At 42.7% G+C, this 70,070-nt stretch overlaps 5 protein-coding genes across 12 annotated transcripts in view; 3 read left to right on the top strand and 2 right to left on the bottom strand.

Annotated features, from left to right (window-relative positions):
* Positions 1-17,780: 17,780 nt before the first annotated feature.
* lrmp (lymphoid-restricted membrane protein) lies at positions 17,781-48,460 on the top strand. Of its 8 annotated transcripts, none has more exons than XM_079654819.1 (40): positions 17,781-18,009; positions 18,946-19,661; positions 20,135-20,242; positions 21,310-21,490; positions 23,667-23,728; positions 23,848-23,923; positions 24,413-24,571; positions 24,663-24,780; positions 25,310-25,360; positions 25,544-25,621; positions 25,858-25,914; positions 26,096-26,155; positions 26,827-26,891; positions 27,066-27,159; positions 27,577-27,723; positions 28,372-28,473; positions 29,115-29,266; positions 30,622-30,733; positions 31,631-31,874; positions 33,366-33,418; positions 35,806-35,905; positions 36,951-37,119; positions 38,007-38,094; positions 40,165-40,211; positions 40,302-40,393; positions 40,503-40,669; positions 41,460-41,544; positions 41,654-41,699; positions 41,810-41,837; positions 42,332-42,472; positions 43,114-43,248; positions 43,331-43,484; positions 43,657-43,697; positions 43,821-43,889; positions 44,281-44,339; positions 44,568-44,666; positions 45,456-45,584; positions 46,451-46,477; positions 46,978-47,132; positions 47,462-48,460. In XM_079654819.1, the coding sequence occupies exons 2-40, from the start codon at positions 19,001-19,003 to the stop codon at positions 47,602-47,604; spliced, it is 4,554 nt and encodes a 1,517-aa protein (XP_079510945.1). In that variant the 5' UTR covers positions 17,781-18,009; positions 18,946-19,000; the 3' UTR covers positions 47,605-48,460. The 8 variants fall into 8 exon arrangements, with proteins under 8 accessions (XP_079510945.1, XP_079510944.1, XP_079510947.1 ...); XM_079654818.1 differs by having other exon boundaries at positions 41,807-41,837; XM_079654821.1 differs by lacking the exon at positions 44,568-44,666 and having other exon boundaries at positions 41,807-41,837.
* Positions 48,117-53,423, bottom strand: dnai7 (dynein axonemal intermediate chain 7). The gene is made up of 17 exons (XM_079654826.1): positions 53,382-53,423; positions 53,082-53,099; positions 52,822-52,891; positions 52,595-52,683; positions 52,295-52,399; positions 52,042-52,179; positions 51,773-51,907; positions 51,590-51,693; positions 51,336-51,494; positions 51,076-51,226; positions 50,921-51,011; positions 50,579-50,748; positions 50,348-50,507; positions 49,668-49,882; positions 49,430-49,588; positions 48,894-49,007; positions 48,117-48,798 (listed from the first exon to the last, which is right to left on the bottom strand). Exons 1-17 carry the CDS (start codon positions 53,418-53,420, stop codon positions 48,523-48,525), a joined length of 2,193 nt encoding a protein of 730 aa, XP_079510952.1. The 5' UTR covers positions 53,421-53,423; the 3' UTR covers positions 48,117-48,522.
* A 20-nt stretch (positions 53,424-53,443) lies between these two features.
* On the top strand, positions 53,444-55,165 carry lyrm5a (LYR motif containing 5a). The gene is made up of 3 exons (XM_079654827.1): positions 53,444-53,589; positions 53,815-53,887; positions 54,444-55,165. The coding sequence occupies exons 2-3, from the start codon at positions 53,843-53,845 to the stop codon at positions 54,666-54,668; spliced, it is 270 nt and encodes an 89-aa protein (XP_079510953.1). The 5' UTR covers positions 53,444-53,589; positions 53,815-53,842; the 3' UTR covers positions 54,669-55,165.
* Positions 55,166-55,439: 274 nt separating this feature from the next.
* Positions 55,440-60,359, bottom strand: slc5a8 (solute carrier family 5 member 8; the record flags this gene model as incomplete). Its single annotated transcript, XM_079655683.1, has 17 exons — positions 59,849-60,359; positions 59,474-59,593; positions 59,026-59,091; positions 58,867-58,918; positions 58,679-58,746; positions 58,550-58,588; positions 58,148-58,263; positions 57,661-57,801; positions 57,399-57,528; positions 57,153-57,241; positions 56,862-56,971; positions 56,705-56,772; positions 56,528-56,614; positions 56,039-56,247; positions 55,810-55,913; positions 55,639-55,727; positions 55,440-55,559 (listed from the first exon to the last, which is right to left on the bottom strand). Exons 1-17 carry the CDS (start codon positions 60,080-60,082, stop codon positions 55,440-55,442), a joined length of 1,842 nt encoding a protein of 613 aa, XP_079511809.1. The 5' UTR covers positions 60,083-60,359.
* Positions 60,360-66,481: 6,122 nt separating this feature from the next.
* Positions 66,482-70,070, top strand: part of utp20 (UTP20 small subunit processome component) — a 22,791-nt gene continuing 19,202 nt past the window's right edge. The window contains exons 1-13 of the mRNA XM_079656565.1: positions 66,482-66,684; positions 66,919-66,999; positions 67,099-67,165; positions 67,322-67,454; positions 67,542-67,730; positions 67,815-67,896; positions 68,026-68,163; positions 68,480-68,635; positions 68,797-68,949; positions 69,035-69,169; positions 69,271-69,348; positions 69,433-69,608; positions 69,790-69,921. Of these exons, the coding sequence (XP_079512691.1) occupies positions 66,634-66,684; positions 66,919-66,999; positions 67,099-67,165; positions 67,322-67,454; positions 67,542-67,730; positions 67,815-67,896; positions 68,026-68,163; positions 68,480-68,635; positions 68,797-68,949; positions 69,035-69,169; positions 69,271-69,348; positions 69,433-69,608; positions 69,790-69,921 (1,571 nt within the window). The 5' untranslated portion in view covers positions 66,482-66,633. The remainder of the gene's footprint in view (positions 66,685-66,918; positions 67,000-67,098; positions 67,166-67,321; positions 67,455-67,541; positions 67,731-67,814; positions 67,897-68,025; positions 68,164-68,479; positions 68,636-68,796; positions 68,950-69,034; positions 69,170-69,270; positions 69,349-69,432; positions 69,609-69,789; positions 69,922-70,070) is intronic.

Raw genomic sequence — 70,070 nt, 5'->3', positions numbered from 1 at the left:
ATAAAACAGCTTTTACCACAAAGCAAATCAGGCTTTGGTGCTGAAGCTGTGTGAGTGACACTGATCTCTCTGTGCATGTGTGTATGCCTGATCTTCATCCATCCATCTATCCGTCCATCCATTTACTCTAAGCTCTTAAGCAGCGCTGCTGTTAAAAAGTCCCCTAAAACTCTAAGCCAAGAGCGATAACATGAGCGGCAGGAGGATAACGTTGATGTAATGTCAGACGCACACAACTGACACCCAGTGTTACCCTCGTGTTAACAAAACCCATCACGGTCTGTCTGTCCGTCTGAAGGCGCGCACTAATCTGCTCTTAATCACTAGCTCTTATTTACAAAAAATACATATTTTATTAATGCAGTGGAGGGGGGAGGGGAGTGAAGGAGAGGAGGAAATATGGTGATGGTGATGATGATTTTGTGATTAAATGATGCCATCGTTGTGTTTCTGGATTAGGACGGGCATGGAAATAGATTAGTTCTGCAGTGGTTTTTCATCATGATTGGCAGGCCTCCAAAAACTCACTCCCTCTCTCTATTCAATCTTTCTATCTCCCCCTCTAAATCAGAGCCGTGTTGAGGTCTAAGGTTTGTAGGCTGCTTGCACCACCTGCTGGTTACTTTACTTACTTGTACAGTATTACAGTATTGTACAGCATAGGGTTGGCAAAGTAAAAACCAGAATAAATGTGTCGACTAGCTAAACTGTAGCTAATGCAGTTTTCCCTACAGGGTTCATGGGGGTCAATGACTGGTGTGATGAGTATTAACTATAAACTGATTTGTTTCCTGAAGGACGTTTGGAAGGACAAGTAATTGCTGCCTTGCTTACAGTATGCTCCAGTATGTTCACTAGCATAATTAATTAGTTAAGAAATAGTTCATTTTTGTAGACTACAGAAGTTGCAGGGTTTTGATTGGGGGCACAAAGTCCACTACTGAGACACTAAAGACAGGAATGTGTGTGTTGAAACTCTCAAGTTGTTTGTTAGATTTAAGGAACTTTGATTAAAGGAAAGATTGTGGAATCAGTTAAATATTCTTAAAATAAATATTCTGAATTTTTGATTTTACCAAGACCATTAGTGTCTAAACATAACCTGAACAAATGTATCAAGTTTGCTTCAAGTGGATATCATCTTTAAAGAGTGGTATTATATCGTAAAATGTGTACAATCTTGTTAATTTAAAGTTTTGCTGATACATACATCTAATGATTTGGCAAACAAAATGATGGCCTGATTCCTCTCTAAGAGACATTGTTGGTTTTAAGTGGTTTGGTGGCAACACAGTGACTGTTCTTATGTGTGGATTTTGTTTATTTCTTTTTTATTTAGACATTGTTAGACATGGCACCATGTAGTTCCTCTACCAAAGCATGGGACTGTACTGTATATCGCACACTGCTGACAGTCACAGCACTCCTACATTTGCAAAGAACCGTACCGTGATTGCATTGCATTTGTCTTTATGCCTTTATGACAGATTGTATAATATATGAACAACAGTTTGCATCTCAAGAAAACATTCTTTACTCTTTGATATTACAACCATCGAAAGTTGTCCACTGAAATCATGCCTGTGCTGTGCTGGCCATAACGCTGACTTGTTGTGTAATAATGCAAGGTGTCTAGAAGACATTAGGGTGTCTTATGCACACTACAGTATACAGTGAATGTGTTGACTGACCACCACTCTGCCCTTCAGCATCAGCAGCCATCACCCCTCTCTCTGCTTCCTCATTAGGGATTCTTAGAGGAAAAGAACAAGAAGACACACACATGCTGTATATTAATTCACTGTTCACACGCAGACACACAGTTTGATTCTAATTGGGTGACCCAGAGCCACTGATATCATCTGTTATGGTGCGAGACCACAATCTCACCCAGAGCAGCCTCTGCAGTCACACCGCCTCCGAAGAAGAAGAAGAAGAAGAAGAAGAAGAAGAAGAAGAAGAAGAAGAAAAAGAAGAAGAAGAAGAAGAAGAAGAAGAAGAAGAAGACTGCAGGAGTGAGGGAAGGAGGAAGGGTGAATAAAAGACAAATATAAGACAAACTGGCCTGCGAAGGAAGGAGAAAAATAAAAAAGGAGAAGAAGAAGAAGAAGAACACAACCAAAACAAAAACACAAAGTGACGGCGAGTTCATTAATTAGAATTTCAAATTGGACAAACTCAAGATGACAGCGTTGCGCTTGTCAAATCAGATCATGCCCCGGCGGGGTGAGAGAGAGGGGAGAGAGGGAAGGAGGCACACTGCTCAGAGCCAAACACCACTCTTAGTAGCTGAATGGGTGCCATCTCTCTCTCTCTCTCTCTCTCTCTCTCTCTCTCTGTGTTTCTCTCCATTTCCTCTGATTACGCCGACCGCCTCCCCTCTGTCCCCACGTGAATGTCACGGCCGCCTTAACAAGAAGTGACAATTAAAACATCATCGGTGTCCTCGGGCTGAATGGGAGCGGCCTGTCGGGGTCCCTGCTTTCTTTGAGGGAGAGGGAGGGTAACAGAGATGGAGGGGCTGAAGGGAAAAACACTATGAGGTAAGAGAAATGGAGAAAGAGATATACTTTGGTAATATGTACAAACAACTGTGCCAATAAAGCTCAATAAGTGAGATAAGTGTTTGGATTTATGTGTAAGGGATAGAACAAAATAGAAATTAGCCATGAAACATACGTTGAACATAATCAATTATTTAAATCACTATGTAATGGACAACTCAGTAATACTGCGCCAAGGAATAAAATGAAACTTTCCATTTAGTTATAGGCTACCATCCGAATAACTGAAATTCTCACCTTATACTTAAAGGTGGGGTAGGTAATTCACTTCAGAAAAACGTTTTGTTATATTCCATGGAATGCTCTTAACATCTCGATAGCAATGAATAAATTAAATACTTTGACAATAAATTCATAAAAAAATGTCATCTGTGGAAGCCGTAGTACTGTAAAAAACACGTCGGCTAAAATAACTGGATGGCCTACCTGCCTGTCATCCTTCCATCTCGTGCACAAACTTATCTCGTGCCCTCATTGGTCATGTGCGCGTTCGTGTGTGTTGGAGGAGGGGTTCTGTAAAGAAGTCTGAAGGAAGGGGCAGATTTTTTTCGGCTGCGTACTTTCAAATTCTAGCGCACTCGAACTGGTTTCTCCATTCTTACCTACCCTATAGGCTACTTTAAGGGAGAAGCCAGCCACATTCAGGAGGAAACCCATTTCAGCCATTTGTATCTGCAATCTTGTTCTTTCGGTCATGACAAAAAAAAGTAGTTTACTTTACACCTGTACATTTGAATATGAATCAAAACTATGTATATTCTTATTTATGTATTCCAAAGATTAAATCCAATCGCTACTTCTATGGTAAAAGTGCCAAATCTGCCTCGGACTGAATCAGTTCAATGCCAGTTTTTCCATCACCTCACACCAGCCGAGTTCCTCCAACAAAGTTTTAAAATGTTGCCGCAGAGCTTTATACCAAAGATAGCCAATCAACACTTGTCAACTCCAAGTACCTGTCAATGAAATAGCAATTACATTTTGTCTAGCTGGATTGGTTTCAGAAGAGCTAATGACCAACATGCCCTTAAACAATCATGCAATGTGTCCTCACCTGTCTACATGTTATTAAGATTAGATTAGATGTTGTTTTAATTATCCCTGTGGGCGTATTATGGAGCAAAGGGCTTGATGAGGATTTGGTTTGAACTCTTCTCAGCATTAACTGTAAGTAAGAGCAAACAGTAGCAAGGAAAAGAAAGTAATAAACAAGTGTAAAACATTGAATTATGGAGCTGTGGTAATTTCACCAGTGGCCTAGATTACAGTAAGCAAGCTAGATGACATTCTCAAGTATGTGTTTTCTGGTGTGTGTGTGTGTGTGTGTGTGTGTGTGTGTGTGTGTGTGTGTGTGTGTGTGTGTGTGTGTGTGTGTGTGTGTGTGTGTGTGTGTGTGTGTGTGTGCGTGCGTGCGTGCGTGCGTGCGTGCGTGCGTGCCTGCGTGCGTGCGTGCGTGCGTGCACTCGCTGGGCTCTACACCAGCTGTGCCACTGCACACAAGGAAAGGGCTGGCGCCAAAATGAGCTGTCTTTACAGAGAGCCAAAACTCATCCAACACGCAACTGGGTGCTCCCTTGTACACACACACACACACACACACACGCACACACACACACACACACACACACACACACACACACACACACACACACACACACACACACACACACACACACACACACACACACACACACACACACACACACACACACACACACACACACACACATACAAACACATATGTGCACACACAGATGCACACCGACAGACAAGACCTCAGTTAATGAGGCATGAATTGAGTAGTGGACACAGCGTACCTCCTGAGTTTTCATTTTTAAACTAGTAGGCCCGCAGTTTATACTGGATTTTGTTGTCTGTTCGTGTGTGTTTGTGCACATGTGTGTACGAAGCCAAACAGCCAAGGGCTCTCCGGTTTGATGGCTTTCTGTTATGACTCCATTATGCTGATGGCTTTGGTTCTGTTCCAGGTTCTCCATGAGTGTGTGAGTGATTGTGTGCCTGTGTATACGCGTGTGTGTGTGTGTGTGTGTGTGTGTGTGTGTGTGTGTGTGTGTGTGTGTGTGTGTGTGTGTGTGTGTGTGTGTGTGTGTGTGTGTGTGTGTGTGTGTGTGTGTGTGTGTGTGTGTGTGTGTGTGTGTGTGTGTGTGTGTGTCTTTTTGTCCAAACGTTTGACATTTTTGAGTTTACAATAAAACTGCCTATAATTTTAAGACTGGCTTAGTGAAGCTACTATGATAGTATAATACCGTTATACCCCGTTTCTACACACAGAGCAAAATGTTTAATTATTTTCAATCAGGAAGATATGTCCTCCTTGTAGCTGCTTTGTAACTCTTACACAAGTTATATGCAATTCTCGGAAACTATAACATGTTTTGTTTTTACCATGTCTTATCACAGACACAGTTGCATGCTGGATGTTGGTTGGAAATCAGCACAATAATACATTATGACGTGGCTGGGTAAGTTATTGTGCAGTATTGCATTAGACATTAGCCTAATTTTGTTAATTATTTTAGACAGTTGTGTGTTTGTCATTAATTTGAGCTTAAAAGGAGGTAAAGCGATATGACAAACTAGCCGCAGAGCCAGCACATTGCAGCAAAACTACAAATATTGCACACATTGTTTTCTCTGTAATGAACCCGTACTGTAGTCTTTGTGTGTTGAATGATAGTCTGTGCTAATTTTAGGCTTTTTTGTATCACTGCTTCACCAGGTAGAAGGTGTGCGTCCGTACTGTAAGAGAACAAAGGTCATGAAAAGGTTACAAAGGAATCCTCAAAGGCCAGAGCAACAGAAACAAACCGCATGTCGCTAAGTACTAAACTTCTCTCGCTAGTGTAATTGCGAGCAAAACACAAATCAAAAAATGAAATCAAATATCCGCGAGCAAATCTGCAAACTCAGCCACCAACAGAACACAACACAACAGAGCGAAGGAACTATAATAAAAATCAAAACAAAATGTTCCTCAATCCGTGACAGCCGCAGAGACAAATCCAATTATTTGTGTCTCATGTTGCAAATTTGTTCTAATGGTCGAAGTGAGAAAGTAAATAAACGCCTGCGAAGGGGAAACAAAAGAATGTGATTTCTAATTAACTTGAAAGAGGAACAGCAGGGCGACTTAGTAAACCCATCTTTCATCTGCAGCCTCAGACCACTCGTTTGTTTGTTGCACAATGTTGTCTTCAAGAGGAGTGTGTATGGGGGGATAACACTGCACGGCTTCCCTCCAAATGAAATGTCAACAGATTTAACAGCGCTGCGGAAGGAAGGCAGCGTTTTCCAGCGTTTTGTCGATTTTATTGTTCATTAAGCTTCACTGCCCCCCCACCACCACCACCAACAACAAATCTTCTTCCTCCTCCTCCTCTCCCACTTGTTCGAGGCTTCATTTGCAGCATCTTGTCTTTGAAGATCACAAAAGGCTGAGGCAATAATTGGGTTTGTGCAATTACAGCGAGCTTAATGAGAGAATTCAGGAGTTTGTCTTGCCCCTATCTCTAAGTCTCCTCACTCCACCGCTAGGCAACTTCCTCGCCTGCTCTCCCGCCCTCTGAAAGAAGGAATATGTTATCGGATATAAATATGTGGTTAACACATTAATAACATAACTCATGCATGTACACAAGACCTGGATGATGGAGAGAGCAAATATGCTAATCGCCTGACCGGAAAGCTGAAACAACAAAAACACAGACGCAGCTCAGAGAGTAAACAGAGCAAGAGAGAAAGACAAAGCACAAGAGAAGAGAAACAAAGTCACAAGTTGAAGAGATAAGGCAAATCAACTCATCAAAGGATTTTTAAAGACGTTTAGGAGATGAGGAAGATAGAATAGATGACACCAAAAGGTCACTAGCTGCTTGTGAGCCTATAGGGCATCCAGTGAGAAACCAGTCAAAGTTTATGATTCATAATCTGCTTTTTGTCCAAATAACTAAGCAAGGATGAATTGACCTTTAATTCTCCCCCAAGAACATTTTAGAAAACACTTGGAATCCCATTGCAGATTCTTTCATTTTGTTCAGCTTTGTTCTTAACTGTATGTTTTTGTATTTGCTATAATAATCTAAATATGTAAAGTACGTAGAAAGTAATGTTGTCAAATAAAGGCAGTTGATTTAAATGTACAACATTGACTTCCAAAATGTAGTAGAGTAGAAGTGTTAAGTACCTTGAAATGAATTATATACACTATTGAAGAAGTATTTGGATCCTTTTTTGTATTTGTATTAAAAGCTAAAATGATTTTAGCAGTTTTAGCTTCAACGATGAAGCTGTTGACAAGAAGTAAAGTGGAAAAAATGTTTGTACTGAGTGTGTGGTGAGAATTGGGTTAATGTTGTGATTTGAAAGAGAATAGTTTGGTTGTGGATTAAATCAAAAACTTCTTAGGCTGATAGTGGTGTCAACCATTGCCTACAAGCGAGAAAATAGGAATTGAATAGGAATCACATTCAATCCCATACCTCTTCTTATAATGGGCTCGTTTCACAACACAACAACGGAGAGTCAGTGATACATAACATGCTCATTAACACAAATTAAGCCTACAGCAGAGAACATTATGAATCTGTTTCGACCTGTAGCGCTGCGTAGAGGTGCCGTGTTATAGGCCTTGAACAATATAATCCAGTCATTACTCATTACCTAATAAGATGTTTCAATTATTATGCACTTGCAGGCAAGATAATATATTCAGTGAGTGTACAAGGAACGAGGACCAATAGTGGTTTGTTAAAAAAACAAACAACTTAATACTTTCAAGTCATTTAGTTTCATAATACACGCTCAGATAACAGTTCAGTAATGCAATAATGGAGATGCAAGATACGTTATTATTTGGAAGGAGTATTTGTTTTGATTAGGTCCTGCTTAAATCTGCCAAATTTTAGTCAGTCATCACTTTCTATTTATTAGATTTTTTATTTGTGAAATTGTAGCCATGACAGGTTATAAATGTGCTAGGCATTCTCATTTAATACCAGCTGCCACTTGCACTTACACCTTTTTTTGCAAGACATTGTTCTTCCAATTTTTCCTCCTACAGTCAAATCACTGAACGCTTAAATCAATGTTACCTATTAATACATGAAATAGAGTCCTGAGGGTGACAGGAGTGTAAAGTACACAGATGCTTAACCAGCTGTTACAAAGCTGGGGGAAACATCACTGTGATGTGTGTGTGTGTGTGTGTGTGTGTGTGTGTGTGTGTGTGTGTGTGTGTGTGTGTGTGTGTGTGTGTGTGTGTGTGTGTGTGTGTGTGTGTGTGTGTGTGTGTGTGTGTGTGTGTGTGTGTGTGTGTGTGTGTGTGTGTGTGTGTGTGTGTGTGTGTGTGTGTGTGTGTGCGTGCGTGCGTGCGTGCGTGCGTGCGTGCGTGCGTGCGTGCGTGCGTGTGTGTGAGTGTGTCATTACATCCACCAACCTGTATATCAATGAGTTCCTCTGCCACCAGTAAACAATGAGTTTTTATCCTCATTAAAATTAAGTAAACATAATATACTAATAAATCAAGAAGCCACAGGTTTCTTACATTACATGTTGCGACAAGAAACCAAGGGTCTCAGTCTTTAAAGCAGTACACTTCTTACACTCTAAAAAAAAATACACCGGCTCTAATTAAATATATTGAAGTAACAATTTGCGTTTATCTTTTTAAGTATTTCCAATTCGATCGATTATTAAATTAATCCGAGTACCCATTTATAATCTGATTAACTCAATTAGTTCAGTACTACAAACATAATTGCTTTCACCTTTAAAATCTAAATTAAGTTGAACCAACTTAATTTTAATTGTAAAGATGGAGTGATATTAATATTAAGTTGCATTTCGTTTAATTTAAGCTATTGTAATTTATTTATTAAAGTCCATACTACTCAAAAATGTCCATGCAAATTGTTACATTAATTTGTTTGAGTATTAGAAACTATAGGTTACTCACGTAACCCCAGTTCTCAGAGTAAAATGAAGTGAATGTCTCACTATGGGATGCGCCTCATCCGCGGAGCAAACAGAAGCATCAATCTCATTACGCCAATCCTGATTGGCTGGTGATCTTGACGTCAGCGTCAGGGAATCCACCCCCTATAAGTAGCTTGCGCTACGCCGCATGCCTCATTCAAAATAAGCACCTCTTCTCGCTTCACTATAGCAAGGACGGCCGTCTGGTGAGACATCTCAATTCATGTTACTCTGAGAACTGGGGTTACGTAAGTAACCTATAGTTCTCATTCATAACACTCTGTTCGATGTCTCACTATGGGATGTTGTAGCTCCCGTATTGCCAGACGAGCTTATCTCGAAAATCACCAAACCAACCAGAACTTAACAGGTAGAGCTCTGACTCAACAGGGTGCCCAGCACTGCTCGGGCCACACTGGGAGCAGAGACGTCTAATCTGTAAAAGCGGACAAAAGTGAGCGGCGAGGACCAGCTCGCTGCTGCACAAATGTCTTGGATGGAGACACCCTTGAACAAAGCCCAGGATGTAGCCAGACCACGAGTCGAATGAGCACGCAAACCCGAAGCTGCCTGCAGACCCTGACTCGTGTAAGCCAAAGCAAATGCCTCCACAATCCAGTGAGAGAGCCGTTGCCTGGTAACGGGTTTGCCCTTCTGAGGGTTAGCCCAGGACACAAAGAGTTGGTCATTACGACGAAACTCTTTTGATCTGTCCATATAAGTGCGTAGAGCACGGACTGGACATAGCAAATTCGGCTGCTGTTCCCCGGAGGGACACAGCGGCGGAAGAAATGCCTCAATGTCAATTGGGGTACATGAACCAACCACCTTAGGTATAAAGGCAGGGTTGGGCTTCAGCAACACTCTCGTTAGCCCTGGGGCGAACTGAGTGCATGAAGGATGTACAGGTAGCGCATGAATGTCACTGACTCGCTTGGCGGATGCCAGGGCCAGTAACAGCACTGTCTTGAGTGACAGGTGCTTCATGTCAGCTTCTTCCAGGGTTTCAAATGGGGTTCGAGTGAGCTCATCTAAAACCACTGTCAAGTCCCATAAGGGCACCAGTGACCTGGAAACAGGAAGGAGCCTGCGAGCTCCCTTCATAAAACGGCAGACCAAAGGATGTTGGCTTGCCGTCTTACCCTCAAAGCCCACATGGCATGCAGCAATAGCAGCCAGGTAGACTTTGATCGTGGAGAAAGCTCTGTGTTTTTCAATTAGGTCCTGTAGAAATGATAAAATCACTCCCACAGGGCATTGAAAAGAGGTGTGCCCTTTTTGAAGGCACCACTCCTCAAACACCCTCCACTTACAGTCATAAAGAGACCTGGTGGAGGAAGCTCTCGCATTCTGAATAGTGTTTATCACCTTCTGCGGGAGACCCACTGTATTCAGATTGTACCACTCACGGGCCAGGCCCATAGGGCCATGCGCTCTGGGTGTGGGTGAAAGATCGTCCCCCCCGCCTGAGATAGTATGTCTCTGCGTAGGGGGAACTGCCACGGCTGACCGCACAGCAGCTGATAGATCTCCGCCAGCCAGTACATTGTAGGCCAGTGCGGAGCTATCAGGATCATTGTGTGGCGCTGTTCTCTCACTCTGGCCAGAGTTGGGGGTATCAGCGCCAGGGGTGGAAACGCGTACAGGAGGACCGGAGACCAAATGTGCGCGAGCGGCGTCCACGCCTAATGGTGCGTTTTGATCGCGCATTGAAAAGAAAAGCTGACAGTGAGCATTTTCTTTTGATGCAAACAGATCTACCGCGGCTCGGCCGTAACGCACCCACAGCTGGCTCACAACCATTGGATGTAGAGTCCAGTCTGCATATAGTGGTACACCTCTGGACAGCAGGTCTGCCCCGAGGTTCATTACACCCGGTACGTGCGTCGCTCTCAGAGAGAGGAGACGGTCGCAGCTCCACAAGATCAGTTTGCGTGCCAGCATGTGTAACTGAAGAGAGTGCAAACCCCCTTGTCGGTTTATATACGATATTGTGTTCGTATTGTCCATCCTCACGAGGACATGGTGTCCTCTGAGAAAAGGCAGAAAGCGTTTTAGGGTGAGGAACACCGGTAAAAGCTCCAGGTAATTTATGTGCGCCGCTGGAGGTCTCTGCTCCAGAGACCCCTTACCGGGCGACCTTCATAAGTACCTCCCCAGCCTGTCAGACATGCGTCCGTGGTGACCACCTTCCGTGAAAGGACAGCACCCATAGGCACGCCCCGTACTAGAAAAGTCGGGTGCAGCCAGTGGCGCAGTGCCATTACGCATTTCACAGTAACCATCACTCTCCGCGCGCCATGACGCGCCATGACGCGCCATGACGCGCCATGACGGCTAGCTAGCGCTGAAACTCCCTCATGTGTAAGCGTCCCAGTCGTACGACCAGGATGGCTGACGCCATGAGCCCCAGTAACCGCAGGCATGATCTGAAAAGAACATGTTGGCGCAGCTGGAAATGCGCGAGACAAGCTCTGAAAGCTTTCACTCTTTCCGCTGACATGCGGGCTGTAAAGGACACCGAGTTCAGGTGTAAACCCAGGAAGAGTACAGTCTGTGCCGGGCACAACATGCTCTTCTCTGTGTTTATTATGAAACCCAAGTTGAGCAGGTGCTTTACGAGGACATTTGTCTGCGTAATAGCCTCCTGTTCCGACTGTGCGAGAAGCAGCCAGTCGTCTAGGTAGGTTGCCAGGCGAATATCCTGTTGTCTTAACGGGGCTATCGCGGCTTCCGTACACCGTACAAACACTCGCGGGTTGAGAGACAGACCGAAGGGAAGTACTCTGTATTCGTAACAGATCCCCTGAAATGCGAACCTCAGATATTTCCTGTGTGGGTAATATACTGGGATGTGGAAATACGCATCTTTCAGGTCGACTGATGTAAACCAGTCGTTTTGTCGCACGAGACGCAGCAGAGATGTGTGAGTGAGCATTCTGAATTTGTATCTTTTTAGATATTTGTTCAGAGCCCTCAAACCTAGTATTGGCCGAATTCCGTTCCCTCCCCGTTTGGGAACGAGGAAATACTTGGAATAAAAGCTGCTCTGACTCTGCTCGGCGGGTATTATAGATATAGCCTTCTTTTCAAGAAGTGAGAGAATTTCTCTCTCCAGAATATGGGCTGACTCTCCTCGGGCTTGTGAATACAGAATGCCCGAGAAGCGAGGGGGGGTGACAGCGAATTGGAGTCTGTAGCCCTGTGTTACTGTCTTGAAAACCCAAGCAGACATTGTGAGCATCTCCCACTGTTTGCTCCTTAGAGCCAGCGGAGATGTCACGTCTCTTACCCTCTGAGTCTGTATTTGTTGTGATATGGGGCCCTCTAGTGTCAGAACACGGTGGTACCCCATTTCGACAATCCCAGCCGGCACTGCGCATGCGCGTGACGGTGGTGGCTTTATAACCCCAGTCGTCACTGCGCATGCGGGTGGCGGTGGTGCCTTCACAGACCCGTCTATTATCCGCCCTTTGAGAGAGGCCGTAGCTGCTCTCAAAAGGGGAACAATTGGCGGACTGTTTATTGGTTTTATTTTTTTTATTGTTTTTCTTTTCATTTTTTTGAGCTGCGCCCTCGGCCTGAAGCCTGGATGCGTCAGCGGAAAATGGTTTATCAGAGAAAACAGAACAATATCGTGACATGTGTCTTTGCAGACTTGAGGATGGCGTTGAGGTATCTCTCGAGGCAGCGGGAACACATCTGGAGCTGGGGAACCGTGGACTTCCAGCTCTGTCAAGGAGGGGAGAAGGGGAAGCTGTCAGGCCGCCCGCTTCTTCTTCCTCGACTGCTGGCCGAAATTCTGGGTTGGCTGCGCCTGGGCTGCAGCCGGAACCGGAGATTTTCTGGGCCAACTCGCCCTCGTCTCCTGCCTGGGCTGGGGACTCGGGGCGGGCTGTGACCTCTGCTGCTTTGGTACTTTGAACCGAGCAGTTGAGGTAGCTTGGGCGAAGGACTGCCGCTGTGGAGGCAGAGGCTGGACCCTTCAAGGGAGACAGAGGTGGAGGGCCTCGTCCTCCTTCTTCTTGGACTTGCATCTCTTCTGCATGGAGACGAGAGCAGAGCCAAAAATCCCCTCGGGAACGATGGGCATGTCCAGCACATCCTCCTTTTCCCGGTCTGGGAGGTTGGTGATGTTGAGCCATCTAGCTCTTTCCTGCACGACCATGATTCCCATTGCCTTGCCCGTGCACGGTCTGTACGGCGCAGCGTTGAACGCGGAGACAGATGTCCGTGATCGCGGCTATCTCGTCCAGTACTGCCGGTCCAGGATTGCTTGACAGATCCTCGCAGAGCTCCGCTTGGTATGCGGTTAGCAGCGAGGAAACGTTCAAAGCCCTGGCGGACAACGCTGCGGCTCTGTAGGACCGTTCAGTCATGGTCGACTGGAATCGGTCCGCCTTCGCCGGCAGCGTGGGGTTCCTGCTTGGTGTAGTAGCCATCCTTGGTACGAGGTGGGCTGCCACCAGCGGTTCCATAGGCGGTATGCAGAGCAGGCCGAGCCTCTCCATACCGTCACAGTCTAGGGAGGAGGCACCCTAGATTGGGGCCTTGTTGCTGAAGGGCCGGTCTCTCCACGAGACCGACACCTCATCCAACATCTCCGGGAAGACCGGAAGGACTTGCCTCTTTGTCCTCGTTGCTTGGGGCAAATGTTTCCCCTCGTAACGGGACCTGGAGGTCTCCTTGGCCATTTTGGCCATGGAATGTTTAGTCTGGACGTGGCACGTTGACACACGGCCTGCAGGTCCAAACTGAGACAGGGCGAAGCTGGTGTGCTATCGCCCGGGAGAGCAGCCATAGCTCCCGGCTTTGCAGCCTGAGCCGATGACATGAAGACGTTGTCTTCCTGCTCATCCAAGTCGGACAGGAGGAATCCAGAGGCATCCTCTTCGTCCTCCATGTAGTCCAACTCCTCTGGTGTGAGGGAGAGACGTGTCCATCTTGTTCGCCATTATGGCGACGTGGGAAGGACGCGCTCGTAGCAGGTACTTTGCCGAGAAAAAAATCTTCTCCAACCTGTCGTTAGTCCGAAGAAAAGACGACGGCGTAGGATTTTATCTCGAAGAATATTACCTGGTGTGGCAATATTCTTTTAATCCTATTCTTCTCTGGTGTGAGAAGAAAATAAAAAATATCCTCGCTATCGTGGTGTCGGTAGCGAGGGAGTCAAGCTAGCAACAGGTGTGCTGCTAGCTTGAAAGTCAAAACCTTACCTTTTTAATTTCCGGAGAAAAGAAAAAACGGCGAGGTCGATTGTACTATTAACTGGTATGTTAATACCAACAGTCTTCTTGCAGAAGCATAAAAGTAGCCGGCGAGCGCCCGTCGACCGAAGTTAGCTTGGGTTCAGTCTGTGGACTGTTAAGCTAGCCCGGCTACCAATATAGAGATGTGCTCTGAAGCGAGAAGAGGTGTTTGAATGACGCATGCGGCGTAGCGCAAGCTACTTATAGGGGGTGGATTCCCTGACGTAGACGTCAAGATCACCAGCCAATCAGGATTGGCGTAATGAGATTGATGCTTCTGTTTGCTCCGCGGATGAGGCGCATCCCATAGTGAGACATCGAACGGAGTGTTATGAATGAGAACTAATTTCTTTGAGTCAAAAATAATATACACATTTAGTAGTTCCACTTTTTAACAGTTTATTTTAAAATGTTCTTTACACAATGACCTTTTTATAACAAATGAAATAAAAGTAAATACAACAATTAAAAATAAAGGCATCAACCTGCTTCAACGTTTTTAACATCTCTTTTGGGTAGTTTAGGTTAAGTGTGTATATTAGCACGCATCAACATGCAGGCTCTGGTCGCATCCGAGATTTGAAGGACTTGTGTTCCTTCAATCACTTTTCTTGCATCCGCAGCCCTGGTCAAAAAGTCTTCAGCACCTCATTGCTAACTTCCACTTCACCATCCTGGAATAAGTAGATTAGAAAATACAGCTAGCTAATCAGTATGCTATGCATGCTACAGTAGTTTAAAACAAATAGCTAATGACTACCTTACGTTATATGCTGTAAGCAGCTGTTGTAAATGAAGCTGAACAAAAATGGCTACTTACCAGGTAACTTGATTGATTATTAGGTTAAAATCATGTTGTTCCATGCATTGCTATCTAGAGTTCTGCTTCCAGGATGAATGCAGATTGCTCCAACTCAACATGCGGTCAGCAAAGTCCGTGTAAGTCCAGGCGTGTGTTCAGTTTTGAAACTAAACCCTTGAAACTCAATATATATGAGTTACTCTAACTTAGTTTATCCCTATAGTTGAGTGAACGCAGAAATATCTTTTGAAAATCATTACATTTGTAAGTTACATTTTCTTTGTTCTTTTTCAGTTTGACCGACTTATTCAAATCAGTTGTAAACTAACTAAAATAAATTGAGGTAAAAAACGAAAATGTTTATGTTGAAAAAGTATTTATTTTTAAGTGGAATCTACTAACCCCATGAATCGTTTTTTAGAATGTACTTAAAAGCAACAATGTATGTAATTTTATTCAACAAAGGTGTGAAGAAATATAATGCTGTTTTTATCAAAAGTAACCCTTTAAAAAAATACCTTACACAACCACAGTTAAGTGCATTTATTAAGTGCATTTATTAAGTGCATCCATGGATGCCTCACCCTCCAATCTTGCAGCAGTTCCTATTATATGTTATCTTTTTGCAAGACGAAACTTTCCAAAAATATATTTTTTAGAAGTGCAGAAAGAGGTAACATTAAGTCTTTATCTTTAAGTGCAGTACAATTAGGCTTCCCCCCCCCCCCCCCCCCTGGTAGAGCCTTGTTGCAGCGGCTGCAGGTTTGGATCCGACCCATGATCCTTTGCTGCATGTCATCCTCTCCGTCTCCCCTTGCCTTATAAAAGTAACACATCAATCTGGTCTCCCTTTAAGTTAATTATCTGTTCCAATTGGCTTGGATTAGACAGGCCCTGCCCCCTGCGGCAGAAAGTTGTTTGCACAATAATCCCAGATTACAGAATTGTGAAGTAGCGGGCTAGCACAGTACAACACTGTGTGAAAGTAATGCACTTTATCCACTATACAAAAATGTTTAATTGTTTTATGTTCCTTTTTTATGTTTGTCCTCCTTGCTTATGTTTTTTTTGCTGAACCATATCCAACACTTATCCTTGTGAGTGTGCGTCTGTGTGGTTGTGTGTCTGTCCACCATAAGCTCTATTTAGCGTGCGCTTGGAAATTGGATTCTTCAGAGCAAGCTTCACCTGGAGGAAGAGGAGAAGGAGTGCAGGAGAGAACGCTCATATCCTTTCCTGAAAACATGGCACCCAGACGGACGCTATTTTGTAGAGATGTAGTCAATCAGGTTGACCAGTAAGGTGTAGCGTTTCCAAGCTCCGGAATATCTTTTGGATTAGTATCTGATCTGTTTATTGTGACAATAAGAGCACTGTTGGATGACTGTGGCTCTCAAGGCCTTGAAGTGCTACTCATGGCAACATGAGGACACGCAGCAGTGCTGGAATACCTCCTATGTGGAGCACCGGGGGGGGGTTTTAGGTGTCAGGAAGAAGAGGAATCATCAAGATGGTACTGCTGGAGCAGCTACTGAGGGTAGGTGCAGCTACTGAGGGTAGGTGCTCTCCAATCATAATGACATTGAAGCACAGAAGCACACCATGGCTGTACAAACCAATCAGCCGCAATGCAGGCAATACTTTGAAGCTCAGAAAACTACTGACAGCCATTGAGATGGTGGAAATGTAGCTGCTTCCCTTGAATAAAACGACACAATACTAATCGACTTTCTTGAAAAAAACAAGTCACAGACATCTATTCATATCAAACAAACTTTAAACAAATCGTTTTTTATTTTGCTTTGCATAAAGAAGAGTTTACAGGAGGGGTTAACTAGATGTTTGTTTTGAACAGGGCTGTTTGTTGTTTATTTGACCCATAAAAGTTCCGTGCTTTACATTATTCTTTGGGTGCCCAGTTCATTTAATATTTTCTCACAACAACATATTACACCCCTATTCATATTTCTATGAAATTGTTTATTCAACTGCGGTCGAGATGGTCTGTCTTTGGTACTCAATGAGGAAGTGGGTATTTTTTTGAATAATATCATTACAGCTATTTTCAATTTTGCATCTTTTTATACTGATAATTTGAACTAAAGACATGGAAATGTGTTCAGCAATAAAAACAAAACACAATACTGTATAGAAGGGATACAAAATGGGATGGCAAATGTATTTTTAAATGCATGTGTAAACAGCAATATGCCTTGTGAAATAATTACAGTAACATTGACCTTTACAAATTTGATATGGCATATACAATGAAATGGCATGCTAGTTGTTTACATCTTAAATTAGACCCTTGTGTCAAAATCATCAGTACTTACACTTACTGCCAGATTTAAACACCAGCTGTTTATCTCCACGCACATGTCAACTTGTCAAGGAGTTAATATTGTAGGAGAAGTTACCTTCAAAGACGTAAGACCCCGAGGTTGATATGAAGACTAAAGATTACAATTTGTATAGAATAATCTTGTACTTTCTGCAGATTAGAAGAAGGAACTATTTTACAACTTGAGGTTAAAGACCTTTTAAAAATATTTATAGATGATGGAATAGATAGAGATATTGTTTATTTACATTTAATTGTATTTGTTGGTAAATTCCCATTCATAAAATAGATGGACTGTATCCACACCACGTTTACGACACTTTCACAAAGAATTACAGCCATAGGGCACCACTATTCAAAACATTAGTAACTGTTATAAATATTTTTATTTGAAATATAACCTTTTTCTTTTCTTTTCCTTTTTCTTGTATGTGTAGTATACCTGTGTTCCCCTGACATAAACATAATGTATGATTTTCATATATTTTCTTAGGTTAAATAAGATTGAAAGTGTGTGTGTGTGTGTGTGTGTGTGTAAAGTAAATACTAATAAATTAAATAAATATTAAAGATATTCTATTCTGTTCAATCACAAAAATGTAAGTTGTCTCTTAAAAGGAGTTTGTCGGCTCGATGTAGGTGACACGCTAAAAAGGGGGATGGACTATGCTTAGTAACAAAACCGTTTTTACTTTATTTGACTTTTAAAATGTACAATACCACCATAAATATGACGTTTTCCCACCTGTAGTTTAATATGTTGGGTGTTATGTCTCCTTCCAGCCACAGGGAGGGGGTGTTAGCTTACTTTTAGCGTTGTGGACACCCACTTAAGGTTTAACTCTTTCTGTCTCGGAAGAGTGCTCTCTGTGTGGGTCTCGACAGGTGCCCAAACATTTCGTCAGATATTTGCTTCTACAAGCTAAACGAGGTTACAAACAATTATACCCTTCTTGCCAAAGCCTTTTTGAAAGACAAACGGAAAGGGTGTTTTCTTTATGCTTGGTCGTCAGGTGTTTATAGAAGATACATTTGCGTAAACGTCAGCTGTGGTAGCAGGTAGGCTTTTCATTTTGTAATGCTTTTAACACTTTTACTTTTAACACTTTTGCTGTCAGTGGGTTCTTCTTAATTACTGATTTGTCTACTTAGGATAAACAATTTTAATGTGTATTTAAACTGCAGGGGTTGCACTACGGAACATTTTACTGAAACAAATGCTCTTGTGTTTTTATTCCGTGAGTTAACTTGTCCATTAATTAGCTGCTTCACACACCTGGAGCCTAAATATGTGACGCATTCATTTGGATTTGGTTAAATGGATGAATATTTTTACATAACAAAGGCAGGATTGATAATCTCAAACCTTTTGCATGGAACAATACCTTTTATTGGACTCTGTCTTACTTTAGTTCTGGGTCCATTTTTATTGAGCTGTGTTATTGGAGGTTATAATTTGATTCCCCATCCTCTGTTCCGTCCTTCACTTCTCCTTGTTTTTCATTTCTCAACACAAGAACTACCTTCTATACCATAGAAGTTTAGAAGTAATAATAACTATTTGGCATTGGATGGAAAACTGTGATTTATATTGGGCTACTCATTATATGGATCTCAAATATTCACAATTATTCTCCCAATGGAAATGTTTTTTCTTCCTTACACTGCAGATTATCCAGCTCCTTTTATATCTAAACTTTGATTACATTTTTTTCATTTTAATTTAATTTAAAATAGCCTGTAAAATGTGGAGATGTACTGCTTTTTTATTGTATCATATTAGACTGAAGATCCTTTGGACTGACAGACGACCTTGGATTTTTTTTAAAACAGTGACGGACATTTTATAAATGATTATTTTCGATAGTTTTATGGACCATTTAATTAAGCTAGAAAAAAAGGAAATAATAATAATTTAAAAAATCAAAATAAATGTTTGTTTTAGCCCTACTTTGCATGCAGTAAAACACATATGTTCTGCTTCTCTCTCCTCAGACTTCAGCCTCTCCTCTAGCCAGGAAGCCAGCACTGCAGTCCTACCATCTGCAGCATGGAATATTACACGCCCCAGCCAAATCGTCGCCACAACCCCGTGGACAGCATATGCCGCAAACTTCAGACCATTCAGTGGCGCGGTGACAGAGAGCCCAATTCACCATTCCAGATCCCCAAACTCTCTTCCAACAATTACTACAGCCCGCAGAGTGGCCTGAGGCACAACCTGGAAAGCATCCTGAAGAAAGGAACCCTCCACAGAGATGAGGGGGAGAGGGGGAAGGGGAGAGGGATGAGTCCTGCTGCAGCTTCCCAGAGGAGCAACAAGGGTTCCTCCATCCCTCTGCCCACATCTTCCTCCCCTGCATGCAATACCCCCTCGCCAACTAACCTCACATACACTATCACTAGCACTCTAAGTGAGAGGAGAGGTGCAGAAGGGAGTGATTTAAGACACATTAAGACATGGCCAGGGCATTGTTCCACGCCCACAGGCCAATCCAAAGAGTCCCGTTACTTTTCATTCACACCCCAGACGGTGCGGCCCGAGAGCGAGAGGCCAAGCAAGAGCCCCCCCCTGTGTAGTACCATCATCCCAAACCAAGGCACCCTCTCCTACAACCTCAACTTCTGCTCAGCGGACCGTGCAAACTCCACAGAGTGGGAGCTGCCCTACCCAGCTCTGGTTGTGAAACGGCTGTCCATGGGAGATGGAGGTAGGGGGTAGCGGATGCAAAACAACTGGGAGGTTTGGACTGATGTACAGTAGGAGTGTGAAAAAAACAGATTATGTTAGGAGTGAAAGTTAATTGTTAACCTTTGAAACAGTTTGACAAATACCAGCTTATTTTTCCAGAGCTTTCAGCTACAGCTTATTAACAGATTTATGTTTATTAGCATAGCATGCTATGTAATATTGGCGACGGATGCTTTAGGAAGAATTACATTTTTTTGGAGCCAATAACTAGTTTAAAACCTACAATATTCCACTCTGTGCTTACATGTTAAAAAAAACTGTAGTCATTGGCAAAACAAGGGTTAATGGTGGGTCCAGAGGCTAGTTTTTGTAGTAGTATTTTAATAGTGGCTGTATCTTTACACAAAGTGTGTCATGTGCTTGCTTTGCTTGGCAACTTAATTCACTGCATTTATGTGTCGGTGGGCGTGTGTGTTTGATATTCCTGCTCAGGATCTTCAGTAGCCTCTGAAACCAAGGAGAATATGGCAGAAATCAGCTTAATCTGTGAGGAGAATCTGCTCGATACCATCTTCTATGCCTGTGACACCCAGCGTCGAGGTACACATACGCATACATACATACACACACACACACACTCATTAATGGTTGGGTCACACATTTTCCGAAAGAAGAATATAGCAGCTGATGACACATTTATAACTTATCATTGGGTGTAGTGTTACAGTGTCTTTTACTGTTTAGAAGACGAAAGAAATCCCCACTCACACAGTATCGGCATTGTCCGTGTCTTCCTCTTGTGCCTGCTAGAAAAAGCAATACAATATGTTCATTTGATTTCAACACCCCTTAAGTTTCCTTATCACTCCAGATCGTTTTCTTAGCATTTGAATGCTTTCTTTAAGTGAACCATCATGTGAAGTTGCTGTATGGGACGTGGTGTTTTTAAATAAGTACAGACAGTGTGGTAACTTATTATTTCTTCTGTCTTTTATTATTTTTAGGATATATTTCAACCATTTTTGAAGAGGAAGATTTGTTCTTTTCCTTTGCGTCTGCATGTGATTGCATCTTAAGTTGCTGTCTCTTCTGCTGTTTGCTGAGATAATGGGTCTAATTTTTGCTTTCTTTCCATCTACCTCGGTGATCGTCGGGTATATTGAATGCTAAAAACATTTCTCAAGGGTAATATTCAAATGGCAAAATCGAATAGCATCCAAAAATGTTGAAGTCTTTGGTTGAAAATCAAATAGAGTGATGATGCATAGTTTAATCCCACTAAAGCTGTTAAAGTATACCACATTTCTGTTTAATTCAGCTTTGATGTGTGCATTGCCAGAGGTTGAGTTTTAGTGAAAAAGGTATTTATGAATTTAAACGATTTTATAATTCAATGCATTTTTCTTGCAAGAAAGAAAACTAGTCCATTGTTTGTACTACTGTTATGATAACTGTGTGAAGGCTAACCATTTTTTTTTTTAAATGATTGAGAGATGTTTTAAACCTACTGGGGGAAAAAAAGTGAATCGTTATTATTCTGCTTCCATGGTTACTGCTGCCCTCTCCTAAACCCAAACAAAGAAAAATTGATTGAGCAATCCATTGTAAATAACCAACCCTAGGCAAAATGATCCAAGCTGTATGTCTGTGTTCCTGTGTTCTTGCAGGTAAAGTGTACGTCTCTCACATCGTGGACTTCCTGCGGCACACCACCAGCCGCAAATCAGGAGACAGCGGCCTAGAAGACCTTTGCAACATGCTCGACCCAGAACACAAGGACGTCTCCATCGACCTGGTCACGTACCATGCCGTCATGAAGGAGTGGATCGATGACTGCCGCAACAACGGGTACTGAGAAGCAGACATTTGAAATTAAGGCCTTAAAGTTCCCATGTCATGCTTTTCCGGTTATTACCCGTCCCCTTGTGTGTTATGAAGGTTTTTATGCATGTAAACGGTCTGCAGAGTCAAAACCCTCAAAGTACACCCTGTAGCGAGTAAAACTCTAACACAGAAAATACCTCCCCAAAACGCCTCGTTGGAGATACGTCACTGTCCATTGATTCTTCCGGGTATCGCATGATGTCATGCGTTACCCGGAACCAAATGGACCAATCCGTGGAGCCGTTAAGTTACGTCCGCGAAGCCGTTACGTTAAGCCCCCGCTGATTGGTCCAAATTGACCAATCCACGGACTTCCTCACACACACACTCAGTGCATGCAGCTCTGCTGATCTCTCCTCCCTGGATGCAGGCTGATAACAGACAGTTGGGATCGTGGCGAAATTCTCTCTGCAGACCCATTCTCACAGCGTTTATCCACCTTTTTCTTACTCAATATCAAGCCACACTTATTGTTTTTACTTCGGCTGTGACTTTGTGTGTGCTCAGGGTGAGTTTGGCTGTGTTTCGCTGTCGCTAAACAAGGAAACCACACCTCCACGGAGCTCAGCGCGATTCACAACATCCCGACCAATCAGAGCACACTGTGCTCACAGGGAGGGTGGGGGCTGGAGCTATTGGAGCTACAACGAGCCGTTAAAGGCAGAGAGTGAAATTCAGTGAATACACGTAGTTTAAAGAGATGCTGTATGAGAAACCAAAGTGATTTTGGAAAATTGCACAATATAAATCTATTCTAGTAGACCTCAACAATGGAATTATGATCAGTGGAAATGGCCATGACATGGGACCTTTAATTCCAAAATATTGATACCCTAGGCACATGATCTTTTATTTTAAAATGGGGATTTGTACGTGGGGTAGCTTGACGAGGGAACATTTTGGAATTTCTGAAGTCAAGATTTTGTCAGAATGTATCTAGCTGCCATGGTCTTAAGCAGACTCTGACTGTATCATGTCAGGCAGTACTTTTTCTGTAACTACAGAACATGCTGTGACCCTCCTCTTTGTTGATTTAAGATATCATTAAAACATTTGTCAGAATAGAGGATAAATCAATGGATAAGACGCAAGCTTTCTGTTGGCACTATATCTCCATAATAGTTTTTTCAACTAGAGTCCTGATTTGAATATGCAGTTTTAACAGTTGACGAACACTTTTTAGAAATGGGAACAAAAAGTGTTTCAGAGATTAATTGTTTACATTTTGTTTCTCTTTTGTTAACTAATTCTCTGACTACTATGATTGAAAGACCGCTAAACATGTTTGCTTTCTAAGCATTTGCAGTTGCAGAGTTTCTATTCCCCCTAACCTGGTATGGAAAGGCAAATCCAGCTTCACCATCTTTAGCAGTCCTGTGCTTTCCTTTTTATTCTTTCAGAGAGGCTCTGTTAGAGTTACGCAAGTAGATATTGTGTAGGTGGGTTATGCATCAGATGAGAGATTGCTGGTGAGAAAGACTCCCCCTTTAGTTTCCGCTGCGTGCATCATCATTTCACATGCTGTCTTTTGTATGAGAAGCAGTTCTGCGTCATAATCCAGTGCCCGCTGCACTTTATTCAGGTCTATGAAATGTGTATGTGGTCTAATGCTATGACTCATACTGTGTATACAAAATGAAAGTCAAAATACTTCATTATATATATACTATTATTTATTTGTTATAAATGTGGTTACATTCTGACAAACCTGTGTAAGGTTATGCATTTTGGCCATTATGTGCCTGATGTGTGGGCTCAGATAAACTGAAGGTCTTAATGGGCTGTTAGTGCAGTGATAGAGGTCCAATGTTGGTGATGAGTCATCTTGTTACTGACGGGCCCACAGGGTGTTAACTGCTGGTGAAGTCATGCTTGTATGTAAGCATGAAGTGGCTTTTCATACATTGGTATAACTGTCAAATGTGTAGGGGCTGTGCTTCAGCACTTTTTATACGATCTATGGTTCTAGACAAAAATAAACTGAGCATTGAACTCAGTGTTTAGTGCCCAATGTGCCAGGTACCAACAATTAAACAGCTCAATACATTATTACCAAAGGTAACAGCATAATGCATGACTGCCGAATCCTATCAAAAAGATTGTGATTATAATCCTGCTCATTTTCTCTGTTGTATCTAAGGGAAGACACACCAGATGAAGTCTCTCAGGAGGACTCGGTCAAATTCCGAGACAGCCTGTCAGGTGGGTGTGCATCTCATCACTCAGATGTTTGCTTTCCCCATGTTCTTGTATTGTACATCAATCTAATTTGAGTGATGCCTGGATGTTATCTTTTTTGTGTGTGTTTTGGATCTGTTTAGCAAAGAGGTCCATGTTGTTCAATATTACTTCGGGAAGCTTGGAGGCCTTTGGAGGGGAGGCGTCCAGAGCAGAATTGTAAGTAATGTACAGGAATAAGTGAGAGATCATCCATGTTTTTGTGAATATGCAATACTATTTGTTTTATTTATATTTATGACAACCTCTTCCTGCCCTTTCTCTATAAAATGTCATATAATCTATATATCTAAATAAAATAATATACTATCTGAAAGGACAAATACCACTAGGGAGATGAAGCAACATTTTAATTCATATTTTATTTTATTGTGGTTCGAGTGAACTGAGACTTTTTTTAAATAAGGCAATTTCAGCATCTACCATTAATTAAAGGCTGTTAATATTATTGCATTTTTTAAATTTCAAAATTATTCATTTGACGCACGAAATGAATATTGTGATTCTCCAGAGGATACAACATTTAGACTTTTGTTGAAAATAAAATGTATTCAATTGAGGTTACTGCTGCTGTGCCATGTATATAAATCGTGCATGTAATGGACCCTATTTAACCCGTGCCTTTTATGTGTATGTGTCTCTCCTCAGTGAGACGTCAGAGCTGGTGTGTTGTGTCGCTGACCTTCAGATGAGCAACCAAAAGCTCGAGGAGGAGATGAGGAAGATGAAGCTGGTGGTGGAGAGCATGGAGGACAGCAACCAGAAGCTGGCAGAGGAGAACGAGCAGCTACACAATCAGGCCACGGTGTAAGATGTACTTTTATGCAAAGGCATGGCAGATGTTTATTGAGGCATGCTGTGGGTTATTGACTTGTTATCTGTTGAACTTTTTGCACAGTAACCAGCAGCTGGCCCTGAAGGAGAAGATGCTGAACGAGGAGGTGGAGGAGATGAAGGCCACTCTGAACTGTAGGGAGGAGAGCAGGGCGCGCGCCTCCGCTCACAGCAAACGCGTGGTCAGTCAAAAAGAGAATACATAAAAATGTATCAAAAGGGTTTCATCTGAAATGTACTGTATTGCATTGCAGACCAAAAGTTAGGCATTAACTGTTATCCCCATTTTGGATGAAAAATGAACACACTTGGAGTTCAATGTTGCTTCTGATGGAAATAGGCATGTTCTGCCACAGAATGTATGAAGGTAAAAATCATACATGTATAATTCAATGTAGAAATGTTGTCACTAGAAGAAAAATTATGCAAGCTTTGAACAAGGCCCATTCTCTTAGCCACAGTTCACACTCCCCCAATAAAGTCTATATCCCAGATAACATTTAACACATGGAGAAAACTCATTATTTTACGAAAGGTGCATTCATTTGAGTAATGCACTTTGCAACTAACTGGATCTTTTGTAAATTCTGATCGCTGTTGAAACGAGGATATTCAGGCAGACCTTCTTACTAACGTACAGCTCAAGCCTTTTAGAATGTAATATCGCAGCAGATTTAGGACTCATTTTCATTGTTCTTATTTTGTTTGCAGGACAGAGAGAACCAGAGTCTCATTGCCAGTATTGCGTCCCTTCAGGAAGAGGTACTTCACTGATCAAAGAGGACTATTGTCAGACGAGTACACGGGAAAATCAATAACCTGATTCACAGTGAATCCACAGTACTCACCCATTCATAGATAGCCTGCAGAGAGTATTTTTTTATAGTATTTTCAAAAAAGGATGTGACCAGCAGCGCTAACCCTAACCCTTTGATGGCTCCCCAGAACTTCAGGGTCACCGTGGAGACAGAAGAGCTTCAGAGGAGGATAGCCGAGCTGCGTAACATTAACGCTGACCTTCAGGTACATCTTTACTTTGCAATTTGTCTCTGCATTATTAAAGCTCTACTAGGCTATTTTCGATTTCCTCTGTGTCCTTCTTGTTCTTTCTTTTCTCGGCCTTCAGCAATTTTGAATGTTTTTCCACCTTCCTTCCTCACAGAACAATCTTCACATTGTACATTTCTCTGGGACACATTTGTCCAACTCGCTACCATTTTACTGTGCTTTCTTTGTGTGTCTTATTCTCATGTCCTCAGGTGCAAATTCACTCTTTTGATGCGGTTGTTGGTGAAAAGGAAGCTGTGATAGTAGAGGTCAGTGCCTTTTTGTATAATGATCCAATCCCACACTCGTTATCATTCTATACATAACATGTATTGAATCCCTTCAGCAAACACTGGTTCAGTGCAAAAACCTACCAATTGCTTCCAATTTGTTGTTTCTGTTTCTCTTTTAAAAAAACGGAACTCATCTTGTGTTTTTTACCTTTTACAGAAGAGCAGACTGATAGATGAGCTGAAGTCCGCAGTGGAGGAATACTCATCCATCACAGAGGTCAGTGTGTTGAACCTCACATCATATCAATATTTCAGTTTCTAGACATCAACAACCCCCACTGGTTTGTCTTTTGATGCTCTGCAACTGCTTTAAATAGTTTCCTATGTCTTCTTTTGCTTTTAACTCATGCCAATGAAGCTATTTGATATTCTTTTTAAGAACCATTTGGTCGACTTTCTTCGTTTTGTATGACATGCCTGTACAACGGACATTAATTCCCTGATTTCCATTCGTGAGCAATAGGAAAGGAGATTTGAAAGAGTTACAGATAAAAGCTTAGCAGAAGTCAGAATTTAAAAAAAAGTGACACTTTAATAATATTATAAATGTTAACCATAAACTCCTGATAGTGATTTTATTTTTAGAAAGTGTATATAAAAGTATGGGGAAATGCTAAAAACATGTTTAAAGGTAATTGTAATTCAACACAGACGAAACATCAACTCCTACTGTAAACTTAGTTCTCTGCTGCGTCACGTTTATTGTTACTCAGCTTGTGTACGACTGGCATTTTGTCTGGCTGTGGGAAATCCAACGCCTGCTCTCGCACACAGACCTTGTAGTGGACAGATGTGTCCAAGTAGAGAATTTTAGGGAATGTAGTTTACCTCTTTAAAACCAATGGGGTTTGTACTGAGTTATGTTGGCTTCTCTGTTGTTGATTCCAGCTGCTGAGGTCACACAAGAGCAAGCTGGAGAGCCAGATGCAGATGATGCAGCCAGACATGTCTGGGTGAGTGAACCGAGAATAACCCGGGAGTGAAGGGTCTGATGTATTCACGGTTGAGGGACAACTAAGGGAATAGACGATGTTAAATAAAATGTCTCTCTAGGAATTTATGGAACGGCGCTGTAAGCTGTCTCACAAAAATGTAAAATCTTTGTTGCTTCCTACTTCTCTCCACAGGGCTGGTCTGTCCCTGTCGGTGGCCTTCAGGTTGAACCAGAGCAGCTCAGGATCCCTGCAGACAGAACTGGCTCTGGCTCAGTCACCACTGGAGGTCAGCACTCCCTAACTCTGTCTCTTTTCATCTGCTCACCTTTTCTTTCATGCACCCTGGGCTTTGATTTTTGAAAGAGAATTCATGGCCGCTTCTTCTCTGGGACACCTTTCTTGTATCAGTCAAATGGAGCCACATGTAAACTTGAATGCATTCACACTGCTTTTTTAGTTCAAACTTTATGAAATCTCAGTTAACTGTGCCCTTAGTCCCAGCTGGACTTCTGGGAAGTGTATGCCTTCAGGCAACTGATTAATCCCCTAAGATTCCCACAGCCATAGGGTTTCTCACAAATGACACACAATACAAAGCACTGTGTGAACATTAGATGCATGTGCTGTTTGCTTGTCACACTCCAGCTTCTTGCTTATAATTAGACTGATTTTAACTGTGTGTAATAATTGCCATCTCATGCAGGCCCACCATGGAGTTGACCTTTTATCCACCACTATGAGCTGTGTCTCCCCTCTGGATATGACGCTGGACAGGGAGGTGCTGCTGATGCTGCAGGGACCCAACCCGGAACAAATGGCTCGGGAGTTCAAGAACCTCCTAAATAAACTGGTGACTTTTACTTGCATATTTTGACTTGGGTAGAGAATTTGCATCTGAAAGAAAATACAATTCCATCATGTATTGTTTTGTAAGACTTTTGTGACTGTGCATGGCATCAGCTGACTTTGAATAACTATGACTAAAGAATGTTTGAAAGTTCAGATTGAAATGTCAATTTTCAACCTTTTTGCAGGGCATTTACATTTGTTTAAGACTTGACTTTAAAAATACAAATAAACACTGTTGAGTTACTGTTGAGGTTCACTTGAAGAGGCCCTATAATGCTTTTTGGGTTTTCCCTTTCCTGTAGTGTGTTATAGGTTTTTGTGCATGTACATAGCATGCAAAGGCTAAAATCCCAAAGTTCCCTCCAGATTGAGTTTCTCTCCCATGCACTTGAACATTAAAACATTGTAAACATGTCACAGTAGAAGCACAACATACAAATATGAACCAGACAATGAGCATCATAGGGCCCCTTTAATAACCATCTACTTAAAATAGGTTAGGCTCTAATATAACCTTAGAAGTGTCAGGCTAGTTTAACAGGCTTATGAATGCATCTAAATGTCTGTTTTTATCAATTATCTGGATTGTTGCAAATTATCATTTAAATTCTGGACTCCATTTTTCTTGATTTCTCTTGATACATCTCAGAAAAGGAATTTCAGAGAAGAAACCAACTCCATCTTATCTACAACTAGAGGCTTGTTGGACAACTGCGCACAGCCAGCAGGCGACCAGGACGCGGTTCTCCAGGTCAGATACACTTTCACAGACAAGTTTCAATTGTGTAGTCGGTGTCAGAATACTGCAATTGATGAAAGCTTAAGAAAAACTGCAAGTGCACAATGAACTGCTGTGTTGGTGCGTTTGAGCTTCCTATGTTTGCATTTCAGATCTGAAAAAGGCCGTCTCCATCTAAAAAATATAATAATGATGAAATAATGTTGTGATCTCCCTCTACCTGTAGCATTTGTTCTCTCGATCCACTCTCTTCTCTTTCGCACCCACTATCTCTCCTCTCCGGAGAATTCTGACTTATATAACTCTCCAACAGGCCCCATCCAAGCAGTGTTGTTAGTCAGTGTGTTGTACCATGAACACAACCCACTCCCCTCACTCCAACTTTCTCTATCTCTCAGTCTCTCTCTTTTTCTCTCCCCCCTCCTGCATTGTGGCCACTCTGCATTCATTAGCCACGTACTGGCATACAACACTAAACATAGCAAATGAGACCGAAATCATTAGCGGAGTGGAGCTGCACCAGTACCAGTTAGTCTTATGTTGGTTGTACGTCGTGCCATTTTGTGTCAGTTAGTGGTGAAAACCTTTTAGAAGCGTTAAAGACCCCTGGCTGTTCAGGCCGTGCAGCTGACCCCGGACTTTTGTTCCCGCAGAAGGTGCAGGCCGAGCTGGACGCGAAGAGGGAGGACTGGGCCCTCAGCCTGGACCAGCTGGCCCAGTACACAGACTCTCTGGAGAAGGAGCTGATCAAAATGGCCAGTAACATGAGGAGGTCCCGCACTGAGATCCTGCACCTTTCAGTCAGGTGAGCGAAGCTTTGTCGCCTGATCTCTCTCTGTGGGTGTTGAAATCAAGGATCTGTAGGAATGTGAGTGATTCAGAATCTGGTGTAAGAGCAGAGGAAGGTAAAGGTAAGGCACCAGAGGAGGAGAGAAGAGAACTGATTGCTGGCTAATGAAAGACAACTTTTCCACATGGCAGGAAAACCTTTCCTTGAGGATGAGTCACTCTTGTGCTGCTGTGATCTCATTGGTTGATTAAACCCTTGTAGGCAGAGCTTAAAAATTCATTTTCTGGCTAAGTAAGGTAATACTGATGCCACTGAAGAAGAGGAATGAGTGAAAAAGCTAGAAGCCGATTAAATCTAGCAATGTAATTACTAACTTAAAAGAGATGCAGTCTAGGCATAATTAGGTTAACTAGTTAGTCTACCTTAAGATAAGCCACTGCTGATTATTTTCATTATTGATTTATCTGCTAATGACTTTGTTGATAAGCGCCTGAGCTTGTCGCTTGTATTATCCTTAGAGCTGGAGATCTAAATTAATCTATACAAATATGTTATTTTATGCAAACACTAAAGTTTTCTTCTAGTTTGAGTAGATTTTCCTGTCAATCTCCATATTTCTAAAACGTAACATTAACAACACCACACATCAGATCACTGGACATCTCCACTCTCCAGTGCTCTGTCTCAGTTGGCCAGTCAGTTGTGCTGAGTGGGGGAAAGACCTTTCAATCATCCTGACCTCAATGACCCCAAAGGGCCCGCCTCACTAGGTATGGATCTATGCCAGCCCTTTGGCCATGCATGTGTGTTTCTGTTTGAGTGTGTGTTCATGGAGACGGCCATCCCCTTCTGATATATAAGGGAGTTACTGAGGTACAGCATGAGACCAGAGAAGGGGAACTGGTCAGGCTGTCCATGCTGGATTTACTGGTGCTTAGTTGCCAGGGTGAACTCATTAAATACTGTTTGGTGGGAAAAGAGAACTGCAGAGGGCTCATTGTAGATTTGACCCTCCTACTCTGAACAGTGTGTCTTAGCCCAAACACTCCAGAGTCAGACTGGACTACAGGATCAGGGTTTTGTTGAAGGACATATTGGGGGTTCTGTGAGATTAGAGGGTCCGTCTGGATCTACAAAACGGTGGAGTAAAGAAACCGTTACCGGGCCAGTCGGAGAACTGGCGGTGGTCACCCTGGGCAACAGAATGGGACACTGCATGGGCCTGCGGATTGGGTACAGTATGTCCACTGTACTCTCTTCTAGGGTCTCTGCTCATCTAACTCCCCCTGGAGAGTTAACAGTGCTTTTGACACTAAGAGTCTTTCCTCTACATTTTGTTTTAATTCACACTTTTGTTTTGTTGCATGCAGGGTGCAGGAGCAGGAGAACCAGAAGCAGCAGCTTTGTGAGGAGCTGGAGCAGATAAAGACACCTCAGGACAGCAGAGAGGCCTCATGCCAGACACCTGCACCAGAGGAAGAGGTCAGAGAGAGAGAGAGGAAGGATGGGAGGGCTGGGTTATTGGGCTTCAGTCTATCTCTTATAAACAGCAGCAGCCTCATTCTTCCACCATTGTTAAAAGTTGTATTTCGATCTTAATCTGTAGTCACCGTACATTATTTTTAGAACATTCAATTAACTTTACATTGTCTGGGAGGTGAAGGAGTTTCACTTGTACTTGTTTTGAAGGTTTACTGGCAGGAAAGCCTTATCATATCCAGTTATTTACATGTGTGTTTTTGTATGTTTGTAATTTGGATATTGGTTTGCTTAGAGAGCAGTGAGAGAGCTCCCACTGTATTCAGACAGATGGAGTCTCTGATGGAGGAGAGTTGAGTGTGAGTTGGCGGCTGAAGTGGACATGTGCACCCACACATAAACGCAGAATTTAGATGCGACCACACACCTACGCACTGCTTCTCGAACAAAATGCCCTGACACGCGCCTCAACATTTCCATTACATCACTATTGTTTTACTGCAAAACACAAGGAGCTTTTTCAGTTCTTACTGAAGTCATTTATTCAGTTTAGCAAGTTTGTTAATTGTTAATCAAGAAATGTATGAGTTGCTTTGTTTTATTTGAATGTCACATTTGTTCATAAGTCGTATTAGCTGAGATTTGTTCAGAAACTGCTTTTGTAATTGTGTCGTGTCTGTTGGAAGAGATTGACTTTTTAATTTGATCCTTTTAATTTGATGCCACTTTCAACTATGGTGTCTGTAACCGCTGAACTGCAGCCCTATAGTTGCACTTTTCAACAGTGGAATTCGTTATGGTGTTGCTTTAGCAGGTTTTGTTGCATTTGGTGAGGTGTGTTTTTGTACATTTCACTGATTCATTTAGACCCTGTCTTTCCCGTATCTTTTTTGTGTTTAGCCTGGAGATGACTTGGACTGGGATGAGGAGTTCGCCCTTCAAGATTTCCTGAAGAACGAGTTGGCAGAGAGGAACTGCAAAGAGCAGGGAGGGCGAACAGAGAGAAGCGAGGAGGAGGACGGGGAGGAGAGGTGGACGGTGGTGGACACAGCTGGAGAGGGGGAAGTGAGGGACACCTCCACTCCGGTGTCTGCCCTCTCTGGGAGGACGCTGCCTCGAAACGGAGCAGCAGAAGAGAGTCATGGTAAGTGGGGCACAAAGTTGGACAAAACAACCATCAGCCAACATCCATCAGTTCGACTTCCATTCAACTATTTATAATTATTCGTAGTGAATCCTTGAAGAGTCAAATGGTTATACTGAAGTTTTTGAATTGGCTTGTAAAGATTAAATCTTCAACTGTATCAGGAAAGTTAAGAAGTGAGGAGCCTTCATTGAGCCTTTTTAAAATCCACTATGCACGATAATTAGCCCAGAGCTAGCTGCAAACTCATAAAGCCCAGCCAAATATGGATAAATATAGTTTCATGTTTTTGTAGCCCCATTCTGACCCCAACTCGCCCGTTCCTAGTTTTGGATCCAAATCAGTCGGAACAAGCCTCATGCAACAAGAATGTGAACTAATGCATCCTTTCTTAGCATGAGAATTTTGAGACCACACTTTTATCCCCATTCCTAGCTGTAGATCATGCGTCTGTGCGTACACTGAACATGCCTGTCCCACTCTATTGATAGCTATAAATATACAAATGTGCAGATTTTTCTGCATTTTGCGAAGTTCTTCACAGGATAAGTATTTTAGGTGAAAACCGTTCCAAAATGTAGTTATCATCTTTGTGTGTTGATTTGTATCTGTGTGAGAAATAATGGATTATCCCCTTGTAATCCATGGGAGTCACAGGGCACTCAGCCACCCTTGAAGCACCAGCGCAGTACACACACTCACCCACTGTAGGTGTGTGTATCCCCACATTGGATACACACACTCTGAGGCCCTTGGAAGTAGACCCATGCCTTCTATGGTTGCTGTGGCCCTGGTCTTATTAAGGTTGTGAGCGTGTGTGTGTGTGTGTCGACACAGTATGTGAAATCCTCTCTTCCTAAAGGTCCTTGTATGGCCAGGTGTACGACCGGTCTGAGGCCACGAAGTGAGCCCAGTAATCCCCCCCCCCCCCCAATTCCACTGCCTGCATGAGTAGCTGGCAGGCAGAGACAGAAAACTAGAGTGTGAATGTAGTCATTAATGCCACCTTAGCCATGCATGGTATTTTAACCTCTTCGCCCCTCCCTCAACTCAATCCCTTGCATAATGGACGGTCTGCCCTTTTATGGTCAAAGGTGGGGTTGCTTTTTGAACCCCCTTATGTGAGGTTGGCCCAGACCCTAGGGGTTTTTAAATCCTCACTGAAGACACACTTCTTCTCTCTGGCCTTCTAGTCAGAGCTGAGTACGACACCTGACATTTCCCTGTGTTTTGTTTTTATATTTCTCTTGTAAATTATTGTCTTTTCTTGTTATTGTAGTATTTATAAGTGTTTTTATTACATGTACAGCACTTTGGCTCGACCAAAAATCGTTTTTAAATGTGTTTTATAAATAAAACTTGATTTAGTCTAATTGGAGAAAAAAAATGTATTTAATGAACAGGAGCTATGTTTTGTCCTTTTTTAACCTAGTCCATCCTCCTTTCACTGTTCATATTCGAAATTGTATTGTTGTCTTCTTCCTGTTACAGACTCTGCAGCCTGTACTGAGTCAGAGCAAGACTTGGATGTCCAGTCTATGCAGGTAAATTAAATTGTGGCATTTTCTTTCATGGAATTATGTTTAAGTGTTCTTGCAATGTGTTGGAGATTGTGCCTTAAATGAAATGTTTGTATAATCCTTCATTGATTGAGGATAGCACCAGAACTGACCTAGTGGAAACCCATGTACATTTGGCTTAGTGCAGTGATAACAGGGATATGTGAAATTGTCCTTGTAAAGGAATAAGGCATCTCATCTATTAAATAAAATGAACGATCTAGAAAATAATTGGCCATTGTTGACTGAGAATGTCAATACAGACAACAGGAATGTTTAGCTGCCAGGTGTGTGACGGTCATGGGAATGTAACTGTCAGCAGGAAGCATGACGGTACCAAAACAGATTTGGTGCTTGAGTTTCATTTGGCACACAGCTCTTTTCTTGGTATTGTAATAATCCACTTCCTTTTGTTGTCAATAACAACTTTGGTTGGGTGACTGGAGCGAACTTTATGCTCACAAACCAAACTGCTGAGGATTTATTTTATACTGATGTTTTGGTATGAAAACTAGCTTGACACTTCGCCCACACACATTTTACTCTGCTTTCTTTATTTCTTTTGTAACACCAATGCAGTTTTTGCAAATGTAGAAGTCGTTAGTTCTCACACTTTTCCAAATTAAATCTTTGAGGGCAAATTGAATACATTTTGGATGAAAAAATTATTAAAGGTCCCATTTCATGGCCATTTCCACTGATCATAATTCCATTGTTGAGGTCTACTAGAATAGATTTATATTGTGCAATTTTCCAAAATCACTTTGGTTTCTCATACAGCATCTCTGTAAACTACGTGTATTCACTGAATTTCACTCTCTGCCTTTAACGGCCTCCCTGTGAGCACAGTGTGCTCTGATTGGTCGGGATGTTGTGAATCGCGTTGAGCTCCGTGGAGGTGTGGTTTCCTTGTTTAGCGATACACAGCTAAACACAGCCAAACTCATCCTGAGCACACACAAAGTCACAGCCGAAGTAAAAACAATAAGTGTGGCTTGATATTGAGTAAGAAAAAGGTGGATAAACGCTGTGAGAATGGGTCTGCAGAGAGAATTTCGCCGCGGTCCCAACTGTCTGTTATCAGCCTGTAGCCAGGGAGGAGAGATCAGCAGAGCTGCATGCACTGAGTGTGTGTGTGAGGAAGTCCGTGGATTGGTCCATTTGGACCAATCGGCGGGGGCTTAACGTAACGGCTACGGGGACGTAATGTAACGGCTCCACGGATTGGTCCATTTGGTTCCGGATAACGCATGACATCATGCGGTACCCGGAAGAATCAATGGACAGTGACGTATCTCCAACGAGGCGTTTTGGGGAGGTATTTTCTGTGTTAGAGTTTTACTCGCTACAGGGTGTACTTTGAGGGTTTTGACTCTGCACACCGTTTACATGCATACTGTAAAAATCTTCATAACACACAAGGGGACGGGTAATAACCGGAAAAGCATGACATGGGACCTTTAAAATTGGGTGTCAGTAGGAGGAGTGTGCTTCCTGTGCAAACGTTTCCTTGTTTTGTGTTCAAGGATGCACCAACATATTAAAATATGCTGTTTCAAGTGACTTATACCAGAATATCCTCAAATGCACAAGGAGGGTTTCTAACATCCACTGCCCCTTAATAGACATATCTAAAGTCTGAGTTATAAGGGTCTTTTATTACAATATAAATGTTATTTTGTATCTTCTTCCCTCTCTCTGTTTTTCTTTCGAGCTTTCGTTCCTTTGCCTACCAAATAGCTCTCTTCACATAGCTCTCTTCACATATCTTTATTTGTAGCCTTTGCAAGTGCTGGCACTATCAGCTTCCTTATTCAAAATTAAATTAATAAAACCCTTCACGTCACACTCGGCGGAAAGGTACAATTGCTATAATATAAAAAAGAAAAAACGACATTGAATAAAAGTGCCAGGTAATTTTTTATGTAAAGTAATGAAGATGAATTCAAAACGGCAAGGAGCATGCAGGTGCATTCACTTCAAAAAAGCTAAAATCCTTAAAGTACTACGGTTTAATGGCCGATCTTTGTTTGCTTTCACACTTTCTGATCTTGGATGTTATGCATTCTACTTCCTTGCAGTGAATCTAATTTAAACACTCCTTTCTTGCTGCAGTGAATAAGAAAGTATTTGTTGCTTTTGAATTCCTATGAATAATTTGGACGTCTTTCCAACTGCCACTGACGGACAGATGCTTTGTGTTCTCTGTCAAAAGAAAATATATTGCAAAAGGAGTCAACAAAATCTGAGCAGCTGACAAAGATTTGTTTCTACTGAGTGATTCTGGGCCTGCTGTCTCTGACATGGTTAATGTGTGTTGCTGATTTGATCCTTTCGCCCCTTTCCTTTCTTGAATGTTTGTGTGTTTTCAGGAGCAGGAAGCGGTGCCATTGAGCGCCCACTCACAAGCTGTCGGCATTAGAAACCCAGAGGCGGATGCTCCTCCTGATCTGTCCCACTCAAAGAACAACAGTAAGACCTCCTCCCTCTGTCTCTCTTTCTCTCGATTTCTCTGAATGCCTATACACTCTATGTGGCTCACACACTACTGTTCTGTTTAACTGTCTCCCCCCCCAACAGCCTCTCTACTCTGTGCAAATACAACTTTACAAAAGAATGAGTCATTTCCTGACTCACTTGGTATTTTAGCTGTTTGTTTAGATGAGCGAAGACTTGCTTGGAAAAGGTCAAACTCTACCAAAACCCACAGAATGAAAATCGTTTTTTATTGGATTTTTGTTTTGGTTATCCAGAACTACATTTATAAAGAGATGTACTTCATGAATACATTACTGCAACACACACTGGAAAAGTTAATTAGTGATATATTTGTGTTAAAGGTCCCATGTCATGGCCATTTCTACTGATCATAATTCTATTGTTGAGGTCTACTGGAATAGATTTATATTGTGCAGTTTTCCAAACTCACATTGGTTTCTCATACAGCATCTCTGTATAGTATGTGTATTCACCCTCTGTCCTAACGTTACGTTACGTCACTATACCCAAGAAGTAAATGGAAAAAGAGAAATCTCCAACGAGGTGTTCTGTGGCAGCATAGACAGGTATTTTCTGTGTGAGTTTTACTCTCTACAGGGTGTACTTTGAGGGTTTGTGACTCTGCAGACTGTTTACATGCAGAAAAAGCAACATACCACACAAGGGGATGGTTAATAACCAGAAAAGCATGACATGGGACCTTTAACTGATTTCTGCTTTTTGCATATAATGAATATTCACAGAAAGGACAAACATTTTTCAGAAGGATATTCATAAAAAGACACAAATAAATGAATAAAACACACAAAGCATTAGGTAATAATAGACAGGGCTCAAATAAAAAAATAAAAAATGTGAATACATTTAAGTAAAAAAAGAAAACCATTTGCATGCAGGTCACACTGAGCTAGTGTTTTCTGGTGTTGTCACTCTGGGAAATGTATTATTACAGCAGCTTATTAAACACCACCATGTTACACAATACTTCACACCAATATTCTTCCTCTTGTTTACACAGATGGAGAGGCTCTTGTGACTGAAGAGTCTCCCTCCTGTGATCCAGCCCAAAATCAGAGCAGCTCACCTGAACAAGAACCAACAGTCCCACCAAGTAATACCCCTCCCACAGAAGTTCCTACCGACAGCACAACACCTGGACCAGATGAGACCATTACCCAGACTGAGAGGTGAATGAAGAAACATTTTGAATTCAATGCACATGAGCAGAGTATTAGACTGATACTCCAGATTTATTCAAGTATAGGATATCACAAAACTGGTTTATTACACTAACTTGAGAAGAGTGGTCAAACATTGAATAATCCCCCTCTATATGTTCTATAATAATTTATAAAGAGAGAGGGAGCGAAAGAGGTGATGCAACAAGTTTTTCTCAATATCCACAGTCAGTCATTTCCCCATGATACATCTGACGTTATAATATCGGACTGACAAAACAGGACTTTGCAAAAACAAAGAAGGCAGCAATGGAAGGTAAAAAGGAACCGGAAGTTTAATCACAACAGACTGTTTTGTACCTGGAGACCTGGTTGTTAATTGGCAATAATTACGCAATGCAATGGTTAATGTAGACAATTAAAAAGAACCATTTACTTTATTGCACCTACATACAGCAGACACCTGTTCAATCCCACCTCCTAAGGTGCACCAATCACAACCTTCCATAGTCAGGAAACTGACTCTACCTCACAGCCTCACCCCGCACCCCGACTCATTTTCATACCAATGTGAAGTTTCCTTGCTATATAATGATGTTGATTGGTGTGAGCCACAGTTGAAGTCACCCTTTCGAAGTTTTGTCATTTTCATATGGCTTGTACCACATTTGCTAGTCAAATGGGTGTTTTCCTTCTCTGTGGGAGGAGTGTGTTGTTCTGCAGCCGTGCTTTGCATATGCACAGTCCACCTACAGAGATACAAAGGTTGTTCCTCATCTCTCTTACCATTGCATACTGTAACTGCTGTTTCATTATCGGTAGCAAGTGCATGTCATGCATACATCAAGAATGTGAACATGGCAAGTGCTTGACCTTTGACCTTCCGCTTTGTTTAGCACCCAGCCTACCAGTGAGGACCACAGGGAAGAAGAAGAGAAAGAAGGAGAGGCGGACCCGAGCACAGGAGACATGAGTCGTACTAAGGTCAGTAGCAGGGAGGACTTGTTTTAATGCATAAGGGAATGCAACTTCCTCTATTCTCTTCAGCACCAGCTGCACACTGCTTCCCCTTCCTCTTTCTCTTACTCTCTGCCACCTTGTATTTCCTAGCTGAGTGAAAGGAGGTGTGTTTTGAAGTAAGAAGGGTTTCGGTGTGCAGGGTGGGTGCAGGGTGGGGGCTGGCTTTCCTTCAGAGAGGCTGAGATGGAGTCTTCCCCCTGGGCAAGGAGGAGAGGTCAGATTTACAATTAAGGCAAATATCGCAAATTCAGGCAGCCATCATTTTACTGACTGCTCAAGCTTTCTTTGGGAGGATTGGTTATCTGATTCTCTGAACTATCTTGCCAAAGGAGGCAAGTAATATATGCAAAAGGTGAGAATTTAAGGAATTGAATTATTGCCAAGTATTATTATCAAGTTAAAATGCTGAATGTTGAAATGCAGTTGGACATAGCACTTTAGAAACCTTGATAAAATATTTCGAAAGAGCATCCGGTAAGAAAAGGTTAAAGGATGATGCTATTTACATTTTTATCTTATTGAACTTATTAGAAATGTTGTTGATTTAAGGTGTCCAAAAATGACATGAACAAATGTCATTCAAATGTCAGTACACACTTTCATTGAGTTTGAATAGCACTCCAAAAACAGAATTTTTGTTTTTGTTGTAAAATTATGTGATAAGGTCCAATTTTAAAGCGATAAATGTTTAGCATAATGCTTGGAATAATTAATACATTATCAAAATTGTTGTCACTGATTGTATCAATTAACCAATGTCATAAAACCAGTTAAATAAAAGCAGAAGTATGTTGTCAAATAAATGACCTTGATGTTTAAAGCCTTTTAGCAAAGGCTTGGACACAGTGGCTCCTCTCTCTTATCCAATTAGTGTTCACACTGAGTTGTTTTGACGTGTGCTCCATGCAGTTGGATCTGCTTCATGGTAATTATGAGCAGCCTCAGATGGGCTCGCAGTGTTTTCATGTCAAAGCCAAGGCCTGCTTGTGTTGTGATGCCTTCGGTCTGGTTTGCATCCTGCAGAGAAATTGATCAGCTTGGTCTATTTAGCCTCCCTACCTGCTGCTGGACTGCCTCCCTGCGGGGAGACAGTCTGAGGGAGCCAAGAAAGGCATGCTTTGACTCTTTGGGGGTGTTTTGTGCGTCAATAAAAATGCAGTTTTAAGCTCATATCAGCCTGGTCCACAAAGGTTTTCAGCCATGTCGAGGTGTTTGTTTTTATTTTATCATTTCAATTTGCATTTCCAGCAAAGAAAAGGAGTTTCTTATTATCAGAAGCATTTGGATAAATTCAAATAGTCGTTTTACTAAATGGAAGATACAGTTCAGAATAGGACTTCCTCCTATATTGATGCTGGATGGTACACTGTATAGACACAGGGCAAGATGTCACACTCTAATACAATCTGGTGCATTATTTTTCTTATGAAGCTTTACATATAATTTTAAGTCAAAGCTCATAAAGAATGTGTTGGCTTTAAATCAGTTCACATTAATGCCTAGAGTTAGAATATGTGTTTTATTTAAAATGACATTGAGGTCTTCTTTGGTTTTATATTCAGTTTAATAGCAAGGCAGCTCCCTTATTCTGAAGTGTGTTAACAGATTCTCACTCATTACACAATATCCCATTGCATTGCTCTGAGCGATCACCTTGCTCCATTGTGTGTATTTGTGTGAGTGTTTGTGCGTGTGTTCATGTTCACACCACTATGTGTAGCACGCAGTCCGCCTCCACTACTTAGCACTGTGCCAGTGTTAACGTGTTCCAAGCACCCCTCTCAGCAACACACACACTTTTGCAGAGCTGCAGGGCTCTCCATGAAGCAACACATTATATAAGAGATCAGTCCAAGCTTTCTCTTCCACACACTGTACAGCTTAGATATCAGTCCACTGCCATGGGACAGGTACGCTACATGTGAATATGTGTGTGTCTTTTAATCATTGACCATTTCTTGGGCAGAAAAACTAGCTCCAAGGCCACCTGTATTTTTCTCACACCCCCCTCCTCTCCCTACTTCTGCCCATCAGAGCCCGAGCCAGGACCAGTCTGCAGACAGATCAGCAGCCGAGGACAGGTGAGTGGTTCACAGCGTCATCATCCAACAGCAGCAATTACTCTTGATTGTATTAGTTTTTACAAATGGTGTATTATGTGTGTGTTCCAGCACGTGTCTGCTACCCGTGTTGGTTGAAGAGGAGGAGAGTGTGCAGGACGGTACAGCAGAGGTGGTGCCAACAGTATCTGCCAGCATGGAAGGTAGGGATTCGTGAAGATGAAGCGAGATATTTCTTAAGCTGACTGTTTGTTTACGCCTTCTTGCAAGCATGTGTAACTTTGACCACCCACACACCAACTCTCCTTCCAGAGACTGACCGGTTCACCAGCAGCTCTCCTCAGTCGGGATCGTCCGTCACACACGCCAGCCAATCGGGGAGTGGCGTTGGCAGCGTGACCTCTGACCCCTGCAAATCTGAGGATAGTGCAGCCAAAAAAGACTCCCTCCCCCTCGGTGGCAAAAAAAAGAGGGAACTGGTAAGACCTGCTTTACTGCCATTTATCCTCAACTAAGTGTTTTCACATAGAAATTTGAAGTTATTTGCCTGACTACTGTCGAACTTGCCCATTGTTTGTGTGTAAATCAGCGTCATTATAAATAAGTTAGTGTTTTTTTTTATCAGTCCTCACATTAGGTAAGGTATAGTAAATACTACCAGACCAATAATGGAGTTCTCAACTGATTTTGTAGAACAATCAATTTATAGAAGTTTGGTAACATTTGCCGCACACAAGTATGGCGATTTACAAATGTGGACATTAGTTTGGTTCCCTTTTTTCATATTTTCTTCGTAATGCATAATGTTTTCTATTCTGTATTTTTTTTAAAAGAAAAAAAGAACCGGTTCAGAGCAGATTTGGTCAAACACCAGGATCAGGCCTAACGGAGTGGGTGTTATTCAGATTAAATGTCCTTGTAAGTGATGAAATTGTGCCAAAAGTATCTGATTTCGCATGACTCGTCAACCTTAACAGAAATGCTGTCTTTCCAGCTATGTGAGTGTGCGCATGGAAGAGAGGAAGAGGGAGTGCATAGTTTAGGCTCCACTCAGGATCAGATTATTCCGAGTCAAGATCCAACTGCACTGCCAGTTTGTGTGATTCATCACTTTTCATCTTTAATATGTAAAAGCTGTTGAACAAGTAGGGAGTGAGTGAAGGGAGCAGTATGGATCTTAAGGGGAACGGGAGCATGGAGGCATCAGTGTCAAAGGGAGGTCAGGAGGTGAAGCAGAGCGAGGCAGTAACGTGTGTCGGGGCCCTGCAGGAGCGGGAAAGCAGCATGGAGGTCATCGAGGAGCGCAAGGTTCAGGAGGACCAGAGTAAGAGCAGCGTGGCCACGGACAAAGGATGTATGTGTAAAACTCTCCTATCCTTATTATTATATTTATAATTTACTACCTTTCTTTTGATTGGGTCTTTTTGTGCCATTATTTAACTGAAAATCATTTCCCTTTCTAGCTGATATGTCGGGAAGCAGTGGTACCGCCATGGCGGACAAGAACAGGTAAGACTGAATAGTAAAACAAGTTGACTATTAAATCCATAACCATTCAAATACATGTAATCAGATTTGTCCTGTCAATGAGTCCTCATTGCAGTTTCTTTATCCAGCAGCCTGTCGCCTAATGACAAGGAGATCGAGGTATGTACACAACTAGAACTAGGAGATACTTTTGTGACCATTTCTTTGTCTTGTTTGTCTGATGTAGGAATTCTCATTTTGCATAATTCTCTTTAAACCTTTGTCGGAATTAAATGTGCATAAATCTGAAATATCTAAGTACAAATTTAGCTTGCATGTTACTAAGGTTGCACTTCTCTTTGAAACCCATACAATAACTGTACACTTTTGATTGAATAATTATCAGAAATGTAAAAGCAGAACTTGAAAGAGTATTACTTTATTCATGTGTTGTGAGAGTTTTCTACAGGGAAGTGCAGGAGTTTAATGGTATTTATCTGATTCGGCTTCACCACCAGCACAATAATGCTTTCTTTCATGTGGGATTTCTTAATCAAACAAGGAAATGTTCCAACTGTTTATCTTGTCTGCTAATGGCAGGAAATACAGAACACGTGCAGCAGGCGTCCAGCAGCAAGTGCAAAACGTGTCAAGTGAGTTTTCCATGTTTTCAGGCGGACTTCCAGCGCCTGGCGTTGGGTTTCAAGTGCGACATGTTTACCCTGGAGAAGAGACTCCGGCTGGAGGAGAGGTCACGTGACCTGGCTGAGGAGAATGTCCGCAAAGAGATCTCCAGCTGCCAGGGCCTACTGCAGGTCAGAATGCAAAAGTGTGCAATTTACCAGCTCTCTGTGGATGAAGCACTTGTTTTGCTCCAACACCTTACAAAATAAGAGTCATTTATTTACATGTATACAGTCTTAGGAGGGAGGACTCTTCACGTTGTGCTGGTTGCCCAATGAATAGCACAGCACCTTCTTAGAGTACTCCTGCATACTTTTTTTTTTTTCAAGTAAACAAAGTTAAGCATAGTAAAGACTTTTATATATTTTTTCAAATATATTTTTTGGACCAGTTTGAGGCTTTTATAGGGACATGATTTGAAAAGGAAAGATGACATTAGATGGATTCCAGGCCGGATTTGAACCTGCACAAGATTGATTTGATACTAATTATCTTCAGTGGTTTTAATCTACAGTCATTTTTGGCTGTTAAAAAAAAGAGTTGCCTGAATCTTGAAAGTATCACACTTTAATGGATGGAATTGGTCTTGTATCCTTAGATGTATAACGATAATTTAAATAACCTAAAACTGAATGAGGTGTGGGTTTGTGAGAATGAGTGCAAATTCTTCTTTGAAAAATAATTGACCCTGTCTTGTCAGGTGCAGTCATGATTTGTCCTTAGCTTACCTCGTGTTTTCCGGCAACTTCGTCCTCTTTCCTTCCTGTCCCAGGCTCTGACTCCTCTGTGTGAGGACGACAACCAGTCCATAGAGATCATCCAGCGGCTCCAGAAGAACCTGGAAATCCTCATCCAGTCCATGAGCAGGGTGTCCAGTCGCTCTGAGATGCTAGGAGCTATTCACCAGGTTTAAATTACACCATTTATTTTCCTGTGCCAACAACAAAGTGTACAGGCTGGTGATTTTCAATGTGATTTGTGAACTCCAGGAGAGTCGTATCGGTAAGGCTGTGGAGGTGATGATCCAACACGTGGAGAATCTGAGGAGGATGTACACCAAGGAGCACGCCGAGCTGCTGGAGCTGAGAGAGGCGCTCATGCAGAACGAGAGGTCGTTTGGTTCACAAACGGAAAGGGGTAAAGGTAAGAGGAAATGCACATGGAAACACACGTGAAGCATAATATACAATCAATACAGTGATGATTTCATATCAGCTCTGTATGTGTATGTACAATTGAGGTATCGATATGTGAACATATTCTCAGTGATGGAACACGCATGTATACAAAATACCCCAACTGTTCCTCTTTCTAGATGATTTCCGTGGCAAGAAGCAGCCGACACAGTACTACAAGGTCAGCTACGGTTTATACAATATATGAACACATCATTGTCCTTTACTCGGGACTAAAGTTGTAAGAAATATTCATGATTGTGTTAAGAAAGTAGTGCCTTTTGTTTCCCTTTTTCCACCACAGTCATCAACCCGGCGGGTCAGCATAGCAGCCATCCCTCGCTCTGGTGGAGGCAACATGCAGTTTGACATGGTGAGGACTGTCGCTTTCAGATCATGTAGCATGCCATAGGTATTGTCCTGGGTTTTGGCTTTTTGCACTTATATACAAAGATACATCCATGATGCACTAGTTAGCTGGCCTCCTGCTTGAGATAATGCCAATTGCTCCTAGGGGCAATGTAGGGTTTAGAAAATGATCCCAAAAGTGTATATTTTTATAAACGCATTGAGTACTTCCTCCATGATTAGATACCTAACATCTAACCTTAATAAACATAAGGTTTTAACACTTACATTTTCATTGGATTAGGATAGCTTTCAATGCCACTTACATGCAGAATATGGTGAAGTTATGGTTCATATCGTGCAAACAAGCGTTTTTGTTTTGATGAATAATGACTGAAATTGTTTTCCCACCACAGTCCAAAACACAAGACTGCTCAGAGAATGAGACGGAGCGACTGACCAGACGATCCCCATGGTAGGTGTCCGTGTGTGTGTGGGTTTAAATCTGTCTGGATTGTAATATGTAGAGTGAAATTAACTAGATTAAGTCTGTGAAATAACTCTGCCCTTTAAAACACCCCAGTATAGTTTCTGGTGTGCAGGAAGTTACTGGCTGTGTTCCTCAGTCAACCAAAGAGCGCTGTACCATGACATGAGGGTTGTTGTTGTTGTTATTCCCCTATGTGATAACGATGGTTTCCAGGAATGTGGGCGGGAAGAGCTCAGCGCGTCCCCCACTAAAGCGCTTTGTTAGCTCTGCGGCCTGGGTTGAAACTGAAGAACCTTCTCTCTTGATGAAGGGGTAAGACATGCCAATGAGAAGGGTGCCGCGCTGGCTGTGTCTCGCTACGTTTTTACAGTGGCCCCAGATGCTTAAAGATGGCAGCTTTCTGGTGTGACATTACCGTTTGGTTGAACAATATTAAGTATTTGATCTCAATCAATGAAATAAGAAACCTAAAACTTTAAAAGACAACATTTCAATTTGCAAATATATTTAGCCACAGTGATACATGTTGGCTGTAATATTGCAAAGGAAATGATGAACCTGTTTATTTTTGAGAAAAGGAGAAATCTAAAGATATAATCGCACCACAGCTTCCATCTTACATGCATCTGGTCCCTCCTCGCATGGGGAAGTGTTTGTCAGAAGCGAATATCTTTTTGGGGTATTTTTTCCAAATCTAGCACATTTCCTTTTTTTGTAAGATGTAACGTTTGAGACTATGTGGACTTTGACTTTTTCCATTAGAATCATGAAGCTTTCAAATGTTTGGACGAGAAGAGTAGCATTTTCTGTATTTGACTAGCTAAGCAAAAATGTATGCTTAGATGAAACGACTGAAGGACATGTAATGCTCTCCAAATATCTGAAAGGTTGTAAAATTGCTTTGTGGGTTCATGATATTATTGCTGGGCATGCATTGTGTGCAGGGTTCTCATTGCAATACGCAGAATGTTATGCAATGAATTTATTTTGGCTGCATACGCATGAAAAGTGCATGTACATACATACAGGATCTGTGTGGTTGTATTTGAATGTGCAACCGAGCCGTGTGTTTGTGAATGCCTGACCCACGCGTGCCCACAGGACGGCCTACGACAACACCGACTGCCAGGTGGAGGAAGAGCAGAAGGAGGAGCCGGTGGCAGAGAGGAGGAGGTCCAGCCTCAGTGAGCTGGGGATCAAACTCACCTCCCTCATTCTGCCCCTCAAGACGTTAGTCCAACCAAATACCCACCACTGGCCTACTGCAGCACCTCTTTCTGCCAGCAAAGCTAACAGGCTTGCTGCAAAGTTGGGAGAGATAATCATTTAGCTGTAACGAGGTTCCAGTAGCTGCAAACTGAATATTTTCTAAAATATCTTAAATGCAAATACACCCATGAAAGAAGATTTATTATCAAAGATTGACATAAAAAAAATCGTTTTGACATCAGTCACACATTTACATCTTCTGTCAAAGTTGCACTCGGATGGTTGCAAGCTATAGCTTTTCTGAGAGTTAGCACTGCTAATGCTAATACTAAGATTGTTCAACACAATTACTTGCTAATTAATTAGAGATTTGCTTTGTAATAACAATTCTCTACTATCGATAGCAAGCAGCAAATTCTGCATCATTTAATGAGATAATCACTGTGTTACAAATAGAAACAAAGTTAGAGAAGGTTGTGGTTATATGGAACCTCCTAAGCGATGAAACTCTTTCATTAAATGGGTCTGTGCTGGATTAGCTTCTCCTTTGCTCCAGTTGCTCCGCTGCTTTTAATCATGTTAACAGAGCGTACCTGCTAGCAAAAGGCCTGACATGAAGCATTTCTTTCAGCTGTTGACTGTCTTGAGATCAGTGTATGTCCATGTGATAAGTGATTTTATGATCTGCGTTTCATGCAAGGATCTCAAGCTCTGATTTGCATCTTACTAAGAACTAACTCATCTTTACCCGGCTTATTTTGTCTTTCTCTAACATTTTATGTGAAACACTACTTTATTTTTCTGCTGCAAATGAGTGTTTTGTGCAAGCGAATGATGTGCTGTTCTGAACTGTCCTTTCCTCTTTTCCTCCTCTCCACATTGCTCAGGAGTCAGGATGAGCTGTTTGTGATGCTGTAAGTGTGAAGGGAGGAGAGGATTTTATCTCTGTCCCCAAAAAAAGAAATGCATGCCAAAGGCCAATCAAAGGCTAATTACAGCCTCGAACTGAAACTCTCGACGGCTGGAAAATGATTTGAAGCAGCACTCTTACTGTTGACAGATTCCAGGCTATAATTGTCCGCTGCCTTTGCCTTAACAGCTGATGCTCAAATCCACCTCCATGCCAACCGCCATTAACTGAGCTTCTGACAGCCTTTTCATTATGCTAATGATGTGAATGGGTCTTCATCTTTGACACTGTTTGAGACATCGTGGTCAAATGCAGCATTGACGCCAACATTCGCAGCCTGCCATCGATGGAATTAGTTACCAGAAATGAGTCATAGGTTGTATTCCCTTCCTTGAGTCATTTGTGGTAAATAAATCACTCTCTTGCTTTATCTCTAACCATTTTTCACTCATGCTTCATTTTTGTATCCATCATGTGGTAACTTGTTGTTCTTTCGTTGTCCAGTCCGACCCCCTCCCCTAGCCCCACTTCCACTGACCCAGGAATGGTCCAGTCTCTGTCCCACAGCGTCACCTCTTCCCGGTCGGCCGCAGCAGCCGCAGTAGCCAGGAGTGGCCGGGGGCTCTGGCTCTGGTTGGCCATGGTGGTGGTGCTAGCAGGTACGCTCGGTTTGTCTGTAGTACTTATTGTAAGATGACTATTTTACACAAAACAGACTTGTATTTTACAACCTTGGAATTTAAGGACCCACTTTCAACTGATTTGAAACACTAAACAAATTGTTGTATTGATAGGAGTTTTTTTTTTTTTTACGACGCCCTAGCAGTTGAATAATCACAACAGAGCCGGCCAGCTAACCAATCAGAGCAGAGAGGGTTAAAGAAAAATACCTTGGTTGAACATTAAGCAAACACAGCTTTTCTTCAGTACAGCACAGAGATACTTGCGTCTCATGCTTTGTACTTGTTTACTCATGGTTCATCTGCAGGTCTCCTGGCGCTGCTGGCCAGCCTGGTGATGCAGCCAGCGGTTGATGCCGCCCCTGTGGGGACCGGGGACTCCTGGATGACCATCCAGCAGTTACTGTGGCCCTACACGGGGCTCCGTCATAACGGACAGCCCCCCGTCTAACCCTTGAGACTCGGGATGGATGTTGTTACGCCCTTCAACCTCTGCAGAAATGATCCAGGCACTTGGTTGGCGATGTAGTGCAGTGTACCTAAACCCAGAGGCTGTTGGTATGTTTACTGGTGCCTGAAGACTCCCAACACAAGACTCTCATCAACAGGCCAGGCCCCAGGGGATACTTAACCCTATGGAGGATTTATGCATCATGTCACGTTTGCTCAGTTAGTTAGTCTTTGTGTGCATTTGTCTGTGTTTGAAGAGAAGAAGCAGTTACAGGTGGGGAAAACCAAATCTCCTGTTAGAGTTGGCTGCTCAACATCCTGAACACATCATGATGCAGTTCTCCTATCGTCCCAGACCCAATACAGTCTTTCAAATCAGGCTTGACCAGTCATCTGAGCTACAACGAACGCCAATCATGTCACACAGTCATACAATGGGCCGCTGTGCCGTTTCCATTGATGCACATCATGGACTATGGCTCTTATTGTGCCACAAGGCTTTTTAAACAGTGCATGCACTTAAGGAAAAAGGGCGACTCTCCGCCTTTTTGATGAAATGATGAGGACATTTTATAACTTTAAGTCAATAAGCACTGGTCATTAAACTTTAGTTTAAGTGTTTTTAAATGTTTGAAGTCTATGTATGAGTGTCTTAGTTTTGAGTGGGGATATGTGAATATATATTTTTGTTATTAAGTTATAATTATACATTGTTACAGTCTTTACACAAAAGGTTTTTAATTTCATCTTCCTCTTGCTGTGGTTGTCACCGTTTTCAAGTTAATTTTCTTTTGTATGTTCCAAAGAAGATGCGTGAAACTTTGCACACAAATAAAGTAGCAAATTCTACAATAGAAGATGTGTGTTCTTATGTGCATCCATTTTATACATGTATTCATTTTAAAAAGGTCCACACAGGTTATGAATACATGAGTGGTCTGGTGGCACAGAGCAGGCTCTGCACTGTGTCCACAAACAGACAGCTGGAGCCTCTGGGCTTCGCTACACCTTCAGGGCTCATGTCGTCCTGGAGCATGTGGATGAAGGTGGAGTGGAACTCGCCCCCAGGATAGAGGTCCGGAGAGAAAGCCTCACTCTGCTCTGTGATTTCCAGCTTCTGACTCCGCTGTGCCCCCAGCAGGTAGAGGCTCCAGGAGCCCTTAGGCACAGAGTCAGGGCCCCAGTGCTCACACACCTGACAGAGGAGAGGGAATTCAATAAGTAAGGTTTGCTTTGGGAAAAGATCAGAATGCTAAATTGATTAAGCTGTATCTGTTTGAGAGAGAGTACCTGCATGAGCAGATGCTCCGCTCCACATTTGGCATTCCACTTGCTCCACGAGAAAGCGCAGGCAGAGGTGAAGAGGGCCATCTGTTCGTAGGCAGCATGTTCTGTGAGTGGGTCCTGAAGAGGAGAGAAACCACGCAGCACATTTAGAACTGTAATCTAGTGAAGTATTATCAGTAAAAATAACTGAATCGTTCTTTAAAATGGTCGTTCTATTTGACCTAATTTATGATAGGTATATGGTTTTCATTGTGATTGCTCCAGGCAGAATTTCTTTAATTCTTTGGCTTATGAATACATAATCACCATCTTACATCATCCGCAGCATAGCAAATGTTAGCATACTACAAACTAACAAAAACATGGTAAACATACCTGTTTGTAGAGATATCCTGTCATCTCCTACTTTTACTTTATGTGGATACATGGTAGAAACTGTGCTGCCACACTGCTTTGTGCATTTACACAGAATGAATGGCGATCAAAGCAAAACTCTTTAATCTTGTTCCTTTTTAAGAAAAACCAGATGAGATGCAGACCTTGCCGCAGCTGCTGACGTATTTGTCCGTGTACTCGTTCACAAAGATGTTGATCCCTGCGTTGAGCATGGCTCTCTGCAGGGCGGGGCCACTCATCCACTTCCCTTTGAGGTGAGAGAGACCTCTCTCCTGGTCTGACTGCAGCCTGCACTGATCACCCTGTTGGTCCACACAGAGATCAGTCATGCTGAAGATCCTTTCTTCTGGGATTTACATACAATACTTTTCTGTCTCTCACCTGGATCGTGATGCTGAGGTCGATGAGCGCCCCGTTGACGGTGAAAAGAGCAGAGTCCTGGCCCAGCGGCCTGAGCTCCCAGCTGAGGAAGGGAAGGTTGGCATACGTTTCCTGCATCAGCACAAAGGCCTGGAAGGAGTCCATTTTGAAGGAGATTTTGGCCTCTGCCTCCTCATAAGACACTTCAGTGATACCGTCCATCCTCCACTGCTTCCCTGGATAACAAAAAATGTAAATGCTCATGAAAACGTTAAAAAAAACACACTTGTACATTAAAAAAAAAATGTTATTACATATTTAAACTTAAGGTCAAAACAAGTCTAATACAAAAAGTCTTTAAGTAACTTGGAAGGTTTCATGGTGATATTTATTAGTTACATTGTTTGACCCTGTTCAACTGTAATGTCTTCCTGTCATTTTACTACACATTTAAAGTGCAGTGAGTTTTTATTTTTAATGATTCATTGAATAATTCAAAGAGATGAAAAAAATCTGAAATGTCATCAAAAATAATTTTAACCTGGCTTTATCCATTTATGTTGCAGAAATGTATAGAAATAAGCACATCTTATTAAACCTAACATTTCAGTCACCCAGAAATATAACAAATATTTGCCCGGTTATGAATCTCCTTTCTATGCAGGAGAGAATCATGTAGCACGTGTTGTTGCCTGACCTACCTGCAGAATCCCAGCGAGCCACTTCAGGAGTTTCCAGAAAGACAACAAAGTCGGGCAGAGTCACGGACACCCCAACAGGAGGGCAGGTAACCGCTTCAGTTTCCTCTGAGTGAGACTTCTCCTCGGGATAGGGGAACACCTGCAGCCCTTTATCCAACAGCTAGAGAAACATGAGCATTAGCTGCTGGGCATGGTGTGAGTACCAAGCACTGAAACCCCTTTTCTATTCACCTGTCTGATTTCCCAGCCGTTAACCTGGTGGGCTTGTGGCGGGAGGTGAAACACGTTATAGTAGAAGACCCCCCCCAGAGGTGTGTACTGCAATAAGTCCACCGCCTGGAAACATTCGCTGCTGTCCATCACGGTCCGCTGCCCTAGGGGAGACGTCGATTCCCCCTCAGCTGTAGAGACAAAAAACAAGAGTTATGTAGACCAGACCAGACTAGAAAACATTTATATTGTAAATGTGGTTTCTAGACATGTCAATCATTTTTGAGTGACAGCAGGTTTAGGTCCTGTGTGATGTGGCTTTCTTTTTGTTTACATTTGGAAGCGTCAGGCTGGGCATCTTACCCCCGAGCGCCTCCATCTGTGTCTCGATCCGGCTCCCACGGCCTTCTGGGGGCTGGGGGCTGCTTTTCCTCGACTGTACACTGGCTGCACTCTGAGAGAAACACACACAATAAGAACACAAACATCACATTGAATCTATTCACCCAGCTTCTTACCTTCCTCCCTTCATGGCCTTGGATGGACTGCACCTCCTCATCCACTGTCTGCTGCTGCTGTGCCTCAATGTCTTCCACCGCCCCCCCCTCTCTCTTTGTCTCCCCCTGCTCGGGTATCTCTGCTGGAATCTCCTCACCACCTGCGAGAGACCTGGGAGCAAACAGATGAGGTGAGAGAAGAAGAGAGAGCAAAAATAACAGGTATTACCAGCATTACTGTTCGAGTATTAGCTGTAGTATAAGTTATTAGGGGTACATACCTGGGGAGGGGGGTGTTTATTCTGAGGTCAGCCATCCTAGCCAGTGTGGACAGATGGTCATAACGTGTGTGGAGGATCCGCACAGCGATGTTGCTCACAGCCAGCTGTTTGGGAAGCTCAAAGCCAAGGCCCGCCTCCTCAAAATGTAAACCTTTGAACCTGAATTGAGAAAGAAAGACAAATACTAGATACTAAAGGATAATAAATCTGAATGTTCGCTCTTCTCTTCTATTGTCACCGCGTCCTTCACAGACCTCGAGTTCTTCTTGAGGTTGGCCCAGAGACACAGAGTAATATTGTCGTCTTTGACCACAGTCTGCATGTTGCCCGTCTCGGTGTCGATATTCGCACCGGCCGTCTAAGAACAGGAAGAAAATGACCTTTATTAAAGTAAGCAATTGCATCACAGTGTGTAAGTCCAGCTATGATGTGTGTACCTGGAGGATCTCATCAGTGGTGAGGAGGTGTTTATGATGGATCAGCTCCTGCAGGAGTATGAACCCCTCCTGGTACTTCAGGCCCTCTTTTGGATCTGTGTTGTCTCTGATCAGACCTTCAAGCTCCTCAGCCAGCTGTAAGGGACGAAATGAATCCGTTTAAGGCAGAAACACAGTAGTAATGGTGTTGTGATGAGGCTAGCAGTGGTCCTGGACACTGTACATTTTAATCATCATTGATTCATCATCCGAGTGCGTGACATTCAGACCTTTAGAGCCAGAGTACATTGCTTGAGCACGAGTTTGATGTTGACCCCGGGGTCTTCTCTCCATAAGCTGATGTATGTGTTAACATCCTTCTGCACTGCTGGGTCTGGGCTGCCATCACAGTGCAGGTATCTATCCCACTGGACACAAACAACATATTTGTTAATATAGGAGATCTATTCATTGGATATATTATTTGTATTTATTCAGTCAGTCGTTTTCTATGCTTGTGTATGAATCAGGAACACACAAGACCTTGGCTTTCTCCTCAGCATCTGTTTTCCATGTGGTTACTGCAGTGTGATTCTCCTCCAGCAGATGGTGGAGTTCGTTCAGCTCACCCTCTCTGCGCTCTTGGTCCTGTCAGCAAAAAACACCCATGAAAACTCAACACAACTGTACATGTACTACTGTGTATTTCAAGAGTTGTCTATCGCGGTGTTAACAGTTCTGCTCTTTAGTCAGTAGGGTCTGTTTGAGGCTGAATGTATCCTCACAAGGAAAAAGAGTCAGATTATATACATCATTGCAAGTGATCATGATGATTGGCCTTACCTTAAGTTCAAGCTTTTCTAGCACCTTCTTCTTCCTCTCTCCTTCCAATCTTTCCTGCTCTTCTTTTTCTACCTGCAGCTTGGCTTCCCCTATAGAGCAAAAGCACATGGGTACGGACACTTACTTTGATTGCTAAACAGTGCATGGTCGAAGCTCAAACAAATGAATAAAAAGACTGCTTTTCGTCAGTTTCTTTCAGATTTTAATTCCTCATCATTTAGGATTACCTTCCTCTTGCAGTCTCCTCTCCTCATCCTCTTGCTGCTGCGTCGCCTTCTGGGCTTTGGTCAGCTTTCCCTTTGAATAGAAAAATATTACAAATCAGTGTGTAGAAAAAAGTTTATATTACTGAGGTGAAGGTGGACCTACAAGTTAGTTAGTGACAAAATACTGCAAAAGCGAGATGGTGTGGCTGTCTGCATACAACCAACTCTATGGTAAGCAGATGAATGTAGAATTTGTAATGTGCTGACTGACATTCTCATACCTTTCCTTTCTTGGGTGGCTATCACTCACATGAAAGAACATAAAGAGAAAGTTAGAGAATTGTTTTAACAAGGCACATGGGAAAAACCGGAAAAGAAATACAAGCAGTTGAAAGTATTTCCTGCTAATGCTAACTCGAAAGCAACACAGTGTATTTATTTACTATCCTATTACTAGGCTTTTATCCTTACTGTCAATATTTTGTAACAAAATAGTAGTTCATGTTGGTAAAACTATTTGAACATGACAAGGTTTAAGACCAACCGGGGATTATTTAATCGAAAACTTTGTAAAAACTCACCATGCTGAAAGTAAAGCTCTCAAGCGTCCAGGTAACCATAGAAACGTGCACGCATGCGTAGTTTATCTATTTTTCTTTACGACACAACGTAACGACATACGACTGTGCCCACAGTGAGCTTTACTCTAGTAACAGGAAGGACAAAGAAAAGCAAAAGTCTCTTAAATGTAGACCCGCTTTAGTAAAACACTACAACTGAACAAGACGGGTAAATATGAATGCGCTATTTAATATGGTCGTTTGCAGAGTCTGTTATTACTGTAGTATGTGTTGAATGCTAACTAACAAGCTAGCTGTAACGTAAGCTAGCTAAATCCAGAGTGGCATGTTGGCAACTATTTACCTTTAGGGTTCGAGCTATTTAAATAGTTTGACTGTTTCTTTCGCATTTTCATCTCAGTTAACGTAATTTGTATTTTTCTTCTCGTTTCAGAAGTGCTACAGGGCACCTTGGCTCTGACATGGCCAACCATTTAAAAGAGCAAGTTATCAAGCTCTACAAGACTGTAAGTGAAGGAAGTCATTCAAACCAGAGGTGGAAAAAGTACTCAACTCTTGTACTTAACTAAAAGTAGAAGTACTAGAGTGTATGAATATTCTGTTACAAGTACAAGTCAAAACATCCCAAAAGTTACTTTGGCATCAAAATAAACTTTAAGTAGCAAAAGTAAAAGTATGAATTATCCAGATAATATAATTATTGATGCATTTAAGTGTAATGAAACCTGGTAAAGGTGCAGCTAGTTTTTATTACCTTGTATGCTGCTGGGTAGCTTGTGAATGTTCCTCCAGCTGTATTTCATATCATTAACCAAAATCTGCAAAGTAACCAAAGGTATTAAACAAATGTAGTGGAGCACAATGTACCTCTGAATTGTAGTGGAGTAGAAGTACAAAGTAGAAATTAAAAACTCAACTCAAGTAAAGTACAAGTACCTTTTAAAATTGTACTTTACTTAAGAACATGAATTGAGTAAATCAACCTAGTTACTTTACACCACTCATTAAGTCACATGTTTTGGTTGTGTTCTTCATGTGTTTGTGTTTCTCATCCTCCAACAGCTGCTGTATCTTGGCCGAGACTACCCCCAGGGAGCAGCTTACTTCAGAGGGCGCCTGAAGTCAGCTTTCATGAAGAATAAGGACGAGATGGACCCTGAAAAGATCCAGAAGCTGGTGGCCAGAGGGGACTTTGTCATCAAGGAACTGGAGGCTCTGTATTTCCTCAGGAAATATCGAGCTATGAAGAAGAGGTATTTTGATCCAGAAAAAAAATCAGACACATAGAAGCTCCGGATTATTCTTCGTAAAGTACAGTTTATATTAAATGTATCAAATAATGCAAAGCTTTGCATTTTCCCAAACGCGCCTTTAAAAATAAGATCAAGCTCACATTACTCTGCAGAAATGTAATAAACCCTGTTGCCCGTCCATCTATTTAATGGCAGAAAGGGATCATTAATTAAGCTTTTACAGAATGTGCTTTTATTTTTTGTATTTCCAAGTGAAGTCAAGTTCGTTAAATGCCAATGTTTTGAATCGTGAATACTGTATATGTTTATATCATAGGTTTTCCATTTCAAAACAGCTTGAAGTCTAGGTATCAGACTGACTGAATCATATTGTACAATGTATTCTCAGTGTATATATATTTGTAAATACATAGTCAATCTTTTTGTATGAGTAAATGTACATGACTATGTACCAATGCACTATTGGATAAAAGTCAAGCAGGGTTCTACAACAGTGATGCCTTGTGTCATAATAAATATTATACAATTCTTCACTGTCTTTGCTTGTATCAGATTTTATTTATAAATATATTTATTTTCTATCAGTAACTCAGGATACAGCAAAAATCCTTTATATAAAAATGGAAGAAGTCAGCCAAGATTTCCAAACTCATGAGTCATTGCACGTTGGTCTATTAACTCAATGAAGAGCCATAAAACAGCCTAGATTTTCCTGTATTTATTTTGTATTCTAACAGATACCAGATTTTAAAACGCATAACAAATACACATACACTCATACATGTGTAAAAACACATGTTGAATTTTATGTTGGAATGCTGCTTTTTGTTAAGTCCAGCTCAACGTCACAGAAAGCAGGATTACTGCTACCAATTTTTTTATCTCTGTCCCCCGTCATTTCAATATTTTCTGATTGGCTCGTGACCTATAGAAAAAGGGAAGAGCATAAATGATTAGTTATTAGTTCATAGCCTTTGTTTTTGATCCACTGCTGCAGCACTTACTCTGTCTTTAAAAAACTTGAATAGGTGATACACAGTTGTGTCTTCTTTCATTAATGTAAGCCTGGATTCCACTTTCAGCTTCCTACCTCCTGAAATAACAAACACAGCACATCAAAAACAGTACTTTATTAAGAAAAATGTAAATTATTAAACTAATTCTATATTGTTTACCTGTCATAAGGCTGACTAACAATCCCACACTGATAACTATGATGGTTCCAATGGGACTGAAGTAAAGGTAGGACAGAGAGTACCAGTTATCTGCCAGCACAGGCCTGTAGGGGGACCAAACAGTTAACAAGGGGTGACATCTTATATCTTTTTAGGTAACCATTACTCTTAGCTAAGTGACGACACTAAATAGGGCAAATATACTTCTACCATCTAATTACACACTCACTTGCCATCTACTGGGACTGTGGTGATGGGGGTGGACTGTGTTGGCGGAGCAGTGGAGGTCCAGTTGAAGTGGCCTGTGGTGCTGAAGTTACAGCCCTCAGTGGTCAGGGACAGAGGTCGGCTCATCTCAGGGGGCGGGGGGTATATCTGGGCTCCGATGCCCAGCCACAGAGACACAACCAACCCTGACACAAGACCTGACAACGCTCCCTAAAATACATTTTCATCACATAATATAAGAAAAATGTATCTTTCGAAAGAGCAGGCATAAGATGGTTATAGATGTTTTAAGGGGTGGTACGCATGAATGTGCTATCATTGGATAATACCTCTATGGGTAATACAAACAATCATAGATTTGTATAAAAAAAACTCCATAATTTACAGTGTCAATATGCTCTTAAAGCCCTAATATTTAAAGGGTTAATTATTTATTAAGTATTTTTCTATTATCTGATTTGTTTCTTAATTCACTTTGATGTGGACTTACTTTGGAGTTAGCAAATGGACAGAGAATACCCAATGTAAACACGCCAAGCAGAGGACCCCCAAGGATGCCAAATATACTGATGACTGCCTGTATAAAGAAGCACATGTCGATTAAGTCATTGCTATTATAAATCATAACCTTTCTTCTCCCAAAGCCTCCAAAGCACATCTACTCCACCTCCAGGATCCCTCCCATGACTGAAGCCAGTCCGGCCATTCCAATGCATACAATCCCAAACATGATATCTGCAACAGGGACAACATGAGGGAAACATTTGAGATGTTAACCATTCAACAACTCTTCTCAATTGCTGTACATGAGATGATCCACTCACTCAGCCCTTTTGAGATCCAGGACAGATGTTTCTCAGACATGTCAGTGTAGGGTTTGATCAGGTCCTCTACTGTCACTGCAGCCAGTGCATTGATGCTGGAAGACACTGTGCTGGGGTTGATAAAGCACCAAAATGACCCACAGTTTAATAAAAAAAGAACAATCAAACACATTCCTTGCGTGTATGGATGGAAAAACACCAACTTGTTATCAGTACAACCACACTTTATAGTAGTGAACAAACTGAAATGCTGATTAAAGTTATCTAAAATGATATATTTACTGTATTAACCTCAGAGATCCACTATATACAGCTGCAACAAACAGACCAGGAAGGCCAGGGTAGTCTCGCAGGATGTCCATCACCAAATAAGGCATCAACTGCAGAGGAAGGGATTACAGAAGTGCATTGTGTAATGTGAGTCAGTGGGAAGATTTTGACACAATTTGGGTTATTTTCTTTCTTTAATTGTACAGCTATCTCTGTATTTTCTGTTCAAGACATTCATCAGAATATCTCAGCCTCAGTACATGGTACCTGATCTGGAGCAGAAACCAATCCAGCGGTCCATGGGTCACAGTTCTTATAGACTGAGAAGAGACACATTCCTGCAAACACTGAGCACAGCAAGATAAACCAGAGGCCCAGCAGGTTGATGTACAGAGATCTGGAAAAATAATGGAAAAACCCACGAACAGAAACATATAAAAACGTATGTTGTCTCTTTTACAGCGCAATAGTCCCTGCCTGATTGGTTTGAAGAGCAGTTCAATGTATCTCCCAGTAAAACAGTACTCACAGTCTTGCATGTGTGAGGCTCTTGCAGGAGATGTATCTCTGGACCTGGGCCTGGTTGATCCCATAGATGCTGACCCACACAAATGCCCCTCCAAAGGTTATGGTCCAGAAAGTGTGTCTCCTCAGAGGGCTTGTGTCAAAGCTAGTGAAACAGTAAAAAATGGTTTGTTTAAACTTAAGTGAAACGTGAATCATACCCCACTGAGAAACACACATTTACTAGGTCATGTGACATTTAAAGACTTTAGAGGTCGAGGAAGATCGCTAGAACACTATCAAACAATTAATTGGTAGTTTACCAGTACCTTTAGTCTCTTTTAAATTCATTAATGCAACGACTTAAGAGGATGCAGCCTCTGATTTAGACAAAACATGGGGTTTAGATGTTTAAGCGTTGCAAGTACAATATATGTAGTTCTTATAGTTGGAATACCTCTTTTATTGAGTGGTTAATCTATTACCACACTTAAATACTGACACATACTCACTCCCAAAAGTTGAGTCTCCCTCCTTGTTGTGAATCTGAAATGATGGGGAGGACTCCCCCCTGTACGACCACGGACCGGACGATGACAGACAGGAAGCCTGCAACCATGACACCAAGCTGTTGGGGGAGACATTTTCCATTATTTTAGGAAAATCATCCCTGTTTTCTATCCCAGGAGTCACACTAATTTCACCAGTGTGTTATGTTGGTGTTTTGAATAAATGCATCCACTATGTAATATTGTGTTGTATAGGTGGAGATTAGTCATTGCTGTGGTGGTCTACTGGTCAGCTGCTGGTGAACAGCGTTGTCACCGGCAACCACAAAAAGGTATGAGACATTCACAGTAATGCCTGAACCATACCAACCCCTCATTATGTTGTTTTTTCATCCAGAGGCCTACCTGAAACACATCGGTCCAAACCACCGCCTTCAGACCGCCCTAAGAATGATTACGAAAAACTCAGTGATGTCATAGAAAATAAGATGTTTATGACATTTTAATGTTGTGCACATCATTTGATTTACATACCATTGTGCAGTAAAAGGTACAGACCACACCTGTGGAAACAACAGCACCCCACAGATCTATCCCAGTCACTGCAGAGAGGGGGGGGGAGGCTTTCAGACATACTCAAGTGAGCAAAACCAAGCAGCATTAAGTGCCCTCATCGAGGAATGTTTCAGGAATCTGACCAATGTGGACTGAAACCAACATACCTTGGTTTAAAGCAAGAGCTGGGGCATAGATGACGATTCCAGTGTAGAGGATCTGAGAGAAACGATAAAGACACAAATGACTCCCGGGTATCAGATTTGGTGTTTCACCCTGAGAGCTCAAAGGCCCGTCATTATACAGTATGTTGACTTCTTACTCACGGTCTGAATGATGAAGAGGAAAGTTCCCAGCAGACGGGTTGCTCTGTTGAAACGCAGCTCCAGATACTTGCAGATACATGACATAGACAAAAAAAGAACAGACAATACTAGTATATACAGTATTATAATAAAAAATATTGTACCCGATTAGGACAAATACTATTTGTATGCTGCGACACCTCAGAAGCACCACAATACTTCATTCAGAATGGTATTCAATACATAATTTGCCTTTCACAAATATTGCGCATCCTATAATTTGGTCCAAATCTATATTTCAACATATTTATAGGAGCCGTAATAACCTCAGACTACAACCAGGATGTGCTCTCTAGTGTGAGACAATAGCAGTTAAATATCGGGGTAAGATTTTCCAATATATTACAGATGAACCAACATATTCCAGGATGTTGTAAATAGAACAGCTAAAAAACCAAACAACACTCACTTCATATGTACTGGTGATGGCCAGCTTGTAAAAGACTGGGAGGAAGACCTCGGATGTGACCACCATTGTAAATATATAGGAAAGAGCATAAAATCCAATATTGGCTCCATAGCGGTACACCTAGAGGGAGGAGAAAAATGTGTATCTTATATGTGATTGTTTCCATTTCTCTGATCTATCCTTTCATACTTTCGTCTGCTTCATTTTGATGTGGCTATGTGTAATATTGTTTGAAGATAAACACGTTTTCAGTTCAAAGATTGCTATGTGTTCTTGTGTTGAGAATAGTTTTTCCTACAGAATAAAACAGACACTGTATTACTTTTGTGGGGGATATTTTTAAATGAGTCCCATGGGATTCTGCAGTGACCTTACCTCGGCAGGGTTGGACAGCACAGTTATGGCTGACATGAAGCTGGCGGTGAGGGACAGGGAGACGGGCAGGGCCGTCAGTCTCCGGCCACCCATTAGGAAGTCCCCGGAGCTCTGCTGGCCCTTGTCCGTCCAGGCATAGTAGACCCCGACGGCCGCAGACACAAGGAGCATGAGAGCAAACACCAAATAGTCTGCGGCCACAAAGGAGCCAACGACCACTGAGTCCCCTGACATTTTGGTGGATGTCTAAAACTAGAAATACAACTTTTAAGAAAGTTATTCCAACTCTCCCACTTGTTTTCCACTGAAGTAAAACAGATCCTCTTTGGATGAATGGTCCTGATACATCACCTTCTCACTCACCACTGTGCTGAGAGCAGGACCAGAGACCGAAACCTGTCGAGTGTGTGTGTGTGTGTGTGTGTGTGTGTGTGTGTGTGTGTGTGTGTGTGTGTGTGTGTGTGTGTGTGTGTGTGTGTGTGTGTGTGTGTGTGTGTGTGTGTGTGGTGTGTGTGTGGTGTGTGTGTGGTGTGTGTGTGGTGTGTGTGGTGTGTGTGGTGTGTGTGGTGTGTGTGTGTGTGTGTGTGTGTGTGTCATAGAGAGAGAGGACAAATGTGAGCATTCCAGACAGGTACATGTTGAGTTGACAGATAAGGAGAAGCAGAACCGTATCAAATCATATTCCCAAATTTGTTACACATATATTTCTATTGTGACTTTGTGAAAGTCTTCAGGACAAACACTTCTTCCTCCTCTCAGTTTCAGACTTTGCTTGAAATGAAACGTGACTACTAAGGTTTTCTTTATTCTTCTTTAAGTTATGACGTCATAGAGTATAGCAGTGATGCCGTATTTTTGTAGGAAGTTAGCATCTTGTTCCCTCGACAAAAAGCCAATGGGATTTGTCCATTGTGCGTGATAACGTTTGGCCGTCTTTTTCAGTACAATGTGTGAAGTTTTTTTTCACATTTCCCCTCTAATACTATAATTAGGGGAAATGTACATTCTGCATTTAACCCGTCTTAGTGTTAAAGGTCACCTATTATGCAAAATCCACTTTTTCATGTTGTTGATATATAAACATGTGTCCCCTCTGTGTAAAGAGATTCTGAAAGTTTCAGGAAGAAAGATCCCCTCTCTTTTTGTCCTGATCCATTTATTTAAAACCTGTCAGAAAATTAGCTTATCAGATTTTGGCCACTTTATGATGTCATAACGTTTTTTTCATTGTGTTTTTTTCAAACAAATATCTCTCAGAGGGGCGTGGGGAGTGGCACCTTATTTTCATCTATATTAACAGACACAGAATCAGCACTTTTGAAACAGGGCTGAAACAGAGGGGATTATGGGATGCTGCAATGCATGGTCTGTTTGGTATTTGAAGCCAAACACTTCAGAGACATGTTTTATATGAGACCTATAATATATTGATGAAAATGCTGACCCATGCTTACGAGGATACGTTTATTTCTATGGAGGTATTTCGGGGTCATAAGTTTTGATCATTCAAAAAAATGCAATTTATTTTTATCCTGAACTTTGAAAAATACTATGATGTATTCAAAATAAAAATAAGTATTTGAAATAATTTCTCAGGTTGAATATTATTTTTGATTCAGTTCAGCAATTTTTTTTGAATAAAATATTTATTTTCAGATTTCACTTTTATACATATTGTAACGTTCACATATGGAGTCGGAAACGGGCTGCAAGTTATTAGGCTTTAATAACTCTTATTAGCTTAGAGGAATACAGGTACAGGTACAGGTACAGCTTGGGGTTTCCACCTTACACAACTATATCTCCCACACACACACCTATATATACCAGTGTCTACGTCACAACCTCCCTGCCCTCCCCCGTCCGCTCCCCCAACCACAGGCCCGCACCTAGACCAGCATCCTGTGCAGCTCTGTGATTGGCCAAGAGACGGGGGATGCCTGAGTGACACCCTCAGCCTCCTATACAGGGTCGCTACACTACCCCCCCACTACAAAGTTCCAAATTGATGTGCGACCGTTGGAGGTCTCTGCTCCAGAGACCCCTCACATGTCGACCTTTGTATATACCCCCCCAGCCCGTCAGACATGCGTCTGTGGTGACCACCTTCCGCGATAGGACAGCACCCATAGGCACGCCCCGTACTAGAAAAGTCGGGTGCAGCCAGTGGCGCAGTGCCATTACGCATTTCATAGTGACTATCACTCTCCGCGTGCCATGACGCGCGGAGAGTGATGGTCCCAGCGCTGAAACTCCCTCATGTGTAAGCGTCCCAGTCGTACCACCAGGATGGCTGACGCCATGAGCCCCAGTAACCGCAGACATGATCTGAAGAGAACATATTTGCGTAGCCGGAAATGAGCGAGGCAAGCACTGAAGGCTTTCACTCTTTCTGCTGACAGGCGGGCTGTAAAGGGCACCGAATTCAGGTTTAGGCCCAGGAAGAGTACAGTCTGGGCTGGGGACAACATGCTCTTTTCTGTGTTTATTACGAAACCCAGATCGAGCAGGTATTTTACGAGGACGTTCGTCTGCGTAATAGCCTCTTGCTCCGACTGTGCGAGAAGCAGCCAGTCGTCCAGATAAGTTGCCAAGCGAATACCCTGTTTTCTTAACGGAGCTATTGCAGCTTCCGTACACCGTACAAACACTCGCGGGCTGAGAGACAGACCGAAGGGAAGGACTCTGTACTCGTAACAGACACCCTGAAAAGCGAACCTCAGATATTTCCTGTGTGGGTAATATACTGGGATGTGGAAATACGTATCTTTCAGGTCGACTGATGTGAACCAGTCGTTCTGGCGCACGAGACGCAACAGAGATGTGTGAGTGAGCATTCTGAATTTGTATCTTTTGAGATATTTGTTCAGAGCTCTCAAATCTAGTATAGGCCGAATTCCGTTCCCTCCCCGTTGGGGAACGAGGAAATACTTGGAAAAAAAGCCGCTCTGACTCTGTTCGGCGGGTATTATCGATATAGCCTTCTTTTCTAGTAGCGAGAAAATCTCTTGCTCTAGATAGAATATGGGCCGACTCTCCCCGGGCTTGTGAATACAGAATGCCCGAGAAGCGAGGGGGGGTGACAGCGAATTGGAGCCTGTAGCCCCGTGTTACTGTCTTGAAAACCCAAGTTGTGTCTGTACACGGTGGTACCCCAGGTTGACAACCCCGGCCGACACTGCGCATGCGAGTGGCGGTGTTGCCTTCACAATCCCGTCTAATGTCCGCCTTTTGAGAGAGGCCGTAGCCGCTCTCAAAAGAGGGGTAGACGACAGACTGTTTATTGTTTTTATTGTTTTTATTTTCATTTTTATTGACTGCGCCCTTGGCTTCAAGCCTGGAAACTAGAGTGGAAAATGATTTATTAGGAAACAATAATGATGACATGTGTTTGTGTGACTTAAACAGGCAGCGGAACTTGCTGTCTTTGATGTTAAGTCCATTTCCCTTATGGCACGAACTTGAGGATGACGTTCTGGCAAGACTCGAGGCGGCGGGAAGATGGGGGCATGATGGCACCCCGAAAACACATGAGCATCTAACACTGGAACGTGTTCTGGAGCTGGGGAACAGGGAACTTCCAGCTCTCTTGTCGAGGAGAGGAGAGGAGGCTGTCAGGCCGCCCGCTTCTTCTTCCTCGCCTGGTGGCTGAAAACCTGGGTCGGCTGTGCCTGAGCGGCAGCTGCCGGAACCGGAGATCTTCTTGGCCAGCTCAGCCTCGCCTCGTGCCTGGGCTGGGGACCCGGGACGGGCTGTGGTCTCTGCTGCTTCGGTATCTTGAACCGGGCAGGACTTGAGGCAGCTTGAGTGAAGGCCTGCCGCGGGACCGTTGAAGGTGGCGGCTGGACCCTTCGGGGGAGACAGAGCTGGAGAGCCTCGTCTTCCTTCTTTTTTGATTCGCATCTCAGCTGCATCGAAGCTAGAGCGGAGCCAAATATGCCCTCGGGAACAATAGGCATGTCCAGAACATCCTCTTTTTCCCAGTCTGGAAGGTTCGTCAGATCGAGCCACCTGGCTCTCTCCTGTACCACCATAATTCCCAGTGCTTTGCCCGTGGCTTGGACTGCACAGCGCTGCACACGGAGGCAAATGTCCGTGATCGCTGCGATCTCGTCCCACGCGGCAGGCTCAGGTTTGCTCGACAAGTCTTCGCAGAGCTCCGCCTGGTAGGCGGTCAGCAGCGAGGAGACGTTGAGTGCCCTGGCGAACAAATCTGCGGCTTTATAGGCCCGTTCGGTCATCGCTGACTGAAAACGGTCTGCCTTTGCCGGTAGCGTGGGGTTCCTGCTCGGTGTCGAAGCCAGCCTCGGTTGGAGGCTGCCACCAGCGTTTCCATGGGCGGAATGCGGAGCAGGCCGAGCCTCTCCATACCGTCACACTCCAGAGAGGAGGCAACCTGGATTGGGGCCTTGTTGCTGAAAGGGCGGTCTCTCCACGAGACCGACACCTCGTCCAGCATCTCCGGAAAGACTGTAAGGAGCTGCATCTTCGTCCTCGCTGCTTGGGGCAATTGCTCCCCCTCGTAGCGAGATCTGGAGGTCTCCTTGGCCACTTCAGGCCATGGGATGTCCAGCCTGGACGCAGCGCGTTGACACACGGCCTGCAAGTCCATACTTAGGCAGGGCGAAGCTGGTGTGCTTTCACCCGGGAGAGCGGACATCGCTCCCGGCTTTGCAGCCTGAGCCGATATAACGAAGATGTCATCCTCGTGCTCATCCGAGTCGGACAGGAGGAGGCATCCTCTTCTTCCTCCATATAGTCCAACTTCAGGACATCCTCCGCGGTTGGAACCATGGTGAGGTCCAGTTGGGAGCCCCAGCTTGACACAGCGCAGGGCTCCGCTCTTGCGGCTCTTGCCGACACCGGACCCTAACCTGACACGGCGCGGGGCTCCGGTTCAGCGGCTGCCGCTGTTATTGAGCCCCAGCCTGACACAGCGCGGGGCTCAATCTCTGCGGCGGACGCCACCATGTCTTGATTGCCGGCCGGCGAATCAGCGGACATGAGGGGGTCCTGTCCCGACAAGCTAGCTTGGCGTGCTAGCCGTCGGCGGAGGCTCTTAATGGTGAAGCGGGCACAATGCCCGCACGAGCCGGGGTTATCGATAGCCTCCTGGGCGTGTTCCAGCCTGAGGCAGGACGAGCAGATCTGGTGTGAGTCTGTGCCTGAGATCTTAAACCCGCAGCCGCATAGCCGAGCCACCGAGTCCCTGACTCCTCTGGTGTGAGGGAGAGAAGGGTCCATCTTTGTTCGCCGGGGTGTCGGCGTGGAGTGGACACGCTAGTAACAGGTACGTTACTGAGAAAAAAATCCAACCTTGTCGTTAATCCGAAAGGAAAAAGCGACGGCGTAGATTTTATTCTTTAAAGAATATTAACTGGTGTGTTAATACCTTTTGTTTTTATCTCCGTCTCCTCAGGTGTGAGAGAGAAAAGAGAACGTCCTCGCTACCGTGGTGTCGGTGTGGAGGGAAGAAAAACTAGCAACAGGTATGTTACTAGCTTGAAGAAAAAATCAAACCTTACCGTAATTTCGAAAGAAAGAAGCGGCGAGGCAGATTTCAATATTAACTGGTGTGTTAATATTGTTCAGTCTTCTTGCAAAGCAAAAACGTAACCGGCAAGCGCCCGTCGACCGAATGTTAGCTTTGGGTTCAGTCTGTGGACCGTTAAGCTAGCCCGGCTACTGATAATTCGAGATGTGCTCTGAAGCGAGAAGAGGTGTTTGAATGACGCTGCGTCGTAGCGCAAGCTACTTATAGGGTGGGTAGATTCCCTGACGTAGACGTCAAGATCACCAGCCAATCAGGATTGGCGTAATGAGATTGATGCTTCTGTTTGCATACGCGTTGAGGCGCATCCCATAGTGAGACATCAAACGGAGTGTTATGAATGAGAACGGGTGAGCGTCAGGGGAGTCTCAAAAAACCCACACACGAATGCACAGCGATCCATGCATAGAAAGCGGTTTGTGTTTGCAGGTTCAGGGGATTTAAACGGAAAACAAATATGTGTGGATCAAAAATACATATGTAAAACTTTTTTCTGTGTTTGGATTTTATTTACATGTATATGAAATGGAACACATTTGTGTGTGCATTGAAAAACACAAGTGTGGATCCGGAAATACAAGTGTGAATCCTTTTGCGGATCATGAAATACAAGTGTGAATCCTTCTGTGTGCATGTGTGTATTATGAGACTGTTCTGAGCCCATAGATGAAAAGCAAAAAGCAAAAACGCCTCTCAGACGCTCTTCCGTTTACGTGTTTAATAAAGAAAAACAATTGGACGGTAGATACACGGATTTTCGACATACTATACGATGCTATCTTTTAAATATTTCAACGTTTTTTTCATATTTTCTACATACTGTACCATGTCCATTTTTGTATATTTTCAAAAATACTGTAATTTCTTTTGCATTTTTCAACATACTTTTACTATGTCTTTGTGTATTTTTGACGTATTATACAATGTCGGTTTTTATGTATTTTTGACATACTATGCTATGGAGTTTTCTTTACTTAAAAAGCACAGAGCGAAGCCTCGAACGAAGCCGGAAGTGAATGGAGGATTTCTCTCTCACCTCTTCGCTTCTCTTCGCCCACCACGCGGAGTAAAAAATATCCCACAATGCATTGTTCAACATGGCTGCGCCCTGGTGTCGGCGTGTGTGTAAACAGTTGTAGCCGCGATAAGAAATACATTTTAGTTTCATGAATCATTTAAATCTCAAGACGATCTCTGGAATACAACTATCCACGTTTCAAGCAAAAAGGCAAAGATGAAGATTAAATCCAAGTCTTCGTATCACAAATCTGAGAATACCTACAAGGTAAGAACTAACTGCAGCATGATGCTTACAGTGGGATGTGGTGGGAATTAAAACACTACTATAAGAGTGTATTAACAGTCATATTGTATGTTAGTTTTGATCAAGCAAATTGAGCTTCTCTGTTCATTTCACCTCCGTTTAATGAGTTATGGCAAAATGTGATTTACCCTGAAATCGCTTAGTCCCATTACTACTTAGCTACATTATAAACCCATCTGATGTTTCTTCTTCCAGTTTCTCACTTTTGCTGAAAGACTTGCCAATGTCAACATTGACGTCATCCATCGCATTGACAGGACTGGATCGCATGCAGAGGTTTGTACACTCAGTAATTGTGACAACATTCATTCACACAGTAAGCTTTTCCTAACCATTTGCATCTGATTGATGATGGCCTGTTTTTTGTTGTTGCAGGAAGTAGAAACATATTTCTCTGAAGGACTGACAAAATGGAGAGACCTCAACTTGACAGAGCATTTCAGTATGTATACAATAAAATAAATCCCAGAGTATATGCAATACTGTCCTTCTGTAGTGTCTGACATGTTAGGAAATAGCTTAATGTATCTACTTCTTAACTTGAGGAGAGATGTTGTGCATTTGTAGTGAATGTAAAATGACTGTCTTTCTTCCACAGGTGCATTTTTGAAAGAGGTTTCCAACCAGAGCCAGTCATTCAACCTGTTGGTTTTCCATCAGAAGACCATAGTGGAGAGTCTGAAAACACACTTAGCTGTCAAGAACAGTCTGGCCTCAGAACCACTGTTGGAGTAAGTGGTTTTATGTATACCAGAGAATCAGAAATGTTGTTGAATAATGAGTTGATTTAGTAGCTCAGTCTCTCCTCCGCCCTACAGCCTGGTGGTGCAGCTGGCCAGAGACTTGCAGACTGACTTCTACCCCCACTTCCCCGACTTTTTCGTTCTGATCGCCTCCGTTCTGGAAACCAAGGACACAGAAGTCTTGGAGTGGGCTTTCAGCTGTCTCTCTTACCTCTACAAGTACCTATGGAGGCTAATGGTAAAGGACATGACCAAAATCTACAGGTGAGAAAAATAGATTTACTCTGTGGATGCTTTGTGGGGTGTTTTTACCTTTTGTAGCAATCACTTATTACTTTACCCCTACAGTTTATACAGCACACTGCTGGAGCACAAGAAAGAACACATCCGCAAATTTGCAGCCGAGAGCTTCTCTTTTTTGATGAGAAAGGTGAGTTATTTGAGTCAAACATGAACTTAGGGCTTTCCTTTCTTCTGTTGTAAAGTTGAAATCCATAAGCTTTTGTGTTAAATATTTGAGTATTTTAGTTTTTCAATGATGTCCCATTGTGTCACACAGGTTCCAGATCTCGATGGCCTGCTGAATCATGTTTTCTCAGACCTCCAGCAGCACCCGGACAAGGCGGAGGGAGCAGGGCAACTGCTGTTCGAAATGTGCAAAAGCGTCAGAAAGCTGTTTCACTCCTGCTCTGAAAAGGTGAGTTTCGTTTGAAAGGAGTAGGTCGGGGCAGAATCCCCGATCTGTGATCAACATCGCTTTCATTTAAAGGTTATCTAATCTTAAAGGAAGTCTATATCAGAGGAATCAGAATACCTTTATTAGTCCCACAGAGGGGACATTTACATTGTTACAAAAGAAAAGGCGGGAAATGTTAATAAAGAGGCATGCATAAAATACTAGAGGTTACACAAATAACAATTTACAAAAGTACCCATCCAGTGGGAAAACAAAACGTACATTAAAAAAATGTTTAATTGCTTAATGATCTGTTTCTCTTCACCCATCCTGACAGGCTTTCCCTGTAGCTTTGCGTAAGCTCGGACCCTCGACCTGCCCAGACGCCACTCTGCCGTGGGACACAGTCAGGGACGCTCTGGATCACATGGTCCAGGCTGCAGCAAATCACGTTGAGAGAGAACACTTCCTGGTCTTGTGGGAGTCTTTACAGGTGGGGCAAAATGTCCAACTTGTTTCCCTTACAGTCCAATCATTGAAAACCCCTCCAAGATATTAAAGGCATAGCATATATTCATCATCATCTGATCAGTGTATTCTCAACCCTTCAAGTTTCGTAACTTTGTGTCTGATGATGTTGTCTTCTCGGTAAAGGCCAGTGTGGTGGAGGTCCTGGGTGTTATGGAGGCGAAAGGAGAACAGGCGGAGCAGGCAACAGAGCAGCTGGAGAGGCTGCTGTTCATTTTCCAAACCCTGGTGTCCCACAAGAACGGAGCCAAGGTTACCAAGCCGGATTCCGTCTGCCAGGTAAGAGTACCACACACACACAAAGAAGACACCAAATGTTATTTGTTTTGTATGGCTTCATAATTGTGTTTCCCCGTGTCTGCAGACGGTGTTGCGGCTGGTGCAGAGCTCCTCTCTCTCGCCTTCTTGTTCCCGTCTGCTCCTCCAGATCACCTCCTCTCTGCTCCTCGGGGAGAACATCTCTCTGCCCAGAGCTCTCATCCAGGAGACGGTCCAGAAGGTGCGAATCTGGATACTTTTTTTTGTGTCGTATTGGGTAATTTATGTGTAAGGAAACAAAAGCTTGTGTGTATTTACATGTCTCTCTGTCTTCTTCTCAAGGTGTTTGGCAGCTCAATTGAACAAGATCTGATCCTGGAGTTCACCAAGGAGATGTTCACCATGAAACAGTTTGAACAGGTAACTTTGAGCGATACATCCAGTATGTTAATCTTTCTCTACAACTCCATGGCCCTTCATTTTCTCTTCTTCGCTCTCCCTTAGCTTTTCCTTCCCAGCATGCTGGGCTTCACTGCTGAGTTATTGTGCTGTGATGATCCTCGCTCTCGCCACTGTGGCCTGGACGCGCTGGTCAGTCTGATCCTGGCCAAAGCCCCTCCCCCCACCGACGGCTCCATGGCCTTCGAAACATACCCACTGCTCTTCAATGGACAGACCGGGTGAGAGTTACATGTATTATTTCTCCAACATTCAAAGGCTTTAGTGTCATATACACAGTAGGTACAGTGTGGTGATGGCAATGGAAAGGTCCCAGGCTCCTCCAACAATGCAACTTAAATGTATAAAAGACATAAAGCAAATAAAAACATCTTTATTTCCGTGTGTTTTCCCCTCCTCCAGAGTGCTGAGCGGTGAGGAGTCTGCGGTGCCGGAGCTGGTGCTGTCGCTGATCCGATTCCCCGAGGAGCAGAAGCAGCCAATCACTGACCTGTCTCTGCCCTGGGCCGCCCTGATGCTTCTGCCTCACCTCAGGTATCACCAGGAGGGGATTTTTGATGATAGAATCCGGTTTTAAATGTTACCAGAATCTATATTTGGGTCACATGCTAAATAGGCAGGCATTGGTTGGTGGTTTAGGGAACACAATGTCAAATGTGTTTATCGTCATGGTGTGATATTGA

This window comes from Notothenia rossii (genome assembly GCF_949606895.1).
Source record: "Notothenia rossii genome assembly, chromosome: 10".
Lineage (NCBI taxonomy): Eukaryota > Metazoa > Chordata > Actinopteri > Perciformes > Nototheniidae > Notothenia > Notothenia rossii.
Note: the sequence above shows the minus strand (reverse complement) of the source record. Positions and strands in the feature narration are given on the sequence as shown.

Excerpts from the sequence above, each read along its gene's own strand:
- lrmp (XM_079654818.1), top strand. The coding sequence starts at position 19,001 with ATGGAATATTACACGCCCCAGCCAAATCGTCGCCACAACCCCGTGGAC. Across the intron at positions 24,781-25,309 it reads CCGCTCACAGCAAACGCGTG|GACAGAGAGAACCAGAGTCT; the intron begins GTCAGTCAAAAA and ends TTTTGTTTGCAG. Across the intron at positions 35,906-36,950 it reads GTCCCACTCAAAGAACAACA|ATGGAGAGGCTCTTGTGACT; the intron begins GTAAGACCTCCT and ends TTGTTTACACAG.
- dnai7 (XM_079654826.1), bottom strand. The coding sequence starts at position 53,420 with ATGGTTACCTGGACGCTTGAGAGCTTTACTTTCAGCATG. Across the intron at positions 52,400-52,594 it reads TAGAAAAGCTTGAACTTAAG|GACCAAGAGCGCAGAGAGGG; the intron begins GTAAGGCCAATC and ends TTTTGCTGACAG. Across the intron at positions 51,227-51,335 it reads ATAAACACCCCCCTCCCCAG|GTCTCTCGCAGGTGGTGAGG; the intron begins GTATGTACCCCT and ends GTTTGCTCCCAG.
- lyrm5a (XM_079654827.1), top strand. The coding sequence starts at position 53,843 with ATGGCCAACCATTTAAAAGAGCAAGTTATCAAGCTCTACAAGACT. Across the intron at positions 53,888-54,443 it reads TTATCAAGCTCTACAAGACT|CTGCTGTATCTTGGCCGAGA; the intron begins GTAAGTGAAGGA and ends ATCCTCCAACAG.